Here is a 72,089-nt window from a genome sequence, read left to right as displayed (position 1 = left end):
TTTTTTTTTTTAAGTTTAGTCTTTGAAAAACCTGCAGGCTGGGAGCAGTGGCTCACGCCTGTAATCCCAGCACTTTGGGAGGCTGAGGAGGATGATTCATGAGGTCAGGAGTTCAAGATAAGGCTGGCCAAGATGGTGAAACCCCATCTCTACTAAAAATACAAAAATGAGCCAGAGGCAGTGTGGTAGGCGCCTGTAATCCCAGCTACTTGGGAGGCTGAGGCAGGAGAATTGCTTGAACCCAGGTGGCAGAGGTTACAGTGAGCCAAGATCGCACCACTGCATGCGAGCCTGGGTGATAGAGTAAGACTCCATCTCAGAAAAGAAAAGAAAAACCTGCATACACTCATGGTTGAAGGAAAATACTGCTCTTCCTACCTGTTAAGCCCACCTTGGATTTCACTTATCACACATAATGATCAATCTGTGAAGTGTTTGTTTCTTGTAAGTAAGTGACTGTGATGCAAGGCTGGTTTAACACACACAAATCAATAAACATAATCTATCACATAAACAGAACCAATGACAAAAACCACATGATTTTCTCAATAGAGGCAGAAAAGTTCTTTGACAAAATTCAACAGCCTTTCATGCTAAAAAACTCAATTAACTAGGTATTGATGGAACATATCTCAAAATAATAAGAGCTATTTATGACAAATCCACAGCCAATAGCATACTGAATGGGCAAAAACTGGAAGTATTCCCTTTGAAAGTCGGCACAAGGCCGGGCGCGGTGGCTCAAGCCTGTAATCCCAGCACTTTGGGAGGCCGAGACGGGCAGATCACGAGGTCAGCAGATTGAGACCATCCTGGCTAACATGGTGAAACCCCGTCTCTACCAAAAAATACAAAAAAAACTAGCCGGGCGAGGTGGCAGGCGCCTGTAATCCCAGCTACTCGGGAGGCTGAGGCAGGAGAATGGCGTGAACCCGGGAGGCGGAGCTTGCAGTGAGCTGAGATCGGGCCAGTGCACTCCAGCCTGGGCGACAGAGCGAGACTCCGTCTCAAAAAAAAAAAAAAGAAAGTCGGCACAAGACAGGGATGCCCTCTCTCACCACTCCTATCCAACATAGTGTTGGAAGTTCTGGCCAGGGCAATCAGGCAAGAGAAAGAAATAAAGTGTGTTCAATTAGTAAAAAAAGGAAGTCAAATTGTCTCTGTTTGCAGATGACATGATTGTCTATTTAGAAAACCCCATCGTCTCAGCCCAACTTCAGCAAAATCTCAGGATACAAAATCAATGTGCAAAAATCACAAGCATTCCTATACACCAATAACAAACAGAGAGCCAAATCATGAGTGAACTCCCATTCACAATTGCTTCAAAGAGAATAAAATACCTAGGAATGCAACTTACAAGATATGAGAAGGAATTCTTCAAGGAGAACTACAAACCACTGCTCAATGAAACAGAGAGGACAAAAACAAATGGAAGAATATTCCATGTTCATGGATAGGAAGAACCAATATTGTGAAAATGGCCATACTGCCCAAGGTAACTTATAGATTCAATGCTATCCCCATCAAGCTACCATTGACTTTCTTCACAGAATTAGAAAAAACTACTTTAAATTTCATATGGAACCAGAAAAGAACTCGCATATCAAAGACAATCCTAAGCAAAAAGAACAAAGCTGGAGGCATGATGCTACCTGACTTAAAACTATACTACAAGGCTACAAAACAGCATGGTACTGGTACCAAAACAGATATATAGACCAATGGAACAGAACAGAGGCCTCAGAATAACACCACACATCTACAACCATGTGATCTTTGACAAACCTGACAAAAACAAGCAACAGGGAAAGGATTCCCTATTTAGTAAATGGTGTTGGGAAACCTGACTAGCCATATGTAGAAAGCTAAAACTGGATCCCTTCCTTACACCTTATACAAAAATGAACTCAAGATGGATTAAAGACTTAAATGCAAGACCTAAAGCCATAAAAACCCTAGAAGAAAACCTAGGCATAGGCATGGGCATAGGCAGGGCAAAGACTTCATGACTAAAACACTAAAAGCAATGGCAACAAAAGCCAAAACTGACAAATGGGATCTAATTAAACTAAAGAGCTTCCGCACAGCAAAAGAAACTATCATCAGAGTGAACAGGAAACCTACAAAATGGAAAGAAACTTTTGCAATCTATCTATCTGACAAAGGGCTAATATCTAGAATCTACAAAGAACTTAAACAAATTTACAAGAAAAAAGCAAACAACCCCATCAGAAAGTGGGCAAAGGATATGAACAGACACTTCTCAAAAGAAGACATTTATGCAGCCAATGGACTTATGAAAAAATGCTCATCATCACTGGTCATTAGAGAAATGCAAATCAAAACCACAATGAGATACGATCTCACGCCAGTTACACTGGCGATCATTAAAATGTCAAGAAACAACAGATGCTGGAGAGGATGTGGAGAAATAGGAACACTTTTACACTGTTGATGGGAGTGTAAATTAGTTCAACCATTGTGGAAGACAGTGTGGCAATTCCTCAAGGATCTAGAACTAGAAAAGCCATTTGACCCAGCAATCCCATTACTCAGTAGATATCCAAAGGATTTTAAATCATGCTAGTATAAAGACACATGCACACATGTGTTTACTGTGGCACTATTCACAATAGCGAAGACTTGGAACCAACCCAAATGTCCATCAATAATAGACTGGATTAAAAAAATGTGGCACATATACACCATGGAATACTATGCAGCCATAAAAAAGGATGAGTTAATGTCCTTAGCAGGGACATGGATGAAGCTGGAAACCATCATTCTCAGCAAAATATCACAAAGACAGAAAACCAAACACTGCATGTTCTCACTTATAGGGGGAATTGAACAACAAGAACACAGGGACACAGGGCGGGGAACATCACACATCAGGACCTGTCGGGGGGTGGGGACTGGGGGAGGGATAGCATTAGAAGAAATACCTAATGTAAATCATGAATTGGGTGACTTCTTCGGCCCCTGCATTCATGGACTGGAGAACATCACCCGAGAGCACGGGCGCGACTTCCCTGGCCCCCCCACACCTGAGGACCAGAGAACCTCGCCCAAGAGTGTGTGCATATTTGCAATAAAAGACTGCCACTTTCTTATGTACTTTGGCCTCATGTTTAATTACTTAGCTCTCCTAAATTAAGTTACATTAAATTAAATTAAGACAGGTAATGCCGAGACCCGGGAGGAGACCCCTCCTCAGGGCCCCTCAAGGTCCGGGGAGCCTCCTCCTCCTTCCACGCCGCGGATGGACCAGTACCCAGACGCTACTTTCCACACCTCCAAGACTCCTAGGGGAAGGACACTGGAAGTCTGATTGCCCCATCATCAGGACGGGTGCTGCTCCTCAAAGTGGTGCCTCTCCTCAAAGGTCGGAAGGCTCCTTCCAGCTCCTACACCTTGACGACAATTGATGGTGCCCACACTCGGAGACCCTGGTCACCCTTGCCGAGCCCAGGGTAATGCTACAGGTAGCAGGTAAAGGGAGTTAAAGGTGGACTAGATGCATCAACTTCTTCCTCATATCCCACCGCAATCATCCAGGTAAAGAGAATATACGTTCAGCAAGTACAACTCCCTAAGGGTGTACAGGCCCTACAAAATTTAACCTCAGCTGTAAAATCTCATGAACAAAAAATACAGAAGCTGTTAAGCAGATGCTTCCATTCCTAATTCCCATACTAATCCTCTGTCTTATGTTATGTCTTGCTGCCATTCTAATAAAATTTCTCTGAGCGAGGGTCCAAGAGATCACCCGAGTCACCTTCAACCAAATGCTCCTGCATCCCTACACCCAACTGCCAACCTCAGACCCTAACTATGCCTCTTAACAGCAGGAAGCAGCCAGACAGACCACGGCGCCCTAAATTCTTATAATCAATAAGAGGTTGGACTGTTTGGGTGAGGGAGAAGGGACAAAATGGAGGAAGGTGAAGAAGATGGAGCAGTACCTGTTGTTTCCGGGTTCTTCATCACCAGCTTACCCGCATGTGGGAAAATGCAGCCTGCGCTAGGGAAGATGCAGATCAACCGAGCATGCGCCAGGTGACGTCAATCCGAAGAGACCGAGACTTACCTGGCTGCACCTACGGAACGCCCCTATCACGCCCTTATCCCGCCCACTGTGCTCCCCCTTCCAGTACCAATGCATAAAAGTCCGCTGCCGGCAGGGGCCGGGGTGACTTCTTCAGCCCCCGCATTCATGGACCAGAGAACATCACCCGAGAGCGCTGGCCTGACTTCCCTGGCCCCCCCACACCTGAGGACCAGAGAACTTCGCCCGAGCGTGTGTGCATATTTGCAATAAAAGACTGCCACTTTCTTATGTAAAAAAAAAAAAAAAAAAAATCATGAGTTGATGGGTACAGCAAACCAACATGGCACATTTATACCTATATAACAAACCTGCACGTTGTGCACACGTACCTTAGAACTTAAAGTATAATACTAATAAAAAAGAAGTCAAACGGACCCAAGTCCTACACCTGACTCTTGCCCTTCATAACTGTGCACATGCCTTCATCAAGTTGTCAGAGGCATGTGAACCAGAACAGCTCCATCTTGAATATGAGCTGGGCAAAATGAGGCTGAAACCTACTGGGCTGCATTTCCGGACAGTTAAGGCATTCTAAGTCACAGGATGAAATAGGAGGCTGGCACAGGATACAAGTCATAAAGACATTGCTGATAAAACAGTTTGTAGTAAAGAAGCTGGCTAAATCCTACCAAAACCAAGATGGCCACAAGAGTGACCTCTGATCTTCCTCGCTACTACACTCCCATCAGCGCCATGTGGTTTTACACATGCCATGGCAATGTCAGGAGGTTACCCTATGTGGTCTAAAAAGAGGAGGCATGAATAATCCACCCCTTGTTTAGCATATCATCAAGAAATAACCATAAAAATGGGCAACCAGCAACCCTCAGGCTGCTCTGTCTATGCAGTAGCCATTCTTTTATTCCTTTACTTTCTTAATAAACTTGCTTTCACTTTGCACTGGGATTCACCCTAAATTCTTTCTTGTGCGAGATCCAAGAACCCTCTCTTGGGGTCTGGATTGAAACCCCTTTCCTGTAACATATTTCTCTGTCCTGTAACAAAGTGACAAAGATCTCTTCAATAAAATGGTGGATAATATTTATTCTGTTTACAGCATTCAGTTATGAGTTTCAAATGTAATATTGTACATTAAAGTTTCATATAAATCTAGTACATTAGTCTTATTTAAAACCACCTTTTTTTTTTTTTTTTTTTTTTTTTTTTGAGACAGAGTCTTGCTCTGTCACCCAGGCTAGACTGCAGTGGTACAATCTCGGCTCAATGCAACCTCCACTTCCCAGGTCCAAGTGATTCTCCTGCCTCAGCCTCATGAGTAGCTAGGACAGGCACGTGCCAAGATGCCTGGCTAATTTTTGTGTTTTTGGTGGAGATAGGGTTTTGCCATGTTGACCAGGCGGTCTCGAACACCTGACCTCAGGTGATCCACCTGCCTCGGCCTCCCAAAGTGCTGGGATCACAGGCCAAAACCATCAATTTTTTTTTTTTTTTTTTTTTTTGAGACAGACTTTCACTCTTGTTGCCCAGGCTGGAGTGCAATGGCGCTATCTCAGCTCACCGCAAACCACCATTCCTGATTCCTATTTCCTTTTACTTTCCATGTTTGACTAAAACGAACTATTCTAATGCTAACACGGCTAATATTTAGTTAACTGCTTCCTTTTTATATCTCTGTCTAATCGAGGATTGCCCCAATTCATCCTGCCTAATGCTAATCCATTCAACCTCTACCACCAGATAACGTTATTCATAGCACATCAATTTCTGCCCATGTCTTCCTGATTAAAATCTCTAACAGTTTCTCAGTTTCAAAGGTGGTGGCCCTCAAAGTAGGCATACAAGACATCTCATCATAAGTCAGAAAGAAAATACTAGATCATATATTTGTATTCATTTTTAAATTAAAAAACAAGAAAATATTGATTTATTTTCCATGATATAAGACACCATGGAGCTGTACAATCTCCTAATACTCTGCCAACATAACTGCCTCTCTCTTGATTTACATTGCCTCAGGACTGTAAGGACCATGTCCATAGGGAAGAGGGCTCTTGACGTCTTTATTTAAAAGTGGGAAAAGTAGGGTCATCATGGAAGACTTTCCAAGAGAAATATTGAGACGGACTTGCAATAACACTGATTACTCCAAGGGCAGCCTGCCCCCAACTTCTGGAAAAAGGCCCAAGTACCTGAGAAAGAGGTCAGTATTTTAAAACATTTCTGCTTTACCCACAAAATTTTCACTGGCTCTCCATTATCTCAAGGATAAAATTCAAATCACTTAGCATTCAAGATGTCCCTTAAACTAGCCAAAATTACCATTCCCATCCCATTTCCAGAACACTGCAACAACTATTCCTCCTAAAACAATCTCTGTCTTCATCATCAAAGGTCCCCCCGAACGAACCCCATTTTGCCTACCTGGGCTTCCTTCCATTTCCTCTTGGTTTTTACCATTTCTACTCTTTATTTTAGGCCTACCTTAAGCCCTATATCTGTGAAGTCTATTGTAACCTTTTCATCTATTCTGGATGCCCTTTCCTTTGAATGTTTCTAGAATGTATCTGTATTTTACTAGCTAATAAAAAGTTTTACAGTCAGTATGACTACAATTTATCATCCAAACTGGGAAATTTCTGAGAGTAAAATGAAGCAGTTTTAATAATTTTGCCTGGACAACAGGTGAAAACTGGACTGCTGTGAGTGAACAGGTTGGATGTTCCCTGATTACAATCCTTACTACCCTCCCAGGGAAATTCTAAAGTCAGAAATATGTATCTTAATCTCTTTGAGTAGCTGGTGCTTTATCTGTAATAGAAGCTTGGTAAATATTAATGGATGGTTTAATTGGTGTATGAAAATATTCAGAACCACCAGATTAGGTAATATTTATATCATCATTAACATTTATTCACATGCAAGAAATCAAGGTTGAAAAAAATATAGTTCTCTAATAAAGACAGAACAAAACATTGAACTAAAGCACAAAAATAGCCCTCAAATAGCCATCTGATTCTCAAATCTTGCTCCAAAGTTAGTGAAAGGATAAGAGTTGTGAAAAGCTGATCAGTGGAAACTTGAGTTTATGTTTTTGATTATATTTTATGTGGAGCTCTCTTGACCTGGCTGTATTTTCAGGAGACTATGGGGTTAAACCACAGTGGTCACAGTGAACCTCATGTCAGTCCAACAGAAACAAACATATGATGCAGGGGTTCTATCCCCAGCCCCCGATTAGTCAGTTTTGCCTGGAGTGGACCATCCAAGCGTGTTTTTTACTACCAGTTTTCAGGAGACATTTCCCACATTCTAAGCAAAGGAAGTCTGGCCTTTTCTCCGTGACGTTCCCTTATTGTTACTTTATGCTGAATCACACACAGTGCAGTACCTTACTGTGCACTCACGCTCCTTGCTGGGTATTGGCAGTGCTCCCAGTGGGTACCACTGGTCCTGGCATCTCTTACCAAGCACCACCATTTCCCACAGGACACAGCTCCAAGATGCCAAGGTTGTTCTGATGTAAAGTGCAGACAGAAACTTCTCCTGCTTCCTTTTTTAGATCACATTCGATTAGTACAAAAGCTCTTTCAGATGTTTTTAATTTTTTTTTTCCTACAAAGCACCCACCTTCATCCCCCATGGATTCTGTCATGTATTCATTGCAGATCTGGGCCAGGATAAAGAACTGGAAGACACTGACTCTATTTACAGAAATACCTCCCTTCCATCACCCAAGGACTTATTACAGAGTCAGGATCTTTCAAGAGGGTGGATTAGTCCTGTACCAGGTAGAATTGCCAGGTAAGATACAAATATTTCAGTAGACATACTAAAAAAGGATTTGTTGGTTATCTGAAATTCAAATCTACCTGTGTATCCTTGATTTATATTTACTAATTCTGAAAACCCTACTTCTAGACTTCCCAGTCTCCTACAGAAATTATTTTTGGTGGTTTCAGCTAAGAGTCAAAAGTTCAACTATATTTGGTTATACCAGTGCAAATGTCTGTCGAATTTCCTGCACAGTAGATCAACTGATATAAAGGGAGTTGCCAAGGAATACAAAGAATTACACAGAACAGTCAGATTGGAAATGGAATATGCCCCATGTTGGGAAGAAAATCATTTTTATCCTACTAAAGGAACTGACCATTTGATGTCTTAAGTGGTCATTACCTGTCATTATTCATTGAATAGCAAAATGCAATATGCCTCCAAATCCCCAAAGGAGCCTGAGACTGGAAGAGCATATAAAAGAGGTAAAAAGAAGGCCAGGCCAGTGTCCTGGAAACAGACAGAAGGAGAGACGGACAGTGTCAAATGCTGTAGGTTGGCTGAGTAAGATGAATGCCACTGGACTTGACAAGGTGCAGGCCAACGGTCATATTAATAAAGGGCAGTTCTATGGCCAGGATTACACTCCTGTAATCCCAGCACTTTGAGGGGCTGAGGCGGGCGGATCACTTGGGGTCAGGAGTTTGAGACCAGCCTGGACAACATGGTGAAACTCTGTCTTTAATAAAAACACAAAATAACCCGGCGCAGTGGCTCAAGCCTGTAATCCCAGCACTTTGGGAGGCCCAGGTGGATAGATCATCTGAGGTCAGGAGTTCGAGACCAGCCTGACCAACATGGTGAAACCTGGTCTATACTAAAAATACAAAAAAATTAGCCTGGCATGGTTGTGCATGCCTGTAGTCCCAGCTACTTGGGAGGCTGAAGCAGGAGAATCGCTTGAACTCGGGAGGCAGAGGTTGCAGTGAGCTGAGATTGTGCCACTGCAGTCTAGCCTGGGTGACACAGCGAGACTCTGTCTTAAAAAAACAACAACACACACACACAAAAAAAACAATTAGCCAGGTATGGTGGTACATGCATATACTCCCAGCTATTCAGGAGGCTGAGGCAGGGGGATCACTTGAACCCATGAGGCAGAGGTTGGAGTGAGCCGAGATCACGCCACTGCACTCCAGCCTAGGTGACAGAGTGAGACTCCATCTCAAAAAAAAAAAAAAGCAGATTTTGGTTAGCAATTGGAGTGAAAATGATAAATGATATAAATGATTATGTTCAAAACAACTGAGGGAGGGGACCGGGGGACAGAAATAATATGTAACTAGTTAGAGTAGTTTATCAGCAAAAAGAAGTAGAGAACGGAGGTGACAAGTGGAAGGAGAAGTGGGATCTTGAGAACCATCTCTTCAGCTGAGCAACAACATAAAACAGCCTGTGTGTGTGGTGATGGACTGATCCTGCAGAAAAAGAAGACGTTTTTTCTTTTCCTTTAGGAGCTACTCTGTTAATTGAAGACAAGGAAAACTTGATGGAAGAAAATGAGAGAGTGAGAGGATTGCTAGAGCAATGGCCTTCAGTTGGTAAGAGCTGATAATATTCAAAACTGAAGTAGAAGGATTAGCCTTAGATAGAAGCACAGATAGGCAGTACATCCACGGTAATGAGAGGAAATGCAAAGTGTGTGGTACAGGGCTAGATAAGGCAGTAGGAGATCGTGGAAGCTCTCTTCTGATGGCTTCTACATTCTCAGAGAAAAAGGAAACAAGGTCATCAGTTAAAAATGAGGGTGGGGAAGAGATAATAGTAGTATGAAGAGAGAGGGAATGGTATGGAGCAGTCACATGAATGGAATTGGGGAAATGTAGTATGACTGACAGGCATACTGTCACATAAAGGCCCGCTTGAAGTTAGCAATTCTAAATTTAAAGGGAGACCTGTTTAAATTTAAAGGGAGCAAGGTTTTGTAGATTTTCTCCAACTATGATCTAGTAAAGTGGTGAAGACCTAGAGTAGGCAGAGAGTGGGATTTAAACAGGGTTGGGATCTAACGAAGAGAGATTAATGACACAAAGTTCAGCAACTCCTCTGTAGCATCAAAGTGGGAGTAATTGTACCTGGAATGTCTTCTCCCTAGTGCAAGGGAACAATGCCGGAACCTTCAGCTGCCAACAGACACTTGATTGTAACACTTTGTAGGATCCTTGACTGTGTGTTGTCTGAGGTGGAGGATTAGCATAAACACACACATATGACACCTCCAACAGCATTAAAAATGTAATCCAGTCAAGATAGCCTTCATAAGAAATGCTTCTACTCAAATTTCCACTCATTAGTGCTTCCTATCTTTCGCAGTTTGCTAACTTGGATCGGGAATGAAAAAATGGGTTGGCTCCTGCTGGGGGAATTTTTTAATGTTACCATTCAGTGTTTTGTGGTTTCCTGTATTAGAAAATGGCTGTTTATTCAATTTTGATTGTTGATGAGAATAGACATAATATCTGTTTTTGGTGGTTCTGAATACTTTCACATGTTGATTAACCCATCAGCCATGTTTACTAAACTCCTACTCTATGCAAAGCCCTAGCTGATAAAATAGTGTAAGACACACTGTTCCTCACATTAATGGCCTTAAAAGCTTACTGGGGCCAGACATGATTGTGCCATGCACTCTAGGCTAGGCGACAGAGCAAGACCCTGTATCTGAAAAAAGAAAAAAAAAAAAGGCCCATCAAAAGACTATATAACAATTTATATTTTCTTAAGTATTTTGTGGTTTCTTTTTTTAAAACAAATTTAAATGTAATACATCTGGAATTTATTTTAAAGTAAGATGAAGGCAGGAATGTCATTTTATCCTCCCTCCTTTCCTTCCTCCCTGCCAATGATTTGCTATTTGTCTTAACCCTACCTATGCCAATTTCTGCTGATTTGAATTATGTCACGTTTATCATCCCTGAAACCTCCATCATAATTAAGTATAGTTCTGGCATTTTTATGCTGTTTCATTGCTTTGCTGCCTATTGCTACACTAGTATTAAATGGTTTTCATCAATATACCTTTATAACAGAATTTTGTATCTGGCAGGCAAGACTCTCCTTGATCTCTGTCCTTTTTTGACCTTTTTTTGGGGGGGGAGTGGTGGGGTGCCATTCACTATTCATACATGCTGATTTTTACCAGGTAAACTTTATAATTATCTGATAATTTGTAAAAAATTCCTAAGATATTTCATTTGACATTGTATTAAATGTACACATTGATTTGGTGAAAAATGGAACACCTAGAATATTAAATATTAGAATCCAATAATGTGGTCTATCTCTCCATACATGTACATTTTTTTTCTTAAGGCCATTGTTAACATCTTTTAGTTTCTTCACATATCCTACAAATGTGTTAAGTTTATCCTTATGTTTCTTCTATTTTTTTTTTTTTTACATTGTTAAAGTGAATAGGATATTTCCCATTATATTTTTAAACTACTGGTTTCTGGTAAAAAGGAAAGCTGTTTATTTAGGACATTTTCCTTTTTTTCCTAAGCTTGTCTTCCCTTGGCTTTATGACTCTTCTCTTTCCTGGAATGCCTCAGATCTCACCTAGGGAAGCAGTGCGGAGTAACAGAAAAAACTTTGGTTTAAATCATGTCTTTGACTCTTGGTTCTGTACTTAGTAATTGCATGACCTTGAACCAGTTAGTTAACTGGTTCTGAATGTCAGTTTCTTCTTCTGAAAAATAGGGATCATAAAACCAGCCTCATGGATCTGTTGTGAGGATTAAACGAAATAATATGTGCTACACTCTTACTAGGTTCCAGTCCCTAGCATGATGCACGTATAAATGCTCAATAAATGTCTGTTGGATAAATACTGTTAATAGAGACCCACAATCTCCTAAAAGTACACCATGAGCATTTGTCCCTTGTACTTTTTAAGAGAAGAAGGTAACACATTATTAGATAAAATGTCACTGAGCAATTTTTAATCTGCAACCTAGTGCCATGAATGAACAAACTGGGAAATAAGAGTAGGGAGGCTTCCTGTGATGGAGGTGGCTACATAAATGGAATAATTCCAGGGGACTCAGAAACCTACTGTTCATACCTGTTTCCCAGCCCTTGGCCACAGTGTCTGAAATGAAGTCGAGAGCCTGCTGTTGGGCCAGACAGCATTCTCCCCTTGGGTTCTCTTTGAAAATACAATCGTATTTGGACACTGATATAAATCAGTTTATGAAATCACTTTTTTTTTTTTTCCGTAGAGATGAGATCCAGGGACTGTGATATTTCTGGTGCCTATGGAAAGAGAAGACACAGGCCAGGTGTGGTGGCTCATGCCTGTAATCCCAGCTCTCTGGGAGGCTGAGGCAGGCGTATCACAAGGTCAAGAGATCGAGACCATCCTGGCCAACATGGTGAAACCCCATCACAACTAAAAACATAAAAATTAGCTGGGCGTGGTGGTGTGCACCGGTAGTCCCAGATACTCGGGAGGCTGAGGCAGGAGAATCGCTTGAACCTGGGATATGGAGGTTGCAGTGAGCCGAGATTGTGCCACTACACTCCAGCCTGGCGACAAAGTGAGACCCCGTCTCAAAAAAAAAAAAAAAAAAAAAAGGAAAGGGAAGACACAAAAAATGGAAAAGGAGGATTTCAAAGATTAATTTTGCTGACATGACATTTTCCCCAGTAGTTGCCCTGGGTAAGGGAACTCATTTGCAAATGATGAGCTCTTATTTTCAGTTCAGGGTATTTCCTATTAGTCGGTTATCATTATGGCTTATAAATATGTCCATTGTAAGTTTGCTAAGTATACAGCAATTCCCCAGAGGCTGGTTAGTCCTTGGTAAGTTTATGAATTTAACAATTTCAGGAACAAGGGGTCGAGAGGTAAGGTACAACAGCCATGAGGTTGGAAGGAAAGAGCTAACACCCTGTGTCTTATCGTGTTAGTCACTGAAAGCTATTGTTTGATTCCTATGGCAAGTGTCTTCTTAAAACAAATCTTCTCTGAGAATTGTCTTTCCACTGCTGTCTAGACAAGTTAATTATACTGGTCATTTTCTTGTTATTGACAGAGTTTTGGAAACAGTAAATCCTAAGAACCCCAGAGAATCTTGAACTTTCTAACAGGAGCTTCAAGTTTTCTGTTTTTCTGTCCTGAATGGAGATTAATTTTACAAGGTTATTAACTTCAACCAGTGAAACACCAAAAATGCTTCACTAGGAACACGTCCAATATCAGTGATCATATTTAAAAATCCTAAGTGAATAATTACATCAATTACCTAAGGACTCTTCTAATGTCTTACTTTCCTGTCTCACTGACACTATAGAATAAAAATCTAAACTCTTGTTTCTCTAGTATTGCTTTATTGCTGCTACCAGCATTCTCTTCTTGGCAAATCAGAAGTCATCCATCCATCCATCCATCCATCCATCCATCCATCCATCCATCCATCCATCCACCCATCTAGTCATTCAGGCGATAGAATTGAGAACATACTTAAGAGCATACGTAAATGCACATTACCTAGTTCTATGCTGGGTAATGTAGAGGTACAAAAAGCAGAATAAAGTACTATCCCTGATCTCGAACTATTTACATTTCCCATAGAAAGACAAGACATGCTAAGACTCTGTGTGTGTTTCCTTTCACAGAAAAGCCTCTCAAGAATTGTCTATGCTTGCAGGTTACATTTTCTCATTTTTCATTATCTCCTCAATCTACTCTAATTGGTCTTCTGTCTCACCACTCCACTAAAGTGCTCATGACATTTCCAAATCCAATGGTCACTTTTCTGTCCTTATATTATTTGACTGCCCAGAAGTTGATGACTGCCTTGCCTCTTGGACACCCTTCTTCTCTTGTCTTCTATGATGCTTCATCTCCTGGCTCTTCCCTCCAACTCATTGGGTGCTCAGTGTTACTTATTTTGCCAGTTTCTATTCCTCTTATAACCATCTAAATGTACACCAGAGTCCTAGGCCTTCATTGCCTCCTTCTCTTCACCTACTTTGAGTATCTCATCTACTCCCCTGGCTTTAAATACTATGCATATGCCAATGATCAGATTAATTTCCTTCTCCCTTGCCTTTCTGATTTATTTATTGAGACACGGTCTCACTCTGTCACCTAAGCTGGTTTGCAGTAGTGAGATCTCAGCTCACTGCAACCTCCACCTCCCGTGCTCAAGTGATCCTCCCATCTCAGTCCCCCAAGTATCTTGGACCACAGGCATGCACCATCAGGCCCAGGTAATATTTTGCATAGTTTGTAGAGACAGGATTTTGCCATATTGTCCGGGCTGATCTCAAACTCCTGAACTCAACTCATCTGCCTGCCTCGGCCTTCCAAAGTCCTGGGATCACAGGTCTGACCTACCACACCTGACCCTCTCCCTTACCTTTCAATGAGCTCTACTCACCTGAAATCTCCACTGGGATGTCTAATAAGCTTTTCAAAATTAATTTGCAAAACAAAGCCTGTGATTCTCAATCTCCTTTGTCTCAATTCACACCACCCATTTATTCAGTTGCTCAGGTACAAACCTAGGAACCATTATTAATTTATTTTCTTTTTTTTACTCTCATATATGATCCATTATTATTACTCTCATATATGATCCATTATTACTCTCACATTATGATCCTATTATAGACTCTACCCCCAAAGTAGAGTGCCACTTTTATTTATTTCCACAACTACTATCCTATATCCTAGTCTAAGCTACCATTATCTCTTGTCTGAGCCACTGAAATAGCCCCTAACTTAGTTTACTCCTACCTCATTATAATTAATTCTCCAGAATTATCTTTTAAAAATACAAATCACACCACTCACCCTAGTGCAAAACCTCCAGTGATTTTTAAATCCTCTTGGAATAAAATCTGGTTGCCTTATTATGACCTGTAAGAGACTATATTATCTGGCTCTGCTTATAATTCCAATCTCAGCATATAACAGTTTTTTCCTCTTCGCTTAGTACGCTACCAGCACACTGGCCTTCTTTTTGGTCTTTGAACAGGCAAGGCTTGCACCCAAGGGCATTTGTACTTGCTATTCAGTCCAAAAGTTCTGTCCCCACATCTTTACATACCTAGCTTCTCAGTATCCTTCAGGTCATAGCTCACATGTGGTCTCTTTCTTAGAGAGACCTTTTCTAACCATGCAAAGGTAAGCAGCCTTCCTTCCAGTGCCTTTTCACTGTCCATTACCTTGTTTCATTTTCTTCACAGTAGGTACCATTGTCTGAAATCATCTCGTTAAATGATTTGTTTATGTATTTATTGTCTACCTCTCCCTCTCTAGAATGTCAACTCTGTGAGATCTGGGATTTTATGTGTCCTATTCACTGCTGTATCTTTACTACTTAGGATGATGTTCTGCACAGAAAGGCTCAAAATATTTGTTCAATGAATGAATAAATGAAAGATTCTTTAGCAGCTCCTCATTACATTTAAGGTAAGGTTCAAAATGCTTCATAGGTTTTAGAAGCCAATCCTTGCTGCTTTCTCTAGCCTTATTTTTTTTACCACCAGATCACTTCTGAACTCTGCTTGGCTTTGACTATGTAGTATTACTTTTTACAATTTCTGAACTTTCGCATGTATTGTTCTTTTCCCCTGGATGCACTTCCTTCTCTGTATCCATCTTTGCCTGGATAATTAATTTCCACTTACCTTTTAAGTCTTAGCTTAGAGTCCACTCTCTGTGGTGGTGGTTGGTGATCTTGCCAAGCTGCTTCCCATCAGACCAGGAAGATTGGAGTCCTCATTTAGAAAGTTCAGAGGTCTCCTTGTCTTCTTGGAATTGGGTATTCCCATAAATATCAATACCAATAAAAATGTTGGTGGTTTTGACTGAGACAATGGTGTGACAATTCTCAGTGAAGGCTTGTTTTAAACCATCTATCACCATAGCAATCAGAAAATAGTTGTAGTGACTAATACAGTAATAAAAATAAAAAGATTAGGTTAAACAAGGTGTTTCCTATGCAAACTGATGGCTTTTGGTTTCTCGCCCTTCTGCTCTTGGGCCTCTCAGATCTTTACTGTGTTTCCTAAGAAATGCTCATGTTTGGGAATTGGTCACTAATCACCGTTTCGTGACTGTGTTCTAGGTCAAAGCCAGACGTCTGATTAAATTAAATTGGTCAGAAATCCTTGCACTTGAGAATGGGAGTTTGTCATCTATAAAAGGCATTCTTTTCTTCGGAGAAGACAACTGAGGTGGAAAAGAACAAGCAAATACGATCATATTTATCATCCATGTGTGGCAGGTACCTGTAATCCCAGCTACTTGGGAAGCTGAGGCAGGAGAATCGCTTAACCTGGGAGGTGGAGGTTGCAGTGAGCAGAGATCACACCACTGCAGTCTAGGCTGGGAGACAGAGGGAGACTCTGTCTCAAAAAAAAAAAAAAAAAAAAATTTTTTAATGTTTCCTCCTTGCCTGTAGGAAAAAAGCTCCAACTTCCTTTCTTCCATGTATCTCTCCTGAACTTCCAGGCTGGATTATGTTCCCCATGGTCTCTGCACTAACACTTCCATCACAAATTTACCACATGATAATTATCTTTCCACTTGCAGATTACCAAATAAAGTTTCAAGCATATCTATAATCTATATAAAATCAACAATCCTTTTCTAACTTGGCATTTAATAAATATTTCGTGAGTTTGTTGAATAAGTTATGGAAGAAAATTAAAGTAAATATGTCAACAAAAAATATCACAAGATCATATGTAAGTAAATGTGATTTACAGAGTCAGAAGAATGTCCTGAACTGCAGAGTAGTTAAATATCTCTGTGGGCTGAGGTAGCCAGGGGAGGCTATGTAGGAGCACAGCCTTAGAGGTTGGATGTAGTTGGACAAACAAGATGGAGAGAGGACATTATTCCAAAAATAGCAGCAGAGAGGCACAGGCCAGTGAGTGGACAAGTACTGCAGTGGAATTAGTGCCACAAAATCAGGTTAAAGTCCATTTAGGCAGAGCTCTGATGCCCAGGCTAAGGAGTCAGAGCCTTTTTCCTACAGGCAAGGAGGAAACATTAAAAAAAAAAAATTTTTTTTTTTTGAGACCGAGTCTCACTCTCCCAGCCTAGAGTGCAGTGGTGTGATCTCTGCTCATGACAACTTCCACCTCCCAGGTTCGAGAGATTCTCCTGCTTCAGCTTCCTGAGTAGCTGGGATTACAGGTACCTGCCACACTACACCCAGCTAATTTTTGTATTTTTAGTAGAGATGGGGTTTCACCATGTTGGCCAGGCTGGTCTCGAACTCCTGACCTCAGGTAATCCACCCAAATTGCTGGGATTACAGGCATGAGCCACCACACCTGACCCAAAATTTTTAGTTGTACAAATAATATGCTGTACATTCTATTTAAGGAAAACTTATTTTGTCATGGAATGCAGAATGTGTTGGAAGGAGGAAGGAAGGCTTACATTTAAGCAAGGGGCTTTGGAAGGAGTATTGGGATGAGAAAGACAGCAGCCAGTCATAGAGATGCAAAGCATTAGGGAGTTGATAATCCACTGATCCTTCACTTAAAAGTATAAACATACGTGACTTCCTGGTGGTTTTTGTGGACTCCTAATCCTATATTCGTCATATGCCTAGAGTGTCAAACATCCTTTATCATTTTAAAATCTAAAGTCCAAAATCCTTCCTATTAGGGCCTTCCCTCCTTCATTTCCTTTCTTCTCCCCTCCCCACTTCCTTCCTTCCTCTCTACTGAAGTGTAATAGATATACAGTAAACTGAACATTTTAAAAGTATATAACTTGATGTTTTGACATATGTGTGCACCTATGAAACCATGCCACAAGATAATGAACCTATCAATCACCCTCAAAAGTTTTCTTGTGCCCCCTTTTTAATCCAGTTGTCCTTTCTCACATACTCTACTATACCTGCCCCCCGACCACCAGTAGGCAAAATTGTTCTGCTTTTTGTTACTCTAGGTTAGTCCTCATTTTCTAGAATTTCAATATAAATGGAATCATTCAGTATGTATTACTTTTGTCTGACTTTTTTCATTCAGCCTTACTGTCTTGAGGTTCATCCTTGTTATGTGTTTATCCCTTATTCAACCATTTACTCCTTCTTCTACTGCTGTGTACTATTTCATTTTGCGGATACACCACAATTTGTTTATGTATTCACTTACTGAAGGACATTTAGGTTGTTACCAGTTTGTGGCTCTTTCAAATAAGGCTGCTATAACCATTCATTGTATCAATATATATAAAGAAGTTTATTTTAAGAAATTAGCTCAGGTGATTATAAGGCCTAGCAAATCTTTAGGCAGGCTGGCCGACTGGAAACTCAGGCAGGAGTTGAGGTTGCAGTCTTGAGGCAGAATTTCTTTCTCTCTGGGAATCCTTACTTTTTGCTCTTAAGGCCTTCAACTGATTGGATGAAGCCCACCCACACTGTCAAGAGCAATCTTCTTTATTTCAAGTCAACAGATTGTAGCTGTTAACCACATCTATAAAATACCTTCACAGACACACCTAGACTACTGTGTGATTCCACAACTGGGTATTATAGCCTAGCCAAGTTGACATACAAGGCTAACCATCACCTTTAAATACAACTCTGTGTGCACACATTTTCATTTCTCTTGTGTAAATACTTAGGAGTAGAGTGGCTGGGCTGCAGGGTGGGTTTAACTTTCTAGAAACTGATAAAATGATTTTCTAAAGTAGATGCTTCATTTGACATTCCTGCTAGCAGTATATTAGAGTTCTAGTTCCTCGAAGTCCCCTCTGTACCTTGGCTTTGAGAAAACAGCAAGTGTGCCTTTCAAAGAATGGGGAGGGAACAGAGAGTGATTTTTTGAGCGGGGGCTGGAGGCCAGGGGTTGGTGCTAAAGCTCACTCAAGCTCCTTTGGCAATAATATATATTAAATAATATATTTTGTTTGGAGTTTGGGTTGAGTTTTAAATGAACCTGGCTTCGGTATATCACAATGTCTTCCATCCCTCATTATGGCCTTTGTTTATCTGCTTGTTGTAGTTATGAACTAGGAGTGTTTTCTCCCCACTTCTGTCTGTTGATTGGTGGAAAAATATCTGATGACTTTTGTTATAGTTCAGGATAGGGCAAAGGCCATGTTTGCCAGCAGTCTCAGCTCTCTCCAGTAAAATGAGGGGAGTGGGGGTTATTGGTCAGGTTTGTTTGTTTCTTCTCTGCTCTCAGCTGTGTTCTTAGCTCTTAGCTTAGCACTCTAGGTTGGAGTGCAATAGCACAATCAATCATAGCTCATTGCAGCCTTGAACTCCTGGACTCAAGTAAGCCTCTCACCTCAGCCTTGTAGGTAGCTGGGATTAAAGGTGCAAGCCACCGCATGAATTTGGTGAGGGTTTTTTTTTTTTTTCCTCAAAAATTAATCTATCCATTTTCTCTCTTGGGGAGTGAAAACATATTGTTATCCAAAGTTTCCTCTTAGCTAGTGCGAGAGTCTGTGTTTCTGGACGAACAGCTGTTGAAGTTGCTGATATAGTTATATGGGGAAGAACCCTTCCCTGTTTTCAGTGCTGCTTGCCTTTCCTGTTTCATTTCTTTTGCTCATTTCATTTAGGAAGGGGGAGGGAAGTTCTCTGAGCTTATACTTGCATAACTATCATTTTCAGTAGTCTTACAGCAGATATTAACAAAGCTATTCACTAAGTAAACTCATCAACTTTATGACATTAACTTTTTGATATGTAGTGTATCTATTATTTTTCAAACTTTTAATTTTTAAATAATTACAGATTCACAGGAAATTGCAAAAATATATGCCAAATGTCCTGTGTTTCCTTTACCCAGTTTCCCTCAATGGCAATGTTTTGTGTAAATGTAATCTGATATCGAAACTAGGATAATTGATGTTGGCACAGTGTGCAGAGCTTTTTCACGTCACCACTTTTATATACTCTTGTGTGTATGCGTATGTAGACCCATACAATTTTATCACATGCAGATTCCTGTAATCATGTCCACAACCAAGATATAGAATCCTTCAACCACAAGGCTCTTTTGTGCTACCCCTTTAAATATACACCTTACCCTTTTCTCATTCCCCATTCCAAAACACAGTACCCACTAATCTGTTCTCCATCTCTATGATTTTGCTATTTTTAAAATGTTAAGTAAATAAAATAGTACAGTATATACCATTTTGAGATGCACTTTTTTTCCCACTCAGCATTAATTCCTTGGAGTTCCATCTGTGTTTCTGCATGTATCAAATAGTTCTTTTCTCTTTATTGCTAAGTAGCATTCCATTGTATGGATACACCACAGTTTGCCTAAGCATTCGCCCAGTAAAGACATCTCAGTTGTTTCCAGTCTTTTATGAATAACGCTTCTATGAATGTTCGTGTATAGGTTTTGTGTAAGAAAAAAATTCTTTTTTTCATTTATCTGGGACAAATGCTCAAGAGTACAATTGCTGGGTTGTCAGTACATGTTTAATTCCCTAAGAAACTGCCCAACAGTTTTCCAGAATGGACATACCTTTTCACAGTCCCACCAGCTTTTGGTCATGCCTCTCTCCTAAGCTCCGGAAACTTGCTTCCCACTGCCTCTTGGGTAAATGTGCCTGGATATCTCACATCCAGGAACTCAGGTTGTTAAAACTTGAGCTCATTATTTTCCCCTAGACACCAATTATTTCTCTTTTATTTCTGTCTTTATTAACAGAAGTGTTTACTACCTGAGCCAGACACTGTGATCCACCATGTATTCGCTGTCTCTCTCACCTATTCCCATGTTTAATCCATCGTTTGGATTGGTCCATTTTATCTCCTTTTTCTCAAATAGAGGAAAAGACAGATCATCATCAACCAGCAATTGTGACTATCCACATATTCACATAAGGATTTCCCAACTTGGGGTATTTTTGTCAAGTTGAAACCAGGCATTTTGGAGTTAGTAAGTGCAGTAATGTTTAAGGCAGAGAGAAGTAAAACAGACTAGTGGGTCACATATAAGCAGCCCTAAATTGTCAAGTGAACTCAAATCTCTGTACAGAGTAGCAGATTGCAAAACACAGACCTATTCTGGGGAAAGTTCTGGCCTTGGGTCTGTGTAGAATGTGCAAATGAATTCTAATGTATTTATGAAACAACTTATTTCACCAGTGTGGACCCTGTCAATTAATCTTATACAGCAGAGTGTGCTGGCTTGGATCCACTATCAGTTGTAATATTTTATAGAATAGTCCTTAAAAGTCACGTAAGGGTCAAGTTAATAATAATTGTGCCTTAGTGGCTTTTTTACTAAGAAATCTTAGCTACTAGGATTTTTGAAGAAAAATTTCAAATTCCTTGTGAGATAAGCTAGAGCATGCTTGTTCCTGGTCAGCACGTGGCCATTCAATAGAATTTGAGGGTCATTACTCACTGTTGTTACTAGCTACACTTAACTAGTATGTCACCTTCATGACTCCAGACCCCAAACTAGGTCTTTCTGGCCGGTGGAACAAATTATCTACCAAAATAATTCTCAGAGATGTGACATAATACTTGTGAAACTGTATCCTGAAATAAAGGCCCTGCCAGTGCTGAGAGGTAATATAAGGAAATGGTCAATCCAGAGGCAGGTGCCAATCCTTTTAGTGGCTCCCTGGAGATCGCCTCTTCCTGTCTTCTCTTCCAGTTGGATAGACAATTCTACTTCAAGTGGAATATCAGCTGCTGTACGTTTTGCTATTAGTATAAATGATTATTAAGTTGTTTGTGTTAAAAGAATCATTAATATCATGTCCCTGGGGACTCTGTAGTGTGACTGCTTGGCATAATTGTAGGCAAGGAAGCCAACCTGGCTTCCTAACAATAGGGAATATATTCAGGAAATTCCCCATTTAAGCTCATTTCCAGCTGGCTTTGTTTAGCTAGTGCTGTGGAAGAGTCTTTGGAAGTCAGAGCCATTGACACTTATTTCTTTCATTATGATCCAGGTTCCATCAGGTTACTGTGACTGTCATCAATAGCCTCCAAGGGAAAAAAAACTCACAAAAGTCAGCCTGGGACATATGAGAAAGAGATGCCAGTTTCCTACCTCTTGTTTCCTCATTTGAAGTGCAACCTATTTCCAACCATCTTTTCTTTCCAACTACTCGGGGTCCTGCTTTGATTTTTCTATGCACACAGCTGACATATGCTGGGCCTAAGAAAGGGAGGCTGCAGGACTGGACATGCCAGTTTGCTAGAGAACCAGCTAATCCTCTCTGAAGCTTGCCCAGTGAAGACCCAGATATTTACAAAATTATCAGGAAAGAGCTCATTCTCTTTCCTTCTGTATATTCTGTCTGTATTGGCTTTCCATTGCTTCAGTAATAAATTATCGCAAGTTTAGCAGCATACAATAAAAATTTATTATCTTATATTTCCATAGGTCAGAAGTCCGAAACAGGTCTCACCTGGCTAAAATCAAGGCATTACAGAGCTGTGTTCCTTTCTGGAGGTTCTAGGGGAGAATCCATTTCCTTGCTCATTTGAGTGTTTGGCAGAATCCAATTTCTTGTGGTTGGAGGACTGCTTTCTAGCTGGCTGTCAGATGAGGACTTTTTCCTATTTCTTAATGTCACCCATACTCATTGTTTTGTGACCTAGTTCTTCTATCTTAGAAGCCAGCAACAGTGGGTAGAGTCATTTTCATGCTCTGAATCTCTTTCCTTTTTTCTCTGTCTCATCTCTCTCTAACCCAGCTGGGAAAGGTTTTCTGCTTTTAAGGTCTCATGTGATTAGATTGGCCCATGTGGTTAATCCAGGATAATCTTACAATCTAAAGGTCTGAATCCTTAATCACATTAGCAAAGTCCCTTTGGACATGAAATGTAGCATATTCACAAGTTCTGGGGATCAGCATTTGGGCATCTTTGGGTATCCATGATCTGTCTACCATACTATATGTAGGAATAGGATTCATGTATGCATTTATTCAACAAACATTTATTGAGTGCCTACTATATACCAGACAATTTGTAAGACACTGGATGGATATTCTGTTGTATCTCACTTGAGAACAGTGAGAGGTGATAAAGAGTTTGTGCACTGAACAAATTTACTGATTGAATTTTCTCTTGAGCCACACATTGTCCACAAGGAGAAAAGGCCTGGGAGGGACATGATAACAGGTTTCATTTCATTTTTCACAGATTAGGGGCTGGGCACAAAATGAAAAATTAATGGTATGAAAGTGCTATTGTAGAGGTTCTCTTAACTGAGAAAGAATCAATTCATGTAACAATATACAACGGCTTTTGATATGTGTCATGGTATCAGGCTAATATATATAAATACGGTTTGTGCTCCATAAAAGCTTGCAATTTAGCTCAGGATGTGTGGCATTTCAAATAAATAACAATACAGAGCAATATTTCATATGATTAAAGCAACAGTCATGCTTCAGGACACTTGTGATGACCCATGCCTGTAATCCCAGCACTTTGGGAGGCCAAGACGGGTGGATCACTAGAAGTCAGGAATGAGACCAGCCTGGACAACATGGCGAAACCCCATCTCTACTACAAATACAAAAAATTAGCTGGGCGTGGTGGTGGGCACCTGTAATCCCAGGTACTTGGGAGGCTGAAGTGGGAGAATCACTTGAACCTGAAAGGTGGAAACTGTAGTGAGCCAAGATTGCATCACTGCGCCAGCCTGGGTGACAGAGTGACAGACTCCATCTCAAAAAAAAATGTCATGCTTCAGACCACAGGCGCACAACCATGTGTGCCAGCAACAGGGATTTAGGAGATTGTCAGAGTTCATGGGAGAGGAGGATCAGAGTTAAAAATACCAAGTGTGGACAGAGTCCTTCATTAAATGATGGACTATAAATAAAGGACAGAACTGTCCTTGTATATGTATCCTTTCTCTATTATCTGTGATATTATTTCCTTCAAAAAGAATACATAGGAAAAGTTACATCAAAATGCTATTACTCAAAACATTGATGACACCAAATGCTGGTGAGTATGTGGAGCAACAGGAACTCTTTCATTGCTGGTGAGAATGCAAAACAGTACATCCACTTAGGAAGAGCGTGGCAGTTTCTTACAACACTGAACATACCCTTCCCATACACTCCAGCAATTGCTCTTCCAGGAAAGGAGCCAAATAAAGCTGAAAATGTTCAATTCACACAAAAACATGCATATAGATGTTTATAGCAGCTTTACTCATGATTGCTGAAACTTGGAAGCAACCACGGTGTTCTTCGATAGGTGAGTGAATAAATAAACTGTAGCACATCCAGACAATGGAATATTATTCAATGCTATAAATATCGAGCTATGAAGCCTTGAAAAGACATGGAAGAACATTAAATACATATTACTGAGTGAAAAAAACCAGTTTGAAAATCCTACATACTGTATATTGAAACTATATGACATTCAGGAAAAGGCAAAACAATGGAGACAGGAACATTAGCAGCAGTTGTCAGGGATTAATGGGGAGGGAGTGATGAATAGGAAGAAGACCAAAGATTTTCTGGATGGTGAAACTATTCTTTATGATACTATAATGGTGAATACATGTCATTATATATTTGTCAAAACCCATAGAAGGTAAAACACCAAGATACATCCCTAATATAAACTATGGATTTTGGATGATAATGACACATCAATGTAGATTCATCAGTTATAATCAACGCACCACTCTGGTGCAGGATGCTGATACTGAGGGAGACTATCTGTGCTTCGGTTCAGGGAGTGCTATATGGAAACTTTCTGTACATTCTGCTCAATTTTGCTTTGTACATAAAACTCTAAAAAATAAAGTCTGCATTTTTAAAATGTTGTGTCTACTATTTTTTGAGTAGCTATTTTGTGCCACACACTAAGCAAGGCTATGTTAGTTATCATTTGTCCTCACAGAAATCCCATAAAAGGGGTGTCATTATTTTTGTTGTACAAATGGGAAACCTTTTATTTGTGGAGATTATGTGACTTTCTTAAGGCTACCCAGCTGGTATGGTGTGGCTGTGCCCCCACCCAAATCTCATCTTGAATTGTAGTTCCCATAATCCCCACCTGTCATGGGAGAGACCCTGTGGGAGGTAATTTAATCATGGGCGCAGTTACCCTCAGGGTGTTTTCATGATAGTTAGTGCGTTTATCACAAGATCTGATGGTTTTATAAGGGACTTTTCCCTCTTTGCTTGGAACTTCTCTTTGCTGCCACCATGTTTGTAAGTTTCCTGAGGCCTCCCAGTCATGCTGAACTGTGAGTCAATTGAACCTCCATTCTTTATAAATTACCCAGTCTCGAGTATGTCTTTCTTAGCAGCATGAGAACAGACTAATACAGTAAATTAGTACCATGGGGAGTGGCACTGCTGTAAAGACACCCAAAAATGTGGAAGTGACTTTGAAACTGGGTAACAGACAGAGGTCGGAACCATTTGGAGGGTTATTAGAAGACAGGAAAATGTGGGGAAGTTTGAAACTTTGTAGAGACTTGTTGAATGGCTTTGACCAAAATGTTGATAGTAATATGGACAACTAAGTCCAAGCTAAGATGGTCTCATATGGAGATGAGGAACTTGTTGGAAACTGGAATAAAGGTCACTCTTGCTATGCAAAGAGACTGGCGACATTTTGCCCCTCCCCTAATCATCTGTGGAACTTTGAACTTGAGAGAGATGATTTTGGATATCTGGGGGAAGAAATTTCTAAGCCACAAAGTCTTCAATGGGAAGCATAGCATAAAAGTTTGAAAATTTGCAGCATGATGATGCAATAGAAAAGAAAAATCCTGTTTTCTGGGGAGAAATTCAAGCCAGTGACAGAAATTTTCATAAGTAAGTTGGTACTGCAGGAGGAGTTGAAGGTTAATTACTAAGATAATAGGGAAAATGTCTCCAGGGCATGTCAGACACCTTCATGACCGCCCTTCCCATCACAGGCCTGGAGGCCTAGGATGGAAAAATGGTCTCCTCAGGTACTCCCAAGGCCCTCCCGCTTTATGCAGCCTCAGGTCATGGTGCCCTGTGTCCTAGATGCTGCAGCTCCAGCCATGGCTAAAAGGTCCCAACGTACAGCTCAAGCCATTGCTTCAGTGGGTTTAAGCCCCAACCAAGCCTTGGTGGCTTACATTTGGTATTGAGCCTGTGGGTGTACAGGAGTCAAGAATTGGGGTTTGGGAACCTCTGCTGCTTAGATTTCAGAGGGTGTATGAAAATGCCTGGATGTGCAGGCAGAAATTTGCTGCAGGGGCAGAACTCTCATGGAGAATCTCTGCTAGGGCCGTGCAGAAGGAAAGTGTGGGGTCAGAGCCCCCACACAGAGTCCCCACTGGGGCACTGCCTGGTGGTGCTGTAAAATGAGGGCTACTGTTCTCCAGACCCCCAGAGTGGTTTTTTGTTTGTTTTTTGGGTTTTTTTTTTTGACACAGTCTCGCTCTGTCACCCAGGCTGCAGTACAGTGGCACAATCTCAGCTCACTGCAACCTCCACCTCCTGGGTTCACGCCATTCTCCTGCCTCAGTCTCCTGAGTATCTGGGACTACAGGTGCCCACCACCATGCCCGGCAAACTTTTTGTATTTTTTAAGCAGAGATGGGGTTTCACCGTGTTAGCCAGGATGGTCTCAATCTCCTGACCTTGTTATCTGCCCGCCTTGGCCTCCCAAAGTGCTGGGATTATAGGCATGAGCCACCGCACCTGGCCCAGACCCCAGAATGGTAAATCCATCAACAGCTTGCACCATGCTCATGGAAAAGCCACAGACACTCAATGCCAGCCTGTGAAAAAGCAACCAGGAAGTAGGCTATACCCTGCAAAGCCACAGGGGCAGAGCTGCCCAAGGCCGTGGGAGCCCACCTCTTGCAGCAGTATGACCCAGAAGTGAGACATGCAGTTAAAGGAGATCGTTTTGGAACTTTAACATTAATGATTGCCCTATTGGGTTTTGGACTTGCATGGTGTCTATAGCTCCTTTGTTTTGGCAGTTTCTCCCATTTGGAATCGGTGTATTTAACCAACACCTGTATGCCCATGGTATCTAGGAAGTAACTAACTTGCTTTTGATTTTACAGGCTCATAGGTGGAAGGGACTTGCCTTGTCTCAGGTGAGACTTTGAACTTGGATTTTTAACTTAATGCTGGAATGAGTTAAGACCTTGGGGGACAGTTGGAAGGACATGATTGTGTTTTTAAAAGTGAGGACATGAGATCTGAGAGGGGCCAGGGGTGGAATTATATGGTTTGGCTGTGTCTCCATCCAAATCTCATCTTGAATTATAGTTTTCATAATCCCCATGTGTCATGGGGAGGACCTGGTAGAAGGTAATTTAAACATGAGGGCAGTTACCCTCATGCTGTTCTCGTGATAGTGAGTGAGTTCTCATAAGATCAGATGGTTTTATAAGGGGCTTTTCCCTCTTTGCTTGGAACTTCGCCTTGCTGCTACCATGATTTAAGTTTCCTAAGGCCTCCCCAGCCATGCTGAACTGTGAGTCAATTAAACCTCTTTTCTTCGTAAGTTATCCAGTCTCCCAGTGTTGAGTATGTCTTCATTAGCAGCATGAGAAAGGACTAATATACCAGTTAGTAATTTAGAATCTGGGATTCTAATCTTGATTATCTGGCTCCAAAGCCCAGCACTATTTTACATTCTACAATATTGTTTACTAATAAACAACAAATTTTCTTTTTATAAATGCAGTTGGAAATATTGTATTTAATAATATGGAGACATTTTATAACAGTCATTGAATCTTCAAGTAGGAAAATTGTCTGACTTAGGAAGTATGAAAATAAAAAGATTATGGATGAGAAAAACAGGAAATAAAGAAATATACAGGGAGTAGTTAAAACCCCTTTCCACAGAAGAATACTACTCAAAGTCTATCTATAATTACAGACTTCCAGCTTCCAGTTTTGGGGGAGTAGTCTTTATCAGACCAACTCTCCCACAGAAACCAATGATAATTTTTAGACTCCAGACCAATAAAAAGCAACTGGAAATTAGGGAGGTGTCTACACATGGAAGAAAGGAGTAGCGTTAAGATGAAAGAATTATTTTTTATTTTGTCTGAGAGGCAGGTAAAACCTGAAAGTTCCCAGATCTTGCTGCCCTAAAGGAACAGAGGACCAAGTTTAGGGCAACCATAGTTGCTGGAAAATAAAAAAAGAAATCCAGAAAAGGAGAAATCCAGAGAAAGGGAGACCCAAATTCTGTCTATAATGTGCCCAAATCTGTTCATAGCCGATGCCAAGCAGTGCCAATAAATTTTTTTTTTTTTTTTTGAGAGGGAGTCTCAGTCTTGTCACCCAGGCTGGAGTACAGTGGCACAATCTCAGCTCACTGCAACCTCTGCCTCCCAGGTTCAAGTGATTCTCCTGCCTCAGCCTTCTGAGTAGCTGGGACTACAGGTGCCCACCACCACACCCGGCTAACTTTTGTATTTTTAGTAGAGATGGGGTTACACCATGTTGGCCAGGCTGGTCTTGAACTCCTGACCTCAGGTGATCCACCCACCTTGGCCTCCCACAGTGCTGGGTTTGCAGGCATGAGCCCCTGTGCCTGGCCAGTAAGTCTTAAAGAACTAAACAAAGATTACTACAGCTTCCCATTACAGAGGACCTAGAATTTGGAGTTTGAGTCCAGTCAAGTTACCTGCCTGATGGAAAAAAAAAGTCAATACTCTCTTGAGAATCCAGAATCTCTATAATGTTTAATTCAAAATGTCTAGCATGCAATCAAAAATCATTTTGCATATTAAGAAACAAGGCAATGTGACTCATACTGTTTTTGTAATAAGGCAATGTAACAGAGACTGACCCCAGAATAATTCAGGTGTTAGAATGTGCAGACAAGAATTTTAGAAGAGCTGTTATAATTATGCTCAATAATGTAGAGAAAAATATGGTCATAATGAATGCACCAATAGGAAATCTTAGCAGAGAAATGGAAACTATTAAAAAACTCATGTGGAAATTCTAGAACTAAAAGGTATAGTATATAAAATTAAAAATTCACTGGATGCACTTAACAGCAGTTTGGACAAAAATGAAAGGTCAGTTAACTTGATGTCAGCTCAACAGCAATGATCCAATCCAAAGAACAGAAAGGTTGGATAAAACAGAAAAGAAAGTAAGGACAAAGAGCCTCAGAAACATGTGGAACTGAGAAGTGAGTAGGTAAGATAAGACAAATATGATTCTTTTCTTTCCCATAATCCACATTTTCTATATTCCAAAAGCACACTTCTTGCCTATACTAAATCTTCTGCCTTTCAGGATGATGTCAATATCTGGCTCATAGTTTTCTTTCCATGAGGTCTGCAGTTCCTATCCTCAGTAGCATTATTAGGTTTTTCACCCAGCTTTTAATGATCATTTTCCTCGTGCTAGGCACTGTGCTAATTGCTGTATAAAATAAAAAGATGAAATATGTATTCTTCTTGAAAGAACATGAAATGAGTGCTGCACTAGAGATGTAAACAACAGGCCGTTGTGTTATTATGATGGTGGGTCCAGGGGAGGAATCTTTGTGGACACTATCCATCTCCTTACATTGCAGAGTTCAGAAGAAATCGACCATGCAGCGTCTCAGCCCTTTCCTCCCTTCTCTTTAGGATTTGCCTGCCTGCAGAGAACCTGTGTCCCACTCTGCTCTATGATATGTGGTATTAGGAGTCTGATCCTGCATGATAAGTAGACTGAGTGGGTAAGTCTAACTCTGGAGTGCAATGTTAAGAAGCCAATTTTGCTGAAGACCTAAGCCAAGTTAATAAAAAAAAAATGCTTATACTAACATTTTTAGTCTTTTGATTCTATGACCTAGATACACCATAGTTTAGATCCTGATTTAAAAAATTTTTTGTTATGGAAAATGATACTGTAATGAATAACTTTATATATGTATACCTATGTGGGTATTTCTGAAGAAAGAAATGGAATTTCTGGGTCAATAGTAAAATTCTCATAGCTATTGACAAAATTTCTTTCATTGTAAATAATTTTTACTTGTACTAACATTTCACAACTTATCTCTTCATTTGGACCATTCACCCATTCTCACAAAACTTGCAAGATCTCCATTTTGATTTCCTCATTTATCCATATCTTAGTACTGTTAGTAGCCAATAAACTCCTGGAGACTGTCGGTTGCCTGGGGAAATTCTGTAAAACGTGCAGTATTTGCTGAAAAATGTGTAGTCTTCTATTCCTCAATAAGTCTCTTCAATTTAGATATAGACAACACAAATATAAGCAGTTTGCAAATATATGATTTAAACTTGCGAATGTGAAAGACTAAACAAAACTGATGTTTAACCATGTAAAATTTGTCATTTCCTGAGGATTTGTTTGTGGAGGAAAGTGATGAGAAAAATAGGATTTAAGTCATATTTGAGGATAAAGCCTTTTAATTTCACACTCTCTAAACCTGAACCATGCCAGTGGTGTTAGACAAAACAGTTCTGTTGTCATATCTCAGAATAACTTTACCAACATTATGATACTAGCAACTCACACATGTTTAGGTTATAAAGTTTATAAAAGACTTACCACCCAAGTGGAATATAGATTAATCTTCCCATTCTACAAATAAAGAATGTTGTCTGAGGTTCAGAGAATACAAGTGTTTTGTCTAGGGTCACATTATAACTGACAGAAGGGGGATTTAAATTCAGGTCTACATTCTAATTTGAACTGATAAGAAAGACGGAGGGCAGATTAAACAGCAGAGTGAATGACTATGGTTCTCTATCCTCTGCCTCCACCCATGTAAGGTTAAGCAGAGTACAACAGACCAGGGAAACATGAGTGGAAATGTGTTAGCAAGAAGTTGTTTCTTACTTTTCTGCTCTTGAACTCTCAGTTAACTGTCTGCTCAGGAATTATCATCCCCAAGATCTTCTCTCCCAGGGATTGGTGCTGCAACCTCTACACTGGACCTCTAGGGGAGCACTGATTCCTCGCTACTTTAGTGTGAGAAAGAAAGTCCATAATGATTTATTAATTATGTTCCATGTGCCAGTTACTGGACTAGATTCTTTAATTTTATATTGTCTCACTGATATTGAAATTATTAATAGTATTCCCTTTTTACACATAAGGAAATTGCCAGAACTATACTAAGAACAGAATAATCGAACACATTTCTTTTTTCCTTGAAGTGGCAAAGATGAGTGGCAAATTCTTTTGAATTTTAAAATTAAAATAATGTATCAAAATGTAAAAGGAAAAAATTAAAACAGCAAAAGGAGCCATAATTCTACCAATCTAATGCAACTGTTTTTTTGTGTTTCATTTTATCCTTATATGCACAGATTTTTTATAAGTTGCAATTACAGTATATGTCAGTTTTGTGTTGAGATTTTCAAATTTAATCTCATAACTGTCTTCTATGTTCTCATAATCTTCACAATAAATATTTTAGTGTTTGCTTCATAAATGATTCCTGTAATGGACATTTAGGTTGTTTCCAGTGTTTGATTGCCCAAATCAAATTGCTATGCTTTGTGTTAATAGTGTTTTGTTACTATTAAATTATTTCCTTAGAATAAACTCTTAAGAGTAATATTATTAAATAAAGATTGTAAACATTTTTATAGCCTTGCCACATAATACCATGTTACTAGGCAAAAAAGCTATGCGAATCTGAGTGACACACACAAGTAACTTTAGAGTTAGACATTTTCAAAAGAAACCAGGTTGTTTTCTATTTCTGGCAATATAATCAGTTAGAAACTCTGAATGGTTCTCCAAGCTAAAATATTGAATAAAATATAAAAATCATCTTAAATAAATTTCTGAGCTGACAAGAAAGTAAGAAATCTTAAAATCCAAAATGAATTAAAACCAACAATTCTGATTAGTAAGTGAGAAATCTGCCTTTACCCTGGGTGGCCCACTGAATACAAAAGAATACAACATTCATGATGTTGCATCCTTCCTGGTGCATCATATTCGGAGACACATGACTCAGTATGATCCATTATTGGTGATACCAAGTTTGATCACTAGATTAAGATGGTTTCTGCTAGATTTCTTCATTGTAACGGCACCAAAGATAATTTGTAATAAGTTATCTTTAGGGTGACACCTTCAGACTGTATGACTATCATGTTCCCCAACCGGTTTTACACAATAGTAATACATCCATTAATACTTGCCTTAATTGATTATTACAGTGATGTTTTGCACAATGATATTTCTCTAATTCTGTCATTTCTTCTGTATTTGCTATTTTATATTCTTTATATTCTATAAAGAATTCTATACTATTCTTTATATTATATTCTTTATATTCTTCTGTAAATAAGACCTTCCCCTCTCTTCCCCTTCTGTAGGCTATGGATTATTTTTTGTTTTAAGTGTTAGAATCCATATTCTCAACATTTTTTTTTTTGATGCTTGATTGTCCTAAATGTGGCCAGTGAGGATTCAAGTTGCCTTGCGTGTGTTTGTGACATGTTCCCATGTTTTTGAGCACTTTCTTACTTCTGATTCAGCAAGAAATTCCAGGTTAATGTTGTACTTTACCTAATCCAGACCTAGAATCAGTCTTCTGCAAGAAGACCTTATTCCTTTGAATGGAGAATGGCATTTGGAAACCATATTCTGAGAAAGGGGTGCCCTCCTGTCTATTAAGATAAGATTGAAACTAGGCCTTTTCAGTAACAGAGCTAGGACATTTATAATTTTTGAAATAATAAGTTTAAATGGTTATGTCTCTGCAGGTCTTTGTTTCATTTGCCAAGTCCATATTTATATTTCTCTACTCCCAGAATGATAATTTTAGTTCCCAATAACATCAACATACTTATTCATTTACTCAATTCTATAATACATGAAAATTAATTTCAGAATTAGTACATTAATATTGCTACCAATAAAAATCCTACAAGCTAAAGTTCAAGATATTTTTGCAATTTTTCTTGTCCTTAGAATATAACCACTGAATGTATACAGCTAGAATACTGTGTTCCACTGGTATGTTGGATTATGTATTTTCTTCTGAGTTTATGTTATCACTTTGATATACTGTTAGATTCAATTATTTCTGTTTGTATTAAATTTTATTTTTAATTTTTTTTTAATTTTTTAATTTAATTTTACTTTTTTGAGACGGAGTCTCTCTCTTGTTGCCCAGGTTGGAGTGCAGTGGCACGATCTTGGCTCACTGTAACCTCTGCCTCCCTAGTAGATGGGATTCAAGCGATTCTCTTGGGGTTCAAGCGATTCTCTTGCCTCAGCCTCCCTAGTAGATGGGATTACAGGCATGCACCACCAAGTCCAGCTAATTTTTTGTATTTTTAGTAGAGATGGGATTTCTCCATGTTGGTCAGGCTGGTCTTGAACTCCCAACCTCAGGTGATCTACCCGCCTTGGCCTCCCAAAGTGCTGAGATTACAGGCATGAACCACTGCGCCTGACCTGTATTAAATTTTAAAGCTTGTGATTTCTTCTTTTTTTGTTATTTCTGTTGATTTATTTGTATTTTTGACTATGTAAGCATAAACATAATTCAAAAGTCAAAACTATATATAAATATATACTCAAGGAAGCCTCATTCACTTTCACTCTATTTCTACTAAGTTATCAAGAGATAACTAGTTTTACTAGTTTCTCACTTATCCTTTCTGTACTTATTTTCACAAAAATAAACAGATGCACACGTATCTTATTTCCCCTTTCTTATACTAAAGAGAGCATAACAAATACTCTTTTGCTCTGGATTTTTGGAAAAAATTAACAACATAAGTGAATTGCACTTTATTGTATAGATATACCATAGTTTATTCAGTAAGTCTCCTATTTGTTCATATAGGTTGTTTTAAATATTTTGCTATTAAAAATTGTACCACAACTAATAACCTATTGTATATATATTTTTATTGTTGAGGGGTATCTTCACCACTAATCCTAGAAGCGAGATTACTAGGTCAAAGAATAAATGCATATGCACTTTTGCTAGATATTGCCTAATTCCTCCCTAAATGGATGTCAGTATTTTACATCCATACCAGCAATCTATGAAACTGAGTGTTTTCCCTCAGCCTCATCAAAAGAGTCAAGTGTCAAGCTTTCAAGGACACCCTCCCTTTTAAACAGTTTGTCCTTATGTGGTCTTTATTCTTCTTTCAACCCCCTGCTTCCATAATTTGTATAATTTTTTTGTTTGTTTGCTTTTTTGCCTTGTCAGAACTTTCTTTGGGCCTGTTAAGTTTCTAGACACAGCACAGACAAGGAGTTTATTATATTTGCCTTGCAATTTTTGTAATTACATTTTGAGAGAAGTTGCTTATTTGTAAATCTGTGTGTTCTAAGACAAGAAGGCTTTCCTTCATATTCTTTCATTTTATAACAACCAACTTAAACTGTGAACGCTTCATATTCTTAAAACACCTAAACACACAACAACTGTTCTAAAAATGATTAGCCATGAAAAATTCACACACTATCATGCTGAACTTTGCAAAAGCAAAGCCAGATTTCTTTTAGGGACCCATCACTCAGCAAAACAAATGTCAAAACAAGTTTTTCTTACCTTGAACTTTCACATGGCCATGTACAAAAAGGAAAATGAGTGTCTAAGCCAGCACCAAAGATTATAAGACAGATGGAAAAATGATAAGAAAACATGTCATATTTTTGCCTATGTAGGTAAGAGACTGAATCTTCTGCTGGTAAAAAAATATTTTTTTTTCTTTTTTTGAAAACATCTCATATTTTTGCCTATGTAGGTAAGAGACTGAATCTTCTGCTGGTAAAAAAATATATTTTTTTTCTTTTCTTTTTTTCTGTATTTCTACCAACAGGACTATTTTCTTTGGAGGAAAACTAATGCTTATAGCAACACTTGTATATACAGTGGCTTCTGGGCTTACAAGACTTAACATTTGCAGTTTTGAGTATTAGATGGATATGACAGTTGATACTTTGCAATTTTGCTGAGACAGGGATTTGAATTCTGAACACAGCACAAAGAAAGGTCAGTGTATGTTGGTTGGAATGTCTCCGAGCTACAGAGTGAGCTATTTTCTCTAGGGTTCTGTTGGTCTTGATTATATAAACAGGTATACCTTGTTTTATTGTACTATGTAGATAATTGAATGTTTTACAAATTGAAGGTTTGTGGCAACCCTGCATGAAGTAAGTCTATTAGCGCCATTTTTCCAATGACATGTGCTCACCTTGTGTCTCTGTGTCACATTTTGGTAATTCTCACAGTACTCCAATTTTTTCATTATCATGATATCTATTATGGTGATCTGTGATCAATGATTTTTTATTTTATTACTGTAATTGTTTTGGAGCATCATGACCTGTGCCCATGCAAGGTGATAAACTTAATTGATAAATGTTGTGTGTGCTCTGCGGACTGGCTGTTTCTCCATCTCCCTCCCTCTACTCAGACCTCCTTATTCCCTGAGACACCATAATATTAAAATTAGGCCAATTAATAACCTTACAATGGCCTCTAATGGCAAATTGAGCATTGGCTTCAACTTAAAGTTGTCAGCTGTGTTAGCCCCTAATGAGAGTTGCAAGCTTAGTGAAAAAGCCATGGTGTAAACTGAAATAGGCTAAAAGCTAGGCCTCTTGTATCAAGCAAATTGTGAATAGAAAGGAAAAATTCTTGAAGGAAAGGAAATGTGCTATCACAAAAATAGTAAGAAAGTGAAACAGCCTTATCGCTGATATGAAGAAAGTTTTAGTGGTCTGGATAGAAAATCAAACCAGCAAGTTTTAGTGGTCTGGATAGAAAATCAAACCAGCCACAGTATTCCCTCAAGCCAAAGTGTAATCCAAGGCCCAACATTCTTCAATTCTGTGAGGTCTGAGAGAGGCAAGGAAGCTGTAAAAGAAGAATGTGAGGCTAGCAGAGGTTGGTTCATGAGGTTAGAGGAAAGGAGCCATCCCCATAACATAAAAGTGCAAGGTGAAGCAGAAGTACTGATGTAGATGCTGTAGTAAGTCATCCAGCGGACCTAGGTAAGATCACTGATGAAGGTGGCTACACTAAATGACAGATTTTTAGGGTATAAAAAAATGGCTTTCTATTGGGAGAAGATGCTATCTAAGATTTTCATAGCTAGAGAAGAGAATGATGCCTGGCTTCAAAGCTTTAAAGGACAGGCAGATTCTCTTATTAGAGGCTAACACAGCTGGTGACTTTAAGTTGAAGGCAGGCCGGGCGCGGTGGCTCAGGCCTGTAATGCCAGCACTTTGGGAGGCCGAGGCGGGCGGATCACGAAGTTAGAAGATCAAGACCATCCTGGCTAACACGGTGAAACCCAATGTCTACTAAAATACAAAAAATTAGCCGGGCATGGTGGCGGGAGCATGTAGTCCCAGCTACTTGGGAACCTGAGGCAGGAGAATGGCGTGAACCCAGGAGGTGGAGCTTGTAGTGAGCCGAGATTGTGCCACTGTGCTCCAGCCTGGGTAACAGAGCGAGATTCCGTCTCAAAAAAAAAAAAAAAGAAAAGAAAAGTTGAAGCCAATGCTCAATTTGCCATTCCAAAAATTCTAAGGCCCTTGAGAATTATGCTAAATCTACTCTGCCTGTGCCCTATCAGTGGAAAAACAGAGCTTGGATGACAGCACATCTGTTTACAGCATAGTTTACTGACTATTTTAAGTCCACTGTGGAGATCTACTGCTTAGAAAAAAAAATTTCTTTCAAGATACTATTGCTCATTTAACAATGCGCCTGCTCACTCAGGAGCTCTGAAGGAGATGTATGAGGAGATGAGCATTGTTTTCATGTCTGGTAACACAGCGTCCATTCCGCAGCCCATGAATCAAGGAGTCACTTTGACTTTCAAGTCTCATTAGTTATGATGTACATTTTGGGCTAGACACAGTGGCTCAAGCTTGTAATCCAGTGTTTTGGGAGGCCAAGGTGGGAGAATCACTTGAGCTCAGGAGTTTGGGTCTTCAGTGAGTTATGACTGCACCACTGCACTCCAGGTTGGGTGACAGGGTGAGACCCTATGCCCCCACAAAAAAAGAAATACATTTTATAAATCAATAGTTTCCATAGATAGCAATTCATCTGATGGATCCGGGCAAAGCCAATTGAAAACCTTCTGGAAAACATTCACCATTCTAGATGCCATTAAGAATATCCATGAATCATGGGAGCAAGGCAAAATATCAACATTAACAGGAGTTTGTAAGAAGTTGATTCCAACCCTCACGAGTGACCTTAAGGGGTTCAAGACTTCAGTGGAGAAAGTAAGTACAAATGAGATAGAAACAGCAAAATAACTAGAATTAGAAGTAGAGCCTGAAGATGTAACTGAATTGTTGCAATCTCAGGATAAAACTTTAGTGGATGAGGAACTGCTTCTTATAGATGAGCAAAGAAAGTGATTTCTTGAGATAGACTATACTCCTGGGGAAGATGGTGTGAACATTGTTGAAATGACAAAGGATTTCTAATATTCCATAAACCTAGTTGATAAAACAGCACCAGAGTTTGAAAGGATTGACTCCAATTTTGAAAATTCTACTGTGGGTAAAATGCTATCAAACAGCATTGCAGGATACAGAGAAAAAAATCTTTCATGACAGGAAGGGTCAATTGATATGTCAAACTTGATTGTTGTCTTACTTTAAGAAACTGCCAAAGCCACCCAGTCAGCAGACATCAACATTGAGGCAAGACCTTCTACCAGCAAAAGATTATGACCTGCTGAAGTCTCAGATGATCATTAGCATTTTTAGCTACAATGGAAACATCTTAAATTGAGATAGGCTAAAATCTAGGCCTTTTGTATCAAACAGTCAAATTGTGAATAGCAAGGAAAAATTCTTGAAGGAAAGGAAAAGTGCTATCGCAAAAAATAGTAAGAAAGTGAAACAGCCTTATTGCTGATATGTAGAAAGTTTTAGTGGTCTGGATAGAAAATCAAACCAGCCACAGCCTTAAATTCAGGTGTTTACATTGTTTTTTAGATATAATGCTATTGCATATTTAATAGACTACGGTATAATAAAAATGTAACTTTGATATACACTGGGAAACCAAAAAATTCATGTGGCTGGTTTTATGGCAGTGGTCCTAAAACCAAATGCGGTTTTGGAGATATTGTGGGAACCAAACCCACAATATTTTCTATTAAAAATTCTTAATATTTTCTATTAGAAATTATTCCCAATATTTTCCATTAAAAATTATTCTCAATATTTTCTATTAAAAATTATTCCCTAATGAAGAACCTCATGCATATATGTTTATTTCATGTCATTGGAAGCATATCAGAGAATGGTGTTATAGGGAAAACAGTATCCAAAATCAAGTATATTGGGAAACTGCTGGCTTAGCAGATGTGAAGCACATTTCTGCTCTGCAGGACTTCTCAGAGTGTTTAACATGCTAATGTGCATTAGAGTCTTCAAGGAGGTGGCCACATTATGGAGTGTTTCCAAACTTATTTGACCATGGTATTCTTTTTTCACTGAGCATCTCTGGGAAGTAGTGTTCCATGGAACATACAGCTATGGTGCCATTTATACGGTTGGAGATTCCTGAAGGTCTTTGAATTCATTTCACAAGAAGGTAAAGTGTCTTCCCTACTTCATCTTCTAGAATTCAATTCATCCTCTCCAGAGCATCTAGAGAGCCTTTCTGCTTTACCATGGGTTTTACTGTTTCTTTTCCTTCACTCAGTCCAGGACCTATTTCTCAAGAAATTGGCTTCTAAATACTAGCCTAGAAATTTCCCACCCATCCAGGTTGACAGGTTTTTCTAGGCTTGAGACATCATTGACAGTTATTTATTCATATTCTAAAGGACAGGCAAATTCTCAGTTGCCTCTACATAAGCAGCTTTGGTGGATCATCTACAAATGGTTAGCTGTAAAATTAGCATTTCTAACAGGATCTTTACATGCTGCTATATATTGAGTGACTATATATCCCAGACTCTTTATTCTGATCATCTCATCCATTTTAACTTTTTTAAAAGCTACAGCATTATGATATGAAAAGAATTCCCATTTTACAGATATACTATTTTACAGATGAAGAATCTGAAGTTCAGAGAGAGTTAATACCTTGCTTAAGGTCACATAGCTAGTTAGCAGCAATACCCATTTGCATGACTACAGTGACTAGTTTTTTTCTCCTATTCTATGCTGTTTCCCAGAAATTTAACAAAGTGGAGACCCTTAGTCTGTTAGACTAAGAAAACCCAGAAGAATGTACTTTTGATTCAGTTTTCTGAATATTCCAGGGAGGCAAGTGACTCATTCCCGACTGCTCCACAACCGCCTTATTTCTTCTGAGTATTTAGTAGCAGGGGTTACAGCCCACTCATATCGGAGAAAGTGTTTCATTTCCCCAAGCCAGACAAGGCTCTCTAAATGAAGGGAAACATTCCACTTGTTAGAATCACAGATAAAGACTTTTCCATGCCAATTACCTTTAGCCAGACAGACTGGAGGCATCTTTCTATGAGATAAAGCGATAAAGCTGAGCTTCTTAAAAAAGTATTGTTCCTCTCTTCCTTTCTTCCTATCTATTAGAAGCAGAGATGAGGCCTTGCTGGCTTGCTGAAATTATCCTCTGTATTCCGGTAATACTCCCCAGGGAATGACCTGTGGATTTTTTTAAACTCTGTTTTCTCTCCAAAATCAACATTGTTCAACAACCCAAAGGCACCACCTCTGAACATCAAAGGCCAAGTAAGCCAACATCTAGAGAGTGAGGAAATTCTGTTTTGAAATTCAGCCCAAAATCTTCCACAGTTCCCTTTCTGGATAATGCAGGCACGGTACTCATTGTCAGGTTGATCATTTCATCATCTTTGATGCTTTTCTTCACATAAACGTTAGCTTTTCAACCTGTGTAACATTGGCAAACAGGTGAAAGACATGCAGCTGACCACCTTGACTCCTTTATCACAGTTAGATGGCTATTGTCTGTGGACAAAACTCTCATCCACTCATACAGGCCATGCCGGGGTGGCTGGCACAGATGAGGTTTCCAAGACTCACTGGGCCCAATGCCCAGTCTTTCTTCTTTTGTGCGAGCATTGCCCAGTTTTGGTATGAAGGTTATAACCTCCTAGAATTAGTTGGGTTATAACCTCCTAGAATTTACTCTTCCCTTAGAATTTTAAAATATTCTAAGAAGGGTTTGTAAATGCTATAAGTAGAAGTGCTTGGCGAATGCAGTGACTCATTCCTGTAATCCCAGCACATTGGGAGGCCGAGGTAGGCAGAACACCTGAGGTCAGAAGTTCCAGACCAGCCTGGCCAACATGGTGAAACTGCATCCCTGCTAAAAATACAAAAATTAGCCAGGTGTAACAGCACACACCTGTTATCCCAGCTTTTCAGGAGGCTGAGGCAGGAGAATCACTTGAATTCAGGAGGTTGAGGTTGCAGTGAGCCGAGATAGCACCATTGTACTCCAGGCTGGGAGACAGAGTAAGACTCTGTCACACACACGCAAAAAAAAAAGTGCTTCCTTATTGGGAAAACCCACTACCTTTGCACATAAAAACAGTTGAACTGTGTATGTAATATTAAGTAATGTGTCCCTCAAAAGACGCTTCCTGCTCTCCTCAGGTCTGACCCCCCAGGACTCTTGCCATGGTGAGGATAGAGGCATGGCCCATCATCCCTCTCCCTTAGCTTCTCCATATCTGTGCTTAGTTTGATATTAGGAGACATAGGGGCTGGCAGCTTTTTTCAGATTCTTTTCTTTTTTTATATTGTGAGAAATTAATGTAGCAAGGACAGTGTGCATGCTTTCCTTTTAGGATGCTTGCTATCCTGAAATCCACAATTAGGACACATGGACAAATATTTAACATGTTTCAGGTGACTACATTTATTCATTCAACAGATATTTTTGATAATTTACTAAAAGCCAGGCTATGTTGGGGCCTGGAGACACAACAAATAAAATACCCTATGAGAAGAAGTCATCATTATGACTTCTAAAATTATCCCCATTTCTCAGTAAATATTTGGGCACCAGCAACTAATTAATAGTAAAACTGGATTAGAGCAAACATCAGGTATTAGAATGGCTATGTGTAGTAAATAGGCCCTTCCTTATTTTGCATTCATGTGTTTTCTGTGCTGTGTGTGCCCTCCTCTAGACAGACTCATGGGAGATGGTAAAGTTAGTAGAGTGTGAATATAGCAGTAAAACCACAGGCCACTTATAGGAGAGGCAGTGTGGTAGCCAAGAACATAGACTTTGGAGTTAAATGGACCTGGGTTTGAGTCCTAGTTTTGTCACTTACAGGCTATGACATCTTAAGCAAGTTATTTAAACTCTAACTCTCCTCAGCGCCTTCTTTGTAAAATTGGGATAGCAATATGTAATTCCTGATCATGTTATGATGATCAAATGACATGGTATTCTTAAGTCCTAAGTGTTGTGTCTAATGTGAAGTAAGTGGTCAATTGATGATAGCTGTTAGATTAATAATCATAATTATTGTTCAAGAAGACTGGCAAAATGAAATGTCTATTTATGGAACATCAGTTCACAGAGTATAGGAACAAATGAGATATAAAAACTAATAGAGTTGGGTTATCCAAGAAAGATAAATGTCAAGGGGACATGGATGAGGCGCCCATAATATCTCCAATGCTTTGTATATTTAACTCCCACTTAAAAGTTTAGACAAACCCTTACATTCATGGATTAGTTCCACATCTAAGCAGAGGAGCTATAAGGACCAAGTCAGAAAACACATCACAGTGCTAATTTAGGTTAGCCATTCACCTAATTCCTGGGTTATGTCTCTGTAGGACAGCCTACCATGGTGGGCAGAATTCTCTCTTCTTTTTTGTTTTCAGAGAGTCTCACTTTGTCTCCCAGGCTGGAGAGCAGTGGCACGATCTTGGCTCACTGCAACCTCTATCTCCTGGGTTCAAATGATTCTCCTGCCTCAGCCTCCTAAGTAGCTGCGACTACAGGTGCCCACCACCATGCCTGACTAATTTTTGTATTTTTAGTAGAAATGGGATTTCACCACGTTGGCCAGGATGGTCTCAATCTTTTGACCTCATGATCCACCTGCCTTGGCCTCCCAAAGTGCTGCGATTACAGGCATGAGCAATGGCACCCAGCCTTGGTGGGCAGAATTCTAAAGATGCCTTCCACTCCTGAAGATTTGTGCTCCCTTGTTATTTAATCAACATGAATCTAGGTACTTGATATGGTTTTGCTGTGTCCCCACACAAATCTCATCTTGAATTCTTGCATGTTGTGGGAGGGACCTGGTGGGAAGTAATTGAATCATGGGGGCAGGACTTTCCCATGCTGTTCTTGTGACAGTGAATAAGTATTATGAGGTCTGATGGCTTTAAAAAGAGGAGTTCCCCTGCACAAGCTCTCTCTCTTTGTGTGCTGCCATCCATGTAAGACATGACTTGCTCCTCCTTGCCTTCTGCCATGATTGTGAGGCTTCCCCAGCCATGTGGAACTGTAAATCTAATTAAACCTCTTTCTTTTGTGAATTGCCAAGTCTTGGATGTGTCTTTATCAGTAGCATGAAAATGGACTAATACAGTTCTATTAGAAGGGACTTTGTAGATGGAATTAAGATCACTAGTCAGCTAGCCTTAAAATACGGAGATTATCCTGGATTGAGTAAACCCAATGTAATCCCACGAGCTCTTACAAGCAGTAGAGGCGGACGTGGTACACAGAGGAGAAATGAGGTGAAGCTACAGTTGGAGACATTTGAAGAGAGGGACTTGACTAGCCACTGCGTTTGAAAGGTGAAGTGGAGACACAAATCAGAGAGTACAGGTAGTCTCTAGAAGCTAAGAATGACTCCTGGCCAACAGCCAGCAAAGGAACAGGGACCTTGGTCCTGCAGTCACAAGGAACTGGATTCTGCCAACAATCTGAATGAGCTTGGAAGTGGATTCATCCCCAAGCCTCCCAAAAAGAGCCCCACTGGATGACACCTTGATATTGGCAATGTGAAACCTAGAGCAGAGAAACTAGTTGAGCTAACCTGTACTTCTGACCCACAGAAACTATGACATAATAAATATGTGTTGTTCGTAGCCATCAAGTTTGTAGTAATCTGTTACGGTAGTGACAGAAAACTAATAACGCCCACCCTGTCCCAACGCAGCATTCCAATCATGTCAGATTTAAATACAAGCATCTGGAATTCATTGTAGAGGACTTTTTCTGACCACAGGAATCCACTTGAAAGTGCAGAGGAATTAACCATGCCTTCCCAGGATCAGCCCTCAGCCAGTGATTGAATTGGTGGATACATACCCTAGGCAGGCTTCTTGACCCTCCTTAGGGAGACTCTGAGGTTTTCTGTAGGAGAGAGAGTTCCTTAGTGCAACTGAGCCCCATGGTTGCCTACAGCAGTAACCTGCTTATTAACACAATTTTGTTGAATTTCTTCCTTTCCCCATCTCACTTCCTCACTTCCCTACTAGGCTTTCTTGGGGTCACTTTCTCAGTAAATGACTGGCACCCATATCCTTATTTCAGATTCTGCTTCTAAAGGAACCTGATCTAAGACACTAAGCTCACGAAACTGGGGTGGGGGTAAAGGAAGCCAAGAAGGTTGCTATAACATTTTCTCATGTAAAAACTACGGTTTACTTCCCTGCTGAAATTTAAATCTGAGTAGGCATGAAGTCAATAAAAAGGACATGGACTTTAGAGGAACAGAGATTGAATCTCCACTCTACCATTTATTAGGGGAAAAAACACTAGCAAATTATGTAAACTTTCCAGGTCTCTGTTTTGTCCTCCGTAAAATGAGACTAAAATCTACCTTCACTTTGTAAAGTTTGTAAGAAGCAATGTATGTGAAGTGCTAGGCCCATAGTAAACACTCTAAATATGGTATATTCTTATGAATTATTAGCTAAAAACTTCACAGCAAGGAAAAATAAAGAATGCTTTGATATAAATTAGTGCCTTTTTCCCTACTTATACCTTTTGTCATGTTATGTCACAGCTAGCAGAGATGGTAGTCAAGCACTCTTGGTATAAATAAATAAGTTCTCGGGAAATCTGAGACTTAATGAGGCAAAGAAGCTTGCCCCAGTCACAGACTTCATTAGTGTGAAATAGAAATCTCTTGTGTTAAATCACTGTATTTATTTATTTGTTTATTTATTAAGACAGAATTTCGCTTTTGTTGCCCAGGCTAGAGTGCAATGGCGCGATCTTGGCTCACTGCAACCTCTGCCTCCCAGGTTCAAGCGATTCTCTTGCCTCAGCCTCCCGAGTTGCTGGGATTATAGGCATATGCCACCATGTGTGGCTAATATTGTACTTTTAGTAGAGATGGGGAGTTTCACCATGTTGGCAAGGCTGGTCTCGAACTCCTGGCCTCAGGTGATCCACCCGCCTCGGCCTCCCCAAGTGCTAGGATTACAGGCATGAGCCACTGCTCCTGGCCAAATCACTGTGTTTAAATATTCATTGTTATCAGGTTAATCCAATCATTTCCAAATATCAAAGACCTACAAAATTAACATATCAGTTGTTGAGGTCTAAAGAGATCTAGAAAATTCAGGTTTTTCTCCTACTTCTCCAAAATCACCCATTTTAGATTTGGTTAAAAAGGTTACCCATTTTCTTTGCCCTTTGGTGTCCTTTTAGAGCTGTCTGTAATTGTTACATTTTCTAATACAGTAAAATCCAAATTATACGTTTAAAAGTGGCCAGAGCAGAATTTTTCTGACGTGAAGCACTGAGAACAAAGCTAATAATAGTCCTTCAGGAAATTTCTGACTTACAAAATAAGCAGCACAAGTGGCCAAGGAAAACAAAGAAGGGGTTCTTCTAAAATCCAAGGGTATTTCTTCCCTCGTGTTAACAGTCGGCAAACAGTCTGGCTACATTCAGGAAAAGTTCTCTTAATTAACCAGCCCATCCTCACTTGTTTCTTCCGCTTTGGGAATTCACCAGAGTTGGCTCATTTTGAAAAAATTCCCATTAGTTAGTTTTTAGGTCCCCAAGCAGAAGGCGGAAACTTCAAGATAAGGCACTGCCAAATAGGAAGCAAAAAGCACATGAAAAATTAAAGTCTCAGATCATCCTGGAAGCTCAAGGAGAATTAGTGGAATTACAAAGTCCTCTGGAATCAGAGAAAAGATAATAAAGTAATATATACGTATTTGTGTTAATTCTTTAGCAGTTAATCTCTCTCACTCTTTTTTTTGTTATTGTTGGTAAGAATTCTTACACATTCACTTTCCATGTGTAAGAATTCAAAATGCTACTCACCCTAAATTTTCCATGTATTTCCCCAGCACTTTACAAGTGGGGTTCTAGCCTTCCAGTTCCAAAGAGAGGTGTCATAATGATAGTAAATTTTGATAAAAATTCTGGTACCTATAGTTGAGCACCAACCATGGGATCTTACTAACATTTTCTCCAAGTTAGGTGGCCCTAGGCCAATATATCTAAGTGTGATAGGATCTGGTCATCTTACACATTCTGTGTTAGAATCACCTGAGATACTCATTTAAAGCCCAAATTCCTGGACTCTACCCAGACCTGTTGAGTCAGAGCCTCTGAGTATGGGACCTGAAGATGTGCATTTTAGGTGAGTTGTCCAGGTGGTTCTTCTTTATTCTAAAGTCTGAGAACCCTACACTTCCCCCTGGGTGTGGGAGAGAAGAGTGAGATAGAGCCCGGAGCTCCTACTCGACTCAGATATTATGTCTATAAATTCCAAGTGAGTAAACATGGCTTTCTGGGAAATAAACTTAGAACCAGACACATTTTCATCAAATATTTTTAGGTTTTGATCAAACAAAAAATGCCATTCTCTACTGTGGTGATACATGAACATTTTCTTTTACAATTTTGGGAATGCAAGAAATACCGTGTTTGTATTTTGCAAATAGGGTGGAATGTTTATTGGGATTTCCTCCCTCTACCGAAGACTGCAAAGGTAACTTAGATGTTAGCAGAGTAGAGCTTTTTTATGGAAGAGAGGGAACTAAGGCTTTCAAAACTAAGCACTCAGGGGTAAAACAAACCTTCCCAGAAGTAAGGGATCAGACAGCCTCAGGAAGGCAGGAGGACACCACCGCCCCTGCTTCCCGGTCATATTCAGCCCTGAGGACCCAAATATAACTTCACTTCTCGATAGATGCTTTTGCCACGTGTGGTTGTGGCCAGTGCTGCCTTCCACGAAACCCAATAATCTGTCCACAGGGTGGCCTTGGTTAAAACTCTAACATTTGTCTTGGGGTCCCCAATCTCTTCTTTCTGACTGTCTCTCCGTCTCTCATTCCCTTTGCCATAAAAGTGAGAATGACTGGGCCTGGGCACACAGCAAAAGTGGTTAAAGTCTTTTATGCCTGATTAAAGGGTGTGGAGGAGAGGACAAGAGACTTCCAGGAAAAGAGGCAATAAAGCCAGGAAGGGTGACACCTCATAGATGAAATAGCCCTGGTGGCAGACACTGGGGTGTGCCTGTGTTTGCACCGTCTTCTTTCCTCTTTTCATTCTCATCCATGTAGCGGATGCTTCCCCCATGTAGGAAATTGCCAAGAGGGTCCCTGTGAGGCCAGGCTTGAAAACCGGCCGTCCGGTAACGGCCAGCTACATCTTCAGAGTTTGGGAGTTCCAGTGGAGCCTTGAAGCACCTCTAATCAGCCTGTTTCCTGGGGGTATATTTTGGATTATTTGAAGAGGGAGATAATATTCATAATATTCAACATGCCCAGCTATTCAAATCTCACCTAATTTCCTCTTCAACTCCCCCAATTTGCCCCCACCCTAAAAAAATAAGCAATTGCCTCTTATGAGATCCTGATAGGAAAAAGCAGGTGAAGAAGCTATAGTCTGGCTGTAATCCCACTCCCACCCTGTGCTGGCCCAGGGCCTCTCCATGAGAGGAAAGCCGGGTCTGTCTATGACCTCTTCAGCAGCCCAGGCAGCCAGAAGGGAGCCCATCAGCTCCCAGTACCCATGTACCTGATTTGCAGTCCCAACCTCAGGGGCAGGGACATAGAAAATATTGTGGGAGAATGAAGGTAATTGTAAGGATAAGTGGATTTTGAATAACACACCTCTGGTTAAAACAAGTATATATATATTATATACATATAAATTATATACATGATATATGAAAATATGTACATATTGTAAACCAAAAAGTAACTGAAGCATATCTCAATAGATTGGAGATTTATTTTGTCCCAGGTAAAAGAAACACAAATCACTGTAGGATCTGTGACCTCTGCTCTTTCCAAAGAGGGTTTTGGGAACGTCCATCCTTAGAGGGGAAAGAGCAAGCAGGAGGGGAAGAAGAAAAATGAAAGACGGGTTGGCAATGAGGCAAGTGTTTATATTGTTGCAAGGCTCTGATTAACACTCAGTAAGTCTACACTTCACATGTAAAAAGAAGGGAGTAGAGGGAAATTATGCATTGATCTCCTGCTCAGTACATCTACATTTTATATATGATAAAGTAAGCATGTGAAATTACAGGTATTTGGGAAAAAAAGGAAGGCAGATTTGCCTGACTCATTTCTCAAGCTTAACTTTCCCTTTGGCATAGTGAATTTGAGGTCTCGAGATTCGATTCTTTCACAGTATTTTATATGTTTTTATATATACTTTTTACATATATATTATATACATTACATATATTCCACATATAAGTTACCATTATTCACCTATCTCGTCTACTCCTTATTTCTCTTATCCTTCCAATATTGGGTTCTCTCCCTGAAGCTTTCTCAATGTAAATTTAGAATAATCATTTTGCCCTTTCACCTGAGAGAAAATTTGCTTTTGAATCAGGAACTTCTGGTAAGTGTGGCTTAGGGATCAACTTTACCTAGGCATGGCTCCGCTTGCCTTGTTTGTTTTTTCCTTTGTCCACTTTCTACCTACGCACTGGGGATCCAGGATCTGTTCTCACTGCATTCTCTCCCTACTGCTTGCTGCCCCTGGGGTCCCTTCCAGCCCCCATGTCTCAGAACCCAGGACACAGCCCTCTCAGTGGAGAGTTGTGATGGTCAAGGAGGTCTCAGGAAGAAGAGGGCAAGAAGAGTACAGGCAACTTGGGTAGAACAAGGAATCTCAGAGCATAACAACAAAAGAAATCATGGTTTGGAGTAGCAAGTAAGGGAGTGGGCTCTGGATATCAACGACCTGGTTTCAACCCTTAGCTCTGTGCTTTTGAATGAGATAAAACCCCCAGATTCTCAATTTTTTCATCTGTAAAATGGGGATGATAAGAGTACCTATTTCACAGGCTGTTGTAAGGATTAAATAATCAATAGGTGAACATACAAAATGCTCCGAACATGGCCTGGCACATAGTAAGCACTCAATAAATGTTAGAGATTACAATTGGGGGTCCAGGACATATATATGTAAGTAAAATAGAAACTGCATCACCACTGGGGCTATTTTTAGATATCTTTGAACTAATTTTAAACAGGGGAAGAGATAAACTATAAACTTAGTCATGAAAAATTCACAATAATAAAGGTAATTATCTAGGGATGTTTACGACTAATTTCTATTTGCAAAATATTAGGTACTTTTTTGATATCGAAGATAAATTGTTTTTTAAGATTTGCCTACACTATACATTTGACCATGCTTTTAAAAAATAGCAGATTATGTATTCATACTTTATTAAAAATAAAATACATACAGATAATGTATTAACCCAGCTTGACATTCTGCCCTAAAATCTAAATAAACATTGTGTGAGTGATCACTCTTCTGAATTTATTGAAGCAACAACCACATTGAGCTAAGTAAAGTGGGATAAAGAATTGGAATAATGTCACTATCTGGATCCTGTAAGAGAGTGGGAAGGTGGAGGGAATAAATTCTATGTTTTTAAACAGGGGTTGAAATAAATTCATTAATTAAGTTATTTTTTTCTAATCAGTTGTATTTTTTGGCATTTTTCTTCTCTTTTCTTGTTTGTCTTGGGTCTTGACATCTTTGTGAACACAGAAAGACCAGTGCTAACAAATAAAGAGAAAAACGAGGCTTTTACCACTACTCTTTCAGGTCTGCTGATGGTACATTTTTAGATAGACCTCCTATTTTAAAAAGCAGTAGATATAGAATATTAGCTTGACTTGAGCTCTGAAAACCTACCGAATATGGAAATTAAAATGATCCCCATTTACTGTTACCATCATTGAGACTGGATAAGATGCAGAGATGGGGAATGTATGTACAATCATCCAGAAGAAATGTCAAAATGCAGAGCAGGAATATAGGATATCACATACATCTCCTTCTGTTGCATTTGGAAACAAGTTTCTTTTCTTTTCTTTTCATTTTCTTTTTTTTGAGATGGAGTCTTGCTCTGTCACCCAGGCTGGAGTGCAATGGTGCGATTCAGCTCACTGCAACCTCCGCCTCCTGGGTTCAAGCGATTCTCTTGCTTCAGCCTCCCCAGTAGCTGGGATTACAGGCATGCGCCACTACAACCCGGCTAATTTTTGTATTTTTAGTAGAGACAGCATTTCACCATATTGGTCAGGCTGGTCTGGAACTCCTGACCTCAGGAGATCCGCCCACCTCAGCCTCCCAAAGTGCTGGGATTACAGGCATGAGACACCACACCTGGCCTAGAGACAAGTTTCTTTAAACTGTATTCTTGTTATGATGAAGGTGGAAAAAAAAGGAAATTGAAAAAATTAGAAGATTCTGAAAATAATAATGAAGGATATAAAAATTATCCCAAATCCTGCCATCCAGAGATAGTCACCGTTTACATTGTGGAAGAGTTTTTATTCTTTGCACATTAACATTTCAAAAAAACTAAACAAAATTTGGAGCAATTAAATATGGATATATAGTTTTCTTTTTTATTTTTATTTTATTTATTATTATTTTTTAAGACAGAGTTTCACTCTTGTTTCCCAGGCTGGAGTGCAATGGCGTGATCTTGGCTCACTGCAACCTCTGCCTCCCAAGTTCAAGCAATTCTCCTGCCTCAGCCTCCTGAGTAGCTGGGATTACAGGCATGCACCACCATGCCCGGCTAATTTTGTATTTTTAGTAGAGACAGTGTTTCTCCATGTTGGTCAGGCTGGTCTTGAGCTCCTGGCCTCAGGTGATCCGGCCTCCCAAAGTGCTGGGAAAAAAGGCATGAGCCACCACGCCAGCCTCCTTTTTATTTTTTTACACTGAACAAACCATGAAACTCTCCCAGATGTAAATACCTATTTCCCATTTTTCTTATTTTTTAAAAATAAGACATCATTTTAATCATTCGAGTGGTAGATACTATTTTTAGATAATATTTTAATTTAGGCATAACTGCTATGCAAAATCTGAAGATTAGAATCTACCTTGTGAGTCATTCCTCTGTGAGACAGTGCATGTTAAATATGTTGAATTGGCAGGTGAAAAAGGAAGAAAAAATGAGTAGTGATTGGTTATCAACAGCCAGGAATGAGAAATTGAAGGTAGTAGACTACGGATGACAAACCTATTCTTGGTTTCCTTATGTTTCTGAAATTCTACCACAACTACACGAGAGATACTACTAACATGCAAAGTTTTACAACTTTTTAAAGACATAGACTTTACATTATTAGAATTAAAAATCATGCATTTGTGTCATATTAATAAAATTGCATATACAATATAAAGGTATGGACAAAGATGAAGTAGCTTCAAGAGACAGAGTTTCTGACATCATTGTAATTTTAAGCATCGTGGATATTCCCGGGAAACTTTTTGGATGCCATTGGGGATTTCCTCTTTACTGGATGTGGACAATATCCTCCTATTATTCACAGGAAGCAATCCCTCCTATAAAAGGGCCTCAGCCGCAGTAGTGTTCAGCTGTTCTTGGCTGACTTCACATCAAAACTACTATACTGACCTGAGACAGAGACAGCAGTGATACCCATCTGAGAGATCCTGGGTTTGAACAACTGCTTCCCAAAACAGTAAGTGCAGAACGCTTTATAAGGGCAGCCTTGGGCCATGAAACACAGATACGCAAAAAGCCTTCTAGTAAAAACCACATCTGTATAAGCTCTTATTGAATTGTAGCTAAAACCTGTCTTTTCTCTTTGACCTAAATGATGAAAATCTTAAAATTTGTTTATTTATGTGATTAAACTCTGAAATAAAGATTATGGCACTAGAATCCTTTACCCAAAATCTTAGGATGCTGCCTTAAACATCATGGAAGAATAATGTAACTGGCTACTCAGGATTTCCTTCTCTAATTCATTTTGTGTTTTATCTCCCCAGTAAAGTATTTCAAGCCTAAACCTTTGGGTGAAAAGAACTCTTGAAGTCATGATTGCTTCACAGTTTCTCTCGGCTCTCACTTTGGGTAAGTCAGTGTCATTAGACCAGGATTTCTCATTCTCGCACTACAGATATTTCAGACTGAAATATCCTTGCTTGTCTGGGGCTGTCCTGTGCAGGGTATCTGGCAGCATCCTTGACCTCTACCTGCAATGTGTTCTTCCCCGGGCTTGGGGCCATTTACCTCTTAGTGTCTCCCTTTCCTTAAGTGTAAAGTGTGGATCATAAATGACCTATTTCCCAGATGCATTGTGAGGATTCCATAGCATGGTTCATGGAAAGTACCTCAAATAGTGCTACTTGGTGCCTACTAAGTGCTTGATAAAGCTTAGTTATTCTGATTATTATTCTACTACAAAATGGGTTTACTCTAATGTTGTGAGTGAGTGCAGGTAAAGCACCTAGTGGGTGGCCAGTCACAAAAGAGATAAACGATAAGTCACTGTTTCTTCATACGTACTTCTTACTTTTGAAAAGATGAGAAAAGTCTGGGCCATGTCACAAACATTGCCAAAAATAAGACAATAAAAAGCACAGTTATCAGAGTTAAACCACAACAGCACCAAACTCTACCATTTCTTTTCTTTTTCTCCCACTAGTGCTTGTCATTAAAGAGAGTGGAGCCTGGTCTTACAACACCTCCACGGAAGCTATGACTTATGATGAGGCCAGTGCTTACTGCCAGCAAAGGTACACGCATCTGGTTGCAATTCAAAACAAAGAAGAGATTGAGTACCTAAACTCCATATTGAGCTATTCACCAAGTTATTACTGGATTGGAATTAGAAAAGTCAACAATGTGTGGGTCTGGGTAGGAACCCAGAAACCTCTTACGGAAGAAGCCAAGAACTGGGCTCCAGGGGAACCCAACAATAGGCAAAAAGATGAGGACTGCGTGGAGATCTACATCAAGAGAGACAAAGATGTGGGCATGTGGAATGATGAGCGGTGCAGCAAGAAGAAGCTTGCCCTGTGCTACACAGGTAGGGAGTTTGCGGCCGCAGTGGGAGGTAGTTTCAGTGTGTGGGCATCTTGGCAAATTTACGGCATGCAAAACTTGCTCTCTATTGTGGTCATTTTATGTTCTAAAAGATTCTGTTTAACTGCTGAAGTTTCTCTCTTTTGCTGTTTTGTGTGAATGTGGGCAAGAAAACGTGGGTATGTGTATATATGTATGTATATATGTATATACACATACACATATATATATACACACATTGTGTGTGTGTGTATATCAAATGTATCTAAATACTGTAGGCAAATATGTAGTTCTTTACATTGCACACACACAATACATATTTTAATTGCTTGTTTATTGTGGTAGGGGAACTGTCTTCAGAGTTTGTGAAGAAGTAAATTTTCTATGGTAGGTGCCAGCCACAGCTATACATTAGCATCAAGGTTTAGGATAGGTGGGCCCAAAACTCAGATTTGGAACTTCGTAAAACACTTCAGTTAAAGTCTATGGCACTCTGTAGCACTGCTGATGTCTCTGCTGCACACTGTTGATTCTAAAATCAAAGGCACTCAGTATAAGCACAGCAATAGTCCTCCTCATCATGCTTTGTGTTTTCTGCAGCTGCCTGTACCAATACATCCTGCAGTGGCCACGGTGAATGTGTAGAGACCATCAATAATTACACTTGCAAGTGTGACCCTGGCTTCAGTGGACTCGAGTGTGAGCAAAGTAAGTCTGGTTCTCACCTCTTTCTTCACTTGAGATGGTAGCATGATCTCATGTCCTAGCTGGCATTAGAGTCAGGTCTGCATGCCTTCCCTTCCCTGGTGCAGATGGTGTCATACGGTGATCGTGAGCTGAGACTATGAAGTCAGACCCTTCTGGGTTTGAGTCCTAGATTCACCAGTTGTTTATTATGGCACCTTGACAAGATAGTTTAACTCTCTAGGTCACAGTTTTCTCATTGTAAAATGAGGATAATAGCGTGAACTTCATAGGCTCGTGGTTACACAGTGCCTGGTGCACAGGACACATGCAATACCTGCAAGGAAGAGGTACTCACATCATCTAGGTGGTAACAAGACGTTGCAGTAGAAATGAGTGAGTTTCAGAGTCCAGGGTATCTTGGTTCATGCTCTGGCTCTGTAATGACTACCTGTGTAGCATGGAGCAAGTTGATTGAATGGAATGAGGTCTCAGTTACTAAATTTGTAAATTAAGAGAGTTAGATTAGCTTCTCTCCAAAATTCCTTAGCACGGCGTTGTGCAGTAGAGCTTTTTGTGATAATGGAAATGTTCCACAGCTGTGCTATCCAGTGTGTAGCTACGAGCCACATGTGGTTATTAAGTACTTGAAATGTGGCTGGTGACACTGAGGAACTGAATTTTAAATATCATTTGATTTCAATGAATTCACGTTTAAATTGGAGTAGCCACACATAGATAGTTGCTACTGTATTAGACAGTGCAGCATTGGAGTTTTAAAATTTGTGATGTATTCTAGTACTTAAATTTGAAATACAGCTTTGTGGATGGTTCTCACCCCGGGTGGAAGCTTACTGTAGTATATTTAGTAGTTGTGAGAAAAGTAACAAGAAATTTGTTGTAAGTTTGCGTGTTTGTTCATATAATTTGAACAGTTCTGAGGTAAACACAATTACACTACTCTCCCCATATCACTCAATATTTCTTTTTTGTGGTGGTCGTCACTGCTTTTTTGTTGTTGTTGTTATGGATCAACGTTTTCTTGAATAAAAGAAAAGGGGTACAATTACAGTCAATTTTACATATTCCATTAGAAATTTTATAAATTTTTAAACTAAAAACAACAAACAAACAAACAAAAAACTGTAGTTCTAGTTTCCAGTGTTCTTCTCTGTTAAAGGTGAGAGATGAGCAGAACTGATTTGGGTTTCTTTTTCAGTTGTGAACTGTACAGCCCTGGAATCCCCTGAGCATGGAAGCCTGGTTTGCAGTCACCCACTGGGAAACTTCAGCTACAATTCTTCCTGCTCTCTCAGCTGTGATAGGGGCTACCTGCCAAGCAGCATGGAGACCACGCAGTGTATGTCCTCTGGAGAATGGAGTGCTCCTACTCCAGCCTGCAAGGGTAAATCCCTCTCAGAATGCACAGAACATTCTCTAACTCATCCCTCATTCCTTCTGTTTTTTAATCCAACTTATAACATTTTCAAAACTTCAGGGAAAGTTTGTTTTTGTTTTTGCTTTTAATACAACTTGTTCTCTCAGCCAATGTATATTGCCAACCCAGTACCTGCTTGGGTTGAGAGAGATTTTTTATTCTGTGCTTGAAACGGGTATTTCTGAGGCTATGGTGATTTGTAAGGGACATCACAAAACAGTAAAGCTTTAGAAATATCAATGGCTTTCTCATCTTCTTTCCCTGTTTAACTTTTCCACGCCATGGGACTAACTTAAGACCATGATAGTCAAGCAGTCTTAGTATCTCTTTTTCTCTCTCAATTTTATCTTTCTGAACCAGAGGCCAAAAGAAAAAAACAAACAAACAAACAAAAAAACACAACAGTTCTTCATGTTCTGATGGGCTAAAATAAATGAATAGCCTGTGTATGTCACTCCTGGTCATAACTCTTAATCTGGAATCTTTTCTTAAAAAATTTTTTACCTCACATAAATGATAACATAGATTAGAGACCGCTCAGCATAGGCAAAGTGAAAATCAGATAAGACAGAATATCCATGAAAAAGAATAAAAGCTTTTATTCTGGCCGTGCATGTCCCTAAGAATTGACATAGGACTTTGGGATCTGCAGGACTTTGGGATCTACCCTTTGAAGGCAGCTTCCTCACTCTGTTATGCCCCCAGCTCAATAGGAAGTAAAAAGATCATTCTTCTGTGAAATTCATGGTGCTCTTTCAAATCCCCAGTGGTCGAGTGTGATGCTGTGACAAATCCAGCCAATGGGTTTGTGGAATGTTTTCAAAACCCTGGAAGTTTCCCATGGAACACAACCTGTACATTTGACTGTGAAGAAGGATTTGAACTAATGGGAGCCCAGAGCCTTCAGTGTACCTCATCTGGGAATTGGGACAACGAGAAACCAACGTGTAAAGGTAGAGTTGCTCTACATGGAGACTTACTGTTAACATTCTTTTTCTCAACCCATACTGGAAATGGGCAAGCTAATTCTAGGCCCTGCTAATATCAATGGGTATATTTGTTACAGCTGTGACATGCAGGGCCATCCGCCAGCCTCAGAATGGCTCTGTGAGGTGCAGCCATTCCCCTGCTGGAGAGTTCACCTTCAAATCATCCTGCAACTTCACCTGTGAAGAAGGCTTCATGTTGCAGGGACCAGCCCAGGTTGAATGCACCACTCAAGGGCAGTGGACACAGCAAATCCCAGTTTGCGAAGGTAAGCTTAAGATCCTTTGATTTATACTTTCTTAAAGAACAACTGTCTTCAAACTTGGACAGTGAAAAAAAAAACCAATACCCACTTTAACTATAGAAATCAGATTTGATGAGCAATACTCATATCTTTGAGATTCATTTAAAAGAACTAATGTTTGGCCAGGGAAAGGATCATATGTGTTAAAAATGAATCCTTTGCTGGTTTATTTTTACTGTGATGTGCTAATATAACTTTACAGACATTAGCATGGAATAGACAGAATTCTTAATCTAAAGGAATCTTATTAGAAAATTCAGAAAGCAGAATAATGAGAACATGATTTGAATATAAAACTCTCATCACATCTGTCTTCTGAAATGGCTCATAATTAGCAGTGAGGAGACTGTTTCAAGCATGGGGTCAGCTAAAGAGATAGTATTGATACATGTATAAGCAGTAAACTTTAATTCACTTTTAAGTGAGAGCAAGGATATTGAAAACAAGCAGTTTTTACTATCAGGTACTGGCCTTCTCCTAGCCAAAGCCAGCACAGAATGCTTTCCAGTAGCAAAACATTGTAACACAAAAACCAAACTGCAAAACAGACAACTTTTATAGGGGTGCTTTCTTCTCTTTCTTTTTGGCACCATCTATACACATCCATGACCCAGATGCTGTCCTCCGACTGTGTGCAATCTTTCCCTTGACCATAATTTATTTTGTATGTTAGAAGAACAGTGCTCAGGAACTAATGTTCTGGTTAACTAGTCTTTTAATTAGTGCCATGATCAGTGAGGGGGCTGAAATTCAAAGAAAACAGCCATCTTCCCACTTGTCCAGGGAATTATAAAGAATCTTCAGTTCTCCAAGTGTTGCTTGAATGAACTGGGTGCACTCAACAAATGCCAAGTACTCTCTAGTTCCACTGCAGTATTTTCTGACCATCATTTTGATGTCTCAGCTTTCCAGTGCACAGCCTTGTCCAACCCCGAGCGAGGCTACATGAATTGTCTTCCTAGTGCTTCTGGCAGTTTCCGTAATGGGTCCAGCTGTGAGTTCGCCTGTGAACAGGGATTTGTCTTGAAGGGATCCAAAAGGCTCCAATGTGGCCCCACAGGGGAGTGGGACAATGAGAAGCCCACATGTGAAGGTATAGTCTTTGTTTTTATTTTATTTTAAGATAAAAAACTATTGAAGAACTTAGGAACGTGGTTACCTTGGGAAATGCATTGCTGGAGATGCAAACAAACTTCTGAAGTGCTCTCTCATGTGTTCCAGCTGTGAGATGTGATGCTGTCCACCAGCCCCCAAGGGGCTTGGTGAGGTGTGCTCATTCTCCTATTGGAGAATTCACCTACAAGTCCTCTTGTGCCTTCAGCTGTGAGGAAGGATTTGAATTACATGGATCAACTCAGCTTGAGTGCACATCTCAGGGACAATGGACAGAAGAGGTTCCTTCCTGCCAAGGTAGAATAGAGCACAGACTTTTTTAGGGTACAGGTCAAATACTTCATAAGTTTCTGAACCTGGATTGCCCCAAGGGGGTTTGATCCTAGTTTCCTAAACGCTGAAAACTAAGTAGTGCTTATATGTTACATTTATTATTGACTTTTAAGCAAGTTTTAGAAGTTTTCCAGTAGATTTTTCTGAAACTCTACCTGTGTACCTAATATTTGCAGTGGTAAAATGTTCAAGCCTGGCAGTTCTGGAAAAGATCAACATGAGCTGCAGTGGGGAGCCCGTGTTTGGCACTGTGTGCAACTTTGCATGTCCTGAAGGATGGACGCTCAATGGCTCTGCAGCAATGACATGTGGTGCCACAGGACACTGGTCTGGGATGCTGCCTACCTGTGAAGGTGATGCACTGATTGATGGTGGTTGTCTGGGGATTAAAGAGAAAAACGGGGAGCTATCTTGTTACAGTAATCAACTATCCATTATATCCAAACCAGAAAGGTTGCCCAGGTTGACAAGTTGTGAATATTAAGTTGTATGGGGATAGAGAAAAAACAGAAGTTGCATGTTGATGAAATGGGTAGAATTCTGACAACTGGAGAAAGGAGACAGAGCGAGGAGAGGAGAAAGGGGAAATGGAAAATAAGAGGGAGTGAGAGCAAGAGAGCAAGCAAATGCAGTGTTTACTAACCAAGGTGTGGTGTGGTATTGTGAACAAGCCTGGCAAGTTAGAGTTCTGCCTGACAATGGTAGAAATAGCTTCAAAGGTGGCTTGGAGCAGATCTCAAAGGCCTTTAATGCCACATCTCTGCTTCTTGTATTAAACTAGATAGTTCTTCTGCTCCTAGTAATGAATGTACAGAAAAAAGGCCAATGGGACAGGACAGAGAGATTTAACGTCAGTTCCTCCTCATGACATTTCTTCCTCTCTTGTTTCCTTAGCTCCCACTGAGTCCAACATTCCCTTGGTAGCTGGACTTTCTGCTGCTGGACTCTCCCTCCTGACATTAGCTCCATTTCTCCTCTGGCTTCGGAAATGCTTTCGGAAAGGTGAGGAAGTTTATGAATGTTCTTCAAAAATGTTTTTGAAAACACATTTCTTTCTCATTGATAAGTCATGGTCTTGCTTACTAATTTAAATAATAATTAGAATCTGGATAAACACTAATAAATGCAGTATAATTAAGCAGAAGTCTTAAGAAAAGAGTTAGTAGTACAACTCAGTGTGGGAAGAGTTTTAGGAAATAAAAATGTTAGTTGTGCATAATATTGTACAACTCCAGGGGGTGCTATCCATGCTGGATTATATGATGCCTCCAGGAATTGTGCAATGAGACTGCCATGATGAGCCCTCTAAGGAAAATGGATAAAATTCTTCCTAAGATTTATTTGGAGTGCATGCTTAAATTTGGGAGTATCTCATAAGGAATATGCTAGCACATCTGACTACACTCATAGTTTGTTTGACTTACATGTTTAAGAGTACTTAAAACATTTTTGAGTTAAGTTCTGACATTTACAAAATAGGAAATCTCATGTTTAAATTCAGACTTTGGACTTCTCATGAAAAATTGGGAGCTGAATCAAGCAAGATGACCCCGTAGCTATTTGCTGACATTAGGAAGCTGCTATGCCCTTTGGATGGCTGTGCACTTTGCATTTTACCCTAGATGCCACCGAGCCATGCTTGTGCTCTGATTATTACAGAGGCCCTGAAGCATCGAGTTTGCAACCTTGATGAATTAAGTCACATTGTATCTGGATTTAATATATCCTTAAAAGTCATTTAGTCTGAATTAATGGTGGTTTGTCTTTTCTTTCGCAGCAAAGAAATTTGTTCCTGCCAGGTAAGTTGCATTCTTATACAAAGCATGCCATTGAACATTCCACATATTTTTCTCTCTGCATGTTGGAAGACAGTGCTTTACCTAGTGTTCTCATGTATTCCACAGCAGCTGCCAAAGTCTTGAATCAGATGGAAGCTACCAAAAGCCTTCTTACATCCTTTAAGTTCAAAAGAATCAGGTAAGACTTGTAACTCACAAATGGTTATGAGAGAGGTATCTTCTCTACGTGCTCTGTCTCTCTTTGAACCCTCCAAACTTGCCAATCTTAGGGAGAGAGCAGGGGAGAAATCATCACCTGGGTATTGTTCTGGAAAGTTGTTTCATTTTTTTATAGAAGGAGAGGAAAGAAACTGAGATCTAGCTTTATTGTGTAATTTCATTTATGATAGATAATAGTGAAGATAGCTGACCCTTACATCGCACTTACTATATTCTAGGAACTTTTTTAAGCTAGGAACTCTGAGATATGGCCTGTTCCTAAATTTCTTATCTTTTCTTTTTCTTTTTTCTTTTTAATTTTGAGATGGAGTCTCATTCTGTTGCCCAGACTGGAGTGCAGTGGCATGATCTTGGCTCACTGCAACCTCCGCTTCCTGGGTTCAAGTGATTCTCCTGCCTCAGCCTCCCAAGTAGCTGGGATTACAGGTGCCTGCCACCACACCCAGCTAATTTTTGTAGTTTTTGTAGAGACGGGGTTTTGTCATGTTGGCCAGGCTGGTCTCGAACTCCTGGTCCGCCTGCCTTGGCCTCCCAAAGTGCTGGGATTATAGGCATGAGCCACCGAGCCTGGCCTGTTACTATATTTCTTATCACACAGATGAAGAAAATAAGACAGAGAGAAGTAAAGTAAATTGCCTGAAATCTCAAAGCTAGTAAGTGGTGTAGCCAGGATCCAAACCCAGGCAGTCTGGTTCTAAAAGTTGTGTTCTTAACTACTCTGACCTGCTTTGAGAGAATTTGGAAGGCTCAAGTCCCTCTGAATACTTTTTAAAAAATTAAAATAACTTTTTTTGTGTGTGCAGTTTTAAGTTTACAGAAAAATTGAGCAGAAAGCACAAAGAGTTCCGACATATCTCCTCACTACCCCCTCCAATTACCCCTGTTATTAACATCTTATATTAGTGTTACAACTGATGGGCCAATATTGATACCTTATTATTCATTAATGTCCACAGGCTACATTAGAATTCAGTCTGTGTTGTATATTCTGTAGGTTTTGACAGATGTATAATATGTATCTATCATCACTGTCCTAACTGAATAGAATTTGATGTTCCTACATGGTCTATCCTAGTGAGAGTGTATACAGTAGTCTGTGTTAGAAGGTACATTTTGTTGTCATGATCAGTATGCAGAATATTAAGTGTTCTGATGACATACATGTTTATATTTGCAGAAACACAGGTGCGTCTGGGGAACTGGAGGGACACATTGAAGTTAACAGAGACAGATAACTCTCCTCAGGTCTCTGGCCCTTCTTGTCTACTATGCCAGATGTCTTTATGGCTGAAACCGCAACACCCACCACCACTTCAATAGATCAAAGTCCAGTGGGCAAGGTCAGCCTTCAACTGAAAAGACTCAGTGTTCTCTTTCCTATTCTCAGGATTAAGAGAGTGCTGGCTAATGAAGGGAAAGGATATTTTCTTCCAAGAAAAGGTGAAGAGACCAAGACTCTGAAATCTCAGAATTCCTTTTCTAACTCTCCCTTGCTCGCTGTAAAATCTTGGCACAGAAACACAATATTCTGTGACTTTCTTTCTTTTGCCCTTCACAGTGTTTCGACAGCTGATTACACAGTTGCTGTCACAAGAATGAATAATAATTATCAAGAGTTTAGAGGAAAAAATGGCTTAAAATATTATAACTTAAAAAAAAAAACAGATGTTGAATGCCCACAGGCAAATGCATGGAGGGTTGTTAATGGTGCAAATCCTACTGAACACTCTGTGTGAGGGTTGCTATGCACAGTTTAATCACTTTCATCCCTATGGGATTCAGTGTTTCTTAAAGAGTTCTTAAAGATTGTGATCTTTTTACTTGCACTGAATGTGTTATAATCTTCCATAATTCTTCGTTCAATACAAGTGTTATAGGGACTTAAAAAACTTGTAAATGTTGTAAACTATGATCTGGTAAAGTTACTTATTCTAGATTACCCCCTCATTGTTTATTAATAAATTATGTTACATCTGTTATAAATTTATATCAAAAAGGGAACCTATTGTCCCCTAGCAAGGCATGATGTTAACCAGAATAAAGTTCTGAATGTTTTTACTACAGTTGTTTTTTTGAAAACATGGTAGAATTGGAGAGTAAAAACTGAATGGAAGGTTTGTATATTGTCAGGTATTTTTTCAGAAATATGTGGTTTCCATGATGAGAAACTTCCATGAGGCCAAATGTTTGGAACTAATAAAAGCATAAATGCAAGCACACGAAGGTATAATTTTATGAATGTCTTTGTTGGAAAAGAATGCAGAAAGATGGACGTGCTTTTCATTCCTACAAAGATGTTTGTCAGATGTGATATGTAAACATAATTCTTGTATATTACGGACGATTTTAAATTCACGATCGAAACTCACCATGTAAAAGAGTCACCTGGTAGATTTTTAATGAATGAAGATGTCTAATAGTTATTCTCTGTTTGTTTTCTTCTGTATGTTAGGGTGCTCTGGAAGAGAGGAATGCCTGTGTGAGCAAGCATTTATGTTTATTTATAAGCAGATTTAACAATTCCAGAGGAATCTCCAGTTTTCAGTTGATCACTGGCAATGAGAAATCCTCAGTCAGTAATTGCCAAAGCTGCTCTAGCCTTGCGGAGTGTGAGAATCAAAACTCTCCTACACGTCCATTAGCTTAGCATGTGTTGAAAAAAAAAGTTTCAGAGAAGTTCTGGCTGATGGCAATGACAAAGCCAACAGTCAAAACAGAGATGTGATAAGGATCAGAACAGCAGAGGTTCTTTCAAAGGGGCAGAAAAACTCTGGGAAATAAGAGAGAACAACTACTGTGATCAGGCTATGTATGGAATAAATTGTTATTTTCTTTGAAATTGTTTAAGTGTTGTAAATATTTATGTAAACTCCATTAGAAATTAGCTGTGTGAAATACCAATGTGGTTTGTGTTTGAGTTTTATGGAGAATTTTAAATTATAACTTAAAATATTTTATATTTTTAAAGTATATATTTATTTAAGCTTATGTCAGACCTATTTGACATGACACTATAAATGTTGACAATAAACATGCTTATGTTTATCTCTGAGTTAAGGCTCTTTCTTAAAAATTTTATTTAGATAAAGCTCACATTCCGTAAAATCCACCCTTTAAAAATGTATGTGATTGTACAGCTATCACCGTTGTTTAACTCCGGAAGATTTCTATCACCCTGATGAAACATTATTTCTCAGTGTGTCTGTGAGAGTATTTCTGAAGAGGTTAGTATTTAATTTGTAGACTAAGAGGATTGCCTCCACCAATGTGAGTGGTCATGATCCAACCCACTGAGAGCCTGTGTAGAGCAAACAGAGTGAATTCACTCTCTTTTTAAGCTGGGACACCCATCTTCTCCTGCCCTCCAACACTGGCACTCTTGGTTCTAGGGCCTTTGGACTTTGAAGTATTCCACTGGCTTTCCTGGTTCTTAGCTTGTAGACAGCAGGCCAAGGGACTTCTCAGCTTCCATAATTGTGTGAGACAATTTCTATAAAAATATACCACACCCCCACACCTCCACACCCCAACACACACACACACACACACACACACACACACACACATATACACACCCTATCGGTTCTATTTCTTTGGAGAACGACTAATACATGTCCCTTCATGAGAACTGGCTACTTAGACTAGGTCTCCTCTTTAATGCCCTCATAACCCATATTTCTCTTCCCTCCTTTAACTGTAATAAATAACTATAGATTATTACTTGCATAATTGTTTGTTTAATGTCTGTCTTCCCCACTAAATTCTAAGTTCCTCAGGGGTAGAGAAAAATTACCTTGTTCATTGCTGTATTCTCAGAGCCTAGCACATTCCTGATGCAGAGTGGACATCCAACAAATATTTATTGAATGAATAAATCAATGCCTGGGTGAATGAATGTGTATTTTGGCTTATAATAAGAAGTAGAATCACTTTTCACAAATGGAATGAGTGGTCTCAGAGGGCTACAGTTTAAAACCCAGTTATGTATCAACTGCCCCCCCTACTGCCAGTTTGCAATTTAATATATCTATCTCTCAAATGTCCAGCAATTATTTCAATCCCCATATACAGAAATGGGGCTTGTAGGAATCATTGTGAGGACTAAAGATCAATAGAAATAAGAGGGAAAAAAATTTTTTTAAAAAGGAGGTGGAAAAATAGCACAAGAGGAAGTAATAAGAGAGAAAGAGGAAAGATACTAAAAGAAAAAATATTGAGGTACATAGAGTAAACAGTACAGATGCTACAGAAGAGAAAGATCTAGTTTTGTATCCACTCACCTAAAACATCCACACAAGCACCGGGTGCAGTGACTCTCACCTGTAATCCCAGCACTTTGGGATGCAGAGGTGGGTGGATCACAGGGTCAAGAGATCAAGACCATCCTGGCCAACATGGCGAAACCCCGTCCCTACTAAAAATACAAAAATTAGCTGGGCATAGTGGCGCCTGCCTGTAGTCCCAGCTACTCAGGAGGCTGAGGCAGGAGAATGGCTTGAGCCCGGGAGGTGGAGTTTGCAGTGAGCAGAGATCAGGCCACTGCACTCCAGCCTGGAGACAGAGCGAGACTCTGTCTCAGAAAAAAAAAAAAAAAAAAAAGCCACACAAGCGTACATGCTCATGTGCACACACATACACACAGAGATATATTCCTAAATCCTAACCCACAGGTAATTTACCCTGAAGATAATGAAAATTAAGCTTCAGGGTCCATTACTTAGATGAACCTTTAAATTACAAGGGCCTGGGTCCTAAGAATGTGTTTACGTGGTAATACATCTTCGTAAAATCTATAAAAGCAAGACGCTTTTACATTCCTTTTCTCAAAGAGAGACCTCAAATTATATAAACCTTGGACCCTGAAAAATTTCTGAATCTGTTCCTGAACCAACCCAAAATATTCTGATTCAGTAGGATTGGAAGCAAATGTTGTGTGTATGTTTTTTTGTTTTTTTAATGTTACCAAGTGATTTGGATGCACAACCAGGTTTGGAAATTACTGACAAAGGACTATAGGCTGATTAGTTTAATGAGTCTGATGTCTATGTGGTATTTCTGGAGCTTTGCCACTATTGATTGGGTCACATACCATATAACACTGTGTAGTTTGGGAAAAGTGGACAATGGGTAACATTCACTTGCACATTGCAGTGATGATCACATCCCCTCTGTGTTGAGTAATTAGTTATCTATCTGTATGTACTGGCTGTAGCAAAGTAGTTCTTTTCAACAACAAATCAAGAGAATTCAGACACAACATTCACAGTTGTAAATATCAAGACAATAGAGTAAATTTGTTTAACAAAAATCCAATTTTGGAAGCAAGATATATCTGCCAGCAGTGTAACTGTCCAATGGGTTCATTTTGTTTGCTGCCCAGATAAAGCTGATTTATCAAGATGGGAATTGCAATAGAGAAAAAATTTAATTCATGCAGAGCCAGCCAAATGGGAGACCAGGGTTTTGTTATTACTGAAATCAGCCTCTCCCAAAATTCTAAAGCTAGGATTTTTCAAGGATAGTTTGGCAGGCAGAGGAATGGGTGCTATGCAATCATAGTGGTGTGGAAAATGGTCCTTGTGCATGCTAAGTCTGTTTCTGGGGGGAGCCACAGGACTTGTTGGTGGGTCTAGGTAGAGCCACCAGTTGAAATCTAAGAATCTGAAAAGACATCTCAAAAGGCCAATCAGGTTCTATGATAGTGCTGTTATCTGCAGGAGTAATTGGGGATGTTGTGAATCTTGTGACCTCTGGAATAACAGTTGGTAATTGTTTACCTCTACACCTTAGCAGAATTCAGGCTCCTCTCATCCTCCTAACCTTTCATTGGTGGTCTTTTATTAGCTTTACAAAGGCAGTTTACTTTTGGAGAAGGGCTATTATCATTTAAACTATAAACTAAATTTCTGCCAAAGATAGCTTGGCCCAAGCCCAGGAATTATTAAGGGCAGTCTGGAAGCTAAAGGCAAGATGGGGGTTGGTTATATCAGATCTCTTTCACTGTCATAATTTTTTCACTATTATAATTTTTGTGAAGGCAGTTTTAATAGTGCAGTATAGACTTGAAACAAATAAGGAGAAACCAGAAGGGGAGTAGGGGCTCACACCTATAATCCCAGCACTTTGGGAAGTTGAGGCAGGTGAATCACCTGAGGTTAGCAGTTTGAGACCAGCCTGGTCAACATGGCAAAACCCCATCTCTACTAAAAATACAAAAAACATAGCCGGGCATGGTGGCACATGCCTGTAGTCCCAGCTACTTGGGAGGTTGAGGCACAAGAATCACTTGAACCAGGGAGACGGAGGCTGCAGTGAGCCAAGATCACCCCACTGCACTCCAGCCTGGGCAACAGAGTGATACCCTGTCTAAAAACAAACAAACAAACAAAAACAAAAACAGCAACAACAAATAAGGAGAAACCTGATGGTTAGAAATAAGGAAATGTTTAATGGCCTGGAGGTTCAATGAGGTAGGAGTAAAAAGCATTGCAATGAGATACTTGAGCAATACACTTGGGAGAATAGGAGACAGTGGTTAAAGAGTGAAGTGTTGGGCCAGGTGCGGTGGCTCACGCCTGTAACCCCAGCACTTTGGGAGGCTGAGGCGGGTGGATTACCTGAGGTTGGGAGTTCAAGACCAGCCTGACCAACATGGAGAAACCCCATCTCTACTAAAAAAATACAAAATTAGCCAGGCATGGTGGCACATGCCTGTAGTCCCAACTACTCGGGAGGCTGAGGCAGGAGAATCGCTTGAACCCGGGAGGCAGAGGTTGCAGTGAGCCGAGATTGCACCATTGCACTCCAGCCTGGGCAAAAACAGCGAAACTCCCTCTCAAAAAAAAAAAAAAAAAAAAGAGTGAAGTGTTTGATCGTGTGACTTTAGAGATGGTACAGTCTTAGGTGATGTTGAGGTTGAAGCTGTGCCTAGAGAAGGAGGTAGCTCAAGTCTCAAGTCTAGTGGAGGAAAATGTCATTGGAGAGCTGAGGATGTGGGCTGTGGTATGGATTGTGCCATGGATGGTGAAGCCCCATAAGACTATGAGAAGTGCTTACAGGGAAAGGAAGATCAGGAGCCAGGTGCCAAAGCCATCCTTGCATGAGGAGTTGGGAGGTCACTACAATGAGGACAGTGAGATGGTTTATCTCAGTGTCACAAGTTTCAAAGAAGCAGAGTTATTTTATTTCTTCTCATTTTTTTTTTACAAGAGGGCAGATGAACAAAGATATACAGGAGGCCCTCATTATAAAGGAGAAGATTGCCCCTGCCTTCCAACCCTGAAGTGTTCGCTGTGTGGAGAATAAATATTGTCATCTTGAGAGATCTGCAAGGGAAGTGATGTCCTTGGGAGGCAGTTGGGCTGATGACAAAGCAAGAAGGTAGGAGAAAAGTTTGAAAAGGAAACTGGAAGATTGAGGGGAGTTTGGTGATGGTGAAGACAGGAATCGTAGGGATGGCGAGGAAGCATTTGGGATGAAAATCAAGGTTGGGTCAGGAGAGAGCAGTTTAGGTGAATGGTCTAGGAGATAGATGACAGACAATAAGAGTGGCTTACATGCCAAATGTAAGAAAACGTGAGCCGTGGTGTTTTGTCCTTATAGGATTGTGGAGGTAGGTGGGCAGTTAGTTAATTCTCTACTGCACATTCCTTCTACCCATAATAAACTGATAGCAACTGCAGTGAGTGCAGCCTTGGTTGGCAGCAATGAGCAAATAAACCTTGCGGTCATCTGTAATGGAGATGTAGGCTAGGGAACGGTTGGGTAGTGGTCCTTTAACCAACCCTTGGACCCAGTGATGCTGCTTTCAATAGCATTCACTGGTACTTCCCTCATGTCTCTTGACAGGCAAATGGTTCTTCAGCATTGGGTCCTCTCTCCAGGGTTTTGTGATGGTTTTACAATGCTCACCAACTCAATCTAGTTCTACCTTTTGAGGGCCACAAAACAGTCTAATAACCACTCTTCATTACCACCCATCAAATGGCTGTTAATATATCTCCATGACCTTTCCTATTCCAAATCTTGTTTTGGCTGAATGTACATTAAATATTTTTTTTTATTGAGGTGAAGTTCACATAACATAAAACAACCATCTTAAAGTGTACAATCCAGTGACATTTATCACATTGCATAACCATCTCTGATATGGTTTGGATCCATGTTCTCACTCAAATCTCATGTCAAATTGTAATCCCCAATGTTGGAGGTGGGGCCTGGTAGGAGGAGATTGGATCATGAGGGTGGGGTTTCTCATGAATGATTTAGTAGTACCATCCTCTTGGTACTGTCCTCATGATAGTGAATGAGTTCTCATGAGATCTGACTGTTTAAAAGTGACTGTCACCTCCCCACATCCCTCTCTTGCTCCTGCTTTTGCTATGTGATATGCCTGCTCTGCTTTCACCTTCTGCCATGATTGTAAGCTTCCTGAGGCCTCACCAGAAACTGAGCAGATGTCGGCACCATGCTTCCTGTAAAGCTTGCAGAAGTGTAAGCCAATTAAACATCTTTTCTTTATAAATTACCAAGTCTCAGATAATTCTCTATAACAATGCAAGAATGGCCTAACAAAATCTCTATCTAGTTCCAAAATATTTTTATCAGAAGAAAACTCTGTACCCTATAAGCAGTTAGTCCCCGTTTCCTCCTCAGCCCCTGGAAACGTCTAATCTACTTTCTGTCTCTATGGATTTACCTCTTCTATATATTCCATATAAATGGAATCAGATAACATGTAACCTTTTGTATCTGGCTTCTTTTGGAACAGGAATTAAAAGAAATTAAATAATGTGTAAGCAGAAACTCAATTGTATGTAAAAAACCCAATTTCCCGTGAGAAAGAGAAAGAGCTGGAGTCCTTTAAAAATAAACTGCTTGTTTTTCTGGTGCTAGTGAGCCTTATCTCTCCTCCTTTCTCAGGCATTGTGAAGACCCTAGCTGTGCAGCTGCAAGGTCACTAGACAGATAAACTCAAGTTGCAAAACATGTTTCTCTTTGAAAAGTAGAAAATGATGTAATGCATGTCTCAATTAATTGAATAACTGTCTTTGTTTCTCACTTCTGTAGTATGCTTCCCCCTGCACAGATCCCCCTCTCCCCAATCCCACAAAATGCTAAAAAGGTAACTTAAGTCTTTGTTCAGGGCTCAGTCCTTTGGATGTTAATCCGACTTGGCCAGTGCACCTAAAAAGTAAATATCCTCCTGAACCCCATTTGTCTCTCTGATTCCTTAAAAAATCCCACAATATTTCCACTAGCAAAATTTGTTGACACATTGGATATGAGTTGTGAAAAAAAGAGAGGTGTCTCAGTTAACTCCAAAAGTTTTGGTCTGAGTAACTGGAAGGATGGAGTTATAATCTGCTGAGATGGAAAGTCTATGGGAAGAGCCCTACAGATTGGAGGAAAAATTCAGAAGTTCAGTTTGGGAGATGTAAAATATAAGAGGCTTATTGAACAACTAAATTTGGGGATGGAGATGTTGAGTAAGTATTTGGCTGCAGGAGAATGGTTCTGGCTGTACAGAATTTAGAAATCATTAGCATTTAAATAGTATTCAAAGTCAAGGGAGTGAATTGGATCACCAAGTTAGTGAGGTTAGACACAGAAGAGCAAAGCAGTGATCTCTGGAGTACTCCAAGGGTTTGGAGATTGGGGAGATGAGGGAGAATCAACACATGATACAGAAGAAATAGCCAGTGAAGTAGAAGAAAAACCAGGGGCTCCCTGGTGAAGTAAGATGAGGATGGAGAATAGACTGTTGGTGTTAGTGAAGTGTAGGACCTTGGTGAGAGCAGTCTCAGGGAATTGGTGTGGCTGAAAGCCTGATTGGACAAGCTTCAAGAGAGAATTACAGCCTGAGCAACATAATGAGATCCTGTCTCTACAAAAAATAAAAGTAAAAAAATTAGCCGAGGGTTGGGGCATGCACCTGTAGTCCTAGCTACATGGAAGACTGAGGGAGAAGAGGCACTAGACCCCAGAATTACTTGAGTGCAATGAGCTATGATCCCACCACTGCACTCTAGTCTGAGTGACAAAGCAGCATTCCCATCTCTTAGAGAAAGAGAGAGAGAGATTGAGAGAATTAGAGGAGAGGACTTAGGAAAAAGCAAATCTAGATATTTCTTTCAGGGTATAGTAGGAGCATTTGGCACTTTCACAAGTCTCCCTGGCTCCACATTTGTCCCCATTTTACCATGTCTTCCAAGTTCCTGCCATAAGTTCAGCTTAATGATCAAGAGCAGGGGATTTGGAACTGACTGGCCTCTGTTCAAATTCTCAACCATGTCTCTTACTAGTTATGTGACAAAGGCAACTTTCTTTTTATTCTTTTATTTTTTTAATTATACTTTAACTTCTGGGATACATGTGCAGAACATGCAGGTTTGTTACATAGGTATGCATGTGCCAGGGTGGTTTGCTGCACTAATCAACCTGTCATCTACATTAGGTATCTCTCCTAATGCTGTTCCTAGCCTTGCCCCCCATCCCCTGACATGCCCCAGTGTGTGATGTTCCCCTCCCCGTGTCCATGTGTTTTCATTGTTCAACTCCCACTTATGAGTGAGAATGGGCAATGTTTGGTTTTCTGTTCCAGTGTTAGTTTGCTGAGAATGACGGTTTCCAACTTCATCCATGTCCCTGCAAAGGACATGAACTCATCCTTTTTTATGGCTGCATAGTATTCCATGATGTATATGTGCCACATTGTCTTTATCCAGTTTATCATTGATGGGCATTTGGGTTGGTTCCAAGTCTTTGCTGCTGTGAATAGTGCCTCAGTAAACATATGTGTGCATGTGTCTTTATAGTAGAATGATTTATAATCCTTTGGGTATACACCCAGTAATGGGATTGCTGGGTCAAATGGTATTTCTGGTTATAGATCCTTGAGAAATCACCACACTGTCTTCCACAATGATTGAACTAATTTACACTCCCACCAACACTGTAAAAAGCGTTCCTATTTCTCCACATCCTCTCCAACATCTGTTGTTTCCTGACTTTTTAATAATCACCATTCTAACTGGCATGAGATGGCATCTCATTGTGGTATTGATTTGCATTACTCTAATGACCAGTGATGATGAGCATTTTTTCATATGTTTGTTGACCACATAAATGTCTTCTTTTGAGAAGTATCTGTTCATATCCTTTGCTCACTTTTCAATGGGGTTGTTTGTTTTTTCTTGTAAATTTGTTTAAGTTCCTTGTAGATTTTGGATATTAGCCCTTTGTCAGATGGATAGATTGCAAAAAATTTTCTCCCATTCTGTAGGTTGCCTGTTCACTCTGATGATAGGCTTTTTTTTTTTTTTTTTTTCTCCTGTGCAGAAGCTCTTTAGTTTAATTAGATCCCATTTGTCAATTTTGACTTTTGTTGCCGTTGCTTTTGGTGTTTTAGTTATGAAGTCTTTGCCCGTATCTATGTCCTGAATGGTATTGCCTAAGTTTTCTTCTAGGGTTTTTATGGTTTTAGGTCTTTTAAATCTTTAATCCATCTTGAGTTAATTTTTGTATAAGATGCAAGGAAGGGATCCAGTTTCAGTTTTCTGAATATAGCTAGCCAGTTTTCACAACATCATTTATTAAATATGGAATCCTTTCCCCATTGCTTGTTTTTGTCAGGCTTGTCAAAGATCAGATGGTTGTAGATGTGTGGTGTTATTTCTGATGCTTCTGTTCTGTTCCATTGGTGTATATATCTGTTTTGGTACCAGTACCATGCTGTTTTGGTTACTATTGCCTTGTAGTATAGTTTAAAGACAGGTAGCATGATGCCTCCATCTTTGTTCTTTTTGCTTAGGATTCCCTTGGCTATACAAGCTCTTTTTTGGTTCCAGGTGAAATTTAAAGTAGTTTTTTCTAATTCTGTGAAGAAAGTCAATGGTAGCTTGATGGGGACAGCATTGAATCTATAAATTACTTTGGGTAGTATGGCCATTTTCACAATGTTGAGACTTCCTATCCATGAGCATAGAATGTTTTTCCATTTGTTTGTGTCCTCTCTTATTTCCTTGAGCAGTGGTTTGTAGTTCTCCTCGAAGAGGTCCTTCATGTTCCTTGTAAGTTGTATTCCTAGGTATTTTATTCTTTTTGTAGCAATTGTGAATGGGAGTTCACTCATGATTTGGCTCTCTGTTTGTCTTTTACTGCTGTATAGGAATGCTTGTGATTTTTGCACATTGATTTTGTAACCTGAGACTTTCCTGAAGTTGCTTATAAGCTTAAGGAGATTTTGGGCTGAGACGATGGGATTTTCTAAATATAAAATCATGTCATCTGCAAACAGACACAATTTGACGTCCTCTCTTCTATTTAAATACCCTTTATTTCTTTCTCTTGCCCGATTGCCCTGGCCAGAACTTCCAATACTATGTTGAACAGGAGTGGTGAGAGAGGGCATTCTTGTCTTGTGCCAGTTTTCAAAGGGAATGCTTTCAGTTTTTACCATGGGTTTGTCATAAATAGCTCTTATTATTTTGAGATACATTCCATCAATACCTAGTTTATTGAGAGTTTTTAGCATGAAGGGATGTTGAATTTTATCAAAGGCCTTTTCTGCATCTATTGAGATAATCATGTGGTTTTTGTCATTGGTTCTGTTTATGTGATGGATTCCGTTTATCAATTTGTGTAATGTTGAATCAGCCTTGCATCCCAGGGTTGAAGCCAACTTGATTGTGATCAACAAGCTTTTTGATGTGCTACTGGATTCGGTTTGCCAGTATTTTATTGAGGATTTTCACACTGATGTTCATCAGCGATATTGGTCTGAAATTTTCTTTTTGTGTTGTGTCTCTGCCAGGTTTTGGTATCAGGATGATGCTGGCCTCATAAAATGAGTTAGGGAGGAGTCTCTCTTTTTCTATTGATTGGAATAGTTTCAGAAGGAATGGTACCAGCTCCTCTTCGTGCTTCTGGTAGAATTTGGCTGTGAACCCGTCTAGTCCTGGACTTTTTTAGTTGGTAGGCTATTAATTACTGCCTTAATTTCGGAACTTGTTATTGGTCTATTCAGGGATTCGACTTCTTTCTGTTTTAGCCTTAGGAGGGTGTATGTGTCCAGGAATTTATCCATTTCTTCTAGATTTTCTAGTTTATT

General features: G+C 39.8%; 1 protein-coding gene across 1 annotated transcript; it reads left to right on the top strand.

The window, feature by feature from the left end:
- The first annotated feature begins 20,474 nt into the window (after positions 1-20,474).
- On the top strand, positions 20,475-62,023 carry SELE (selectin E). Its single transcript, XM_011962262.1, has 15 exons — positions 20,475-20,794; positions 50,600-50,752; positions 51,063-51,147; positions 51,722-52,105; positions 52,702-52,809; positions 54,005-54,190; positions 54,991-55,176; positions 55,290-55,478; positions 56,419-56,607; positions 56,736-56,924; positions 57,137-57,313; positions 57,855-57,962; positions 58,738-58,759; positions 58,865-58,937; positions 60,156-62,023. The coding sequence occupies exons 3-14, from the start codon at positions 51,111-51,113 to the stop codon at positions 58,920-58,922; spliced, it is 1,833 nt and encodes a 610-aa protein (XP_011817652.1). The 5' UTR covers positions 20,475-20,794; positions 50,600-50,752; positions 51,063-51,110; the 3' UTR covers positions 58,923-58,937; positions 60,156-62,023.
- The last annotated feature ends 10,066 nt before the right edge of the window (positions 62,024-72,089 follow it).

This window comes from Colobus angolensis, unplaced genomic scaffold (assembly GCF_000951035.1).
Source record: "Colobus angolensis palliatus isolate OR3802 unplaced genomic scaffold, Cang.pa_1.0 Scaffold59, whole genome shotgun sequence".
NCBI classification, from domain to species: Eukaryota; Metazoa; Chordata; class Mammalia; order Primates; family Cercopithecidae; genus Colobus; species Colobus angolensis.
Note: the sequence above shows the minus strand (reverse complement) of the source record. Positions and strands in the feature narration are given on the sequence as shown.

What these genes read in the sequence shown, in the direction of transcription:
- SELE (XM_011962262.1), top strand. Translation starts at nt 51,111, where the DNA reads ATGATTGCTTCACAGTTTCTCTCGGCTCTCACTTTGG. An exon ending in TGGACTCGAGTGTGAGCAAA is followed by an intron (nt 52,810 to 54,004) that starts GTAAGTCTGGTT and finishes TTTCTTTTTCAG; the next exon opens with TTGTGAACTGTACAGCCCTG. An exon ending in AGAGGTTCCTTCCTGCCAAG is followed by an intron (nt 56,925 to 57,136) that starts GTAGAATAGAGC and finishes TAATATTTGCAG; the next exon opens with TGGTAAAATGTTCAAGCCTG.